We start from the raw sequence: 60,948 nt of genomic DNA on the forward strand, positions 1-60,948 counted from the left end.
GAAAGAAACAGGCAAATAAGGAAGAAATAGAGCCAGCACAGCGGCTTTAGCCTCAGAAGGGAAAAACAACAAGACTCAAGACCAAAACCTCGTAAGGGACAGAGAGACATTTTATTTTGTTAAAAAGGACAATGGATGGAGAGTATACAATAATAACGGTGAGCATGTGTTCACCTGAAATACAGCCTCAAAACATGTAACATAACAACTGAAAGAACTATGGAGAATACAGATTACACCAAAACTGTGGTTGACGATTTTAACACATCTCCCCACAGAGCAAACAGACTGGCCAAACAACAAACAGAAGCAGAGATATTCCAACAAAGGGAAAATGTGTTATTTTTGAGGGCATATGGAACAGTCACAAAATCAACCACGTAGCAAAGTACGAATGAAGCCGCTCTGAATTAAAAAAGGAATCGGTATCATATGAATCCATTCTCTAACCATAACATGATAAAATGAAATCAGGGACAAAGGGAGAACTTTTTAAAATTCCCCACGGACCCGAAAAGGAAAGAAAACTGCAAATAAATAAAATACAGAACAGCAACAACAACAAAAAGAAAAGAATTACAGACATAAGAAAAATATTCCAAGTAAATGAATATTATGAACAACTGCATGTCTAACATATTTGAGGACCTGGACAGAACAGATAAATGTCCGGCAAGAAATAAAATGCCAAAATTGGAGCAAGAAGACATAGAAGGCTTGAAGAGATCAATAACCATTAAAGGAGCCCAAATAGTCTCAAATACGCACTTTTCTAAAAAAAAAACTTCACGGCCAGACTCATTTTACAAGTGAGTTCATCCAAACTTTCAAGGAACAGATCTTAATAAAAGGCAAGTTGTTCCAAAAACGAAGGAAAGAGAGAAAGCTGCCCTGATCATTTTATAAAGAATGCTATTGGCTCTGAAACCGGAGAGACAGGACCAAGAAAGAAAATCTCAGAGCAGTGCCACTTACGAACATAGTGGCAGAGATTCTAAATCTGACATCTGCTAATCAAACCCAATGGTGTATTTCCAAATGCAATCCGTCTTATGATTCCATTTATATAAAATTTTAAAGCAGACAAAACTCATCACTAGCATCTGAAATCAGAATGTGGTCACCCATGCCGGCTAAGGACCAGGAGGGGACGGATGCTCATTGCTCTGTTTCTACTCCCAGGATTGTGCTCACTTATTCAGGTCTCTCGTCTGTATGCAGGTTACACTTCAAAGAATAACCCCCTTTTATTTTTTATTTGTTTAAAGATTTATTTATTTATTTTAGAAAGAGAGAGAGCACGCAGGAGGGGAGGGGCAGAGGGAGAGAGAGAGAATCTGGTGCAGACTTCCCACTGAGCACAGAGCCCACCACAGGGCTTGATCTCATGACCCTGAGATCACAACCTGAGCCGAAATCAAGAGCTGGACGCTTAAGCAAGTGAGCCACCCAGGCACCCCTGAACTACTCTTTTTTAAAAAGTAACATGTCTAGTAGGATTTATACAAGGAATGGAAGGATGGGTTAAAATTAGATTATCTAGAGGCACCTGGTGGCTCAGTGGATTAAGCGTCTGCCCTTGGCTCAGATCATGATCCCAACATCCTGGGACCAAGCCTCAGGCATGTCCGGTTCCCTGCTCAGCCAGGAGGCTGCTTCTTTCTCCCTTTGCACCTCACCCTGCTTGTGCATTCTCTCACTCATGCTCTCTCTCTATCTCAAACAAATAGATAAAATCTTTTAAAAATAAAAAATAATTTTTAAAGACTTTCTCTGTCCTTCCTCCCCACTGTCTTTCTAAAATAAATAAATATTTTTTTAAAAAAATAATGAAATAAAATAAAATTGGAATATTTATCAACAACAGCCACATTTATGACCTAAGGGAGAAATCACACCATTATCCCAGTAGACACAGAAATGGTACCTATTAATGTTCGATACCTATTTCTGCATGATAAGAACTCCACAAGAAGTATGGTCATACACAGGAACTTCTTCATCCTGGTAAAGGCTGTACATCCAGGCCCCCAGGCCCCCAACGTTTGGACACAAACATGGTAGATATATTGTCTTTAAAATGACAAATCAGTTGTGGATACCTGTCGGAGCACTTTGTGCAACTTCGCCCAAGCACTACTAGAGGCAGTAGTGGGGGAAATGAGCAAAATAATTGTTATATGTGACAAAATAAAACTGAATCTCCACCTTTGGCTATATACTAAAGGGAACTTCATATTCGAAGTATATATTGATTGTTTACTAAGGTGAGCCTGAACACGAATGATAAGGCTGTCAAGCTAATAGAAAAAGCAGTGCACGAGAATTTATTTGTGACCTAAGGATGAAGGAAGAGACTTCTTAAACAAGATATAAAAGCATAAATTATACAGCAGAAAACAGATGCATCCGACTATATCAAAACGAAGCATTTTTGTTCCGTAAGGACACTTAGGCAAAGATATGGCCAAGTGATAGTTGGAGGAATATCTAAAACCCAAGAATATGCAAGGAACTCCTGCAAGCTAACAACAAGATAATCAACCACACAGCAAAAGGATAAGGGATATGATGAGGCAGCTCCTAGCAGGGGAAACCCAAATAGTTCTTAAGTGCACGGAGAGACGCTTAACTTCACTCGTAATCAGAAAATGCACATTCTAACAAGTACCCCATCACAGAGGCAAAAATTAGGAAGTCAGAAAATATCCTGCATTGGCAAAGATACAGGAATCAGGAAGACTCATGCATTGGGTGGGAATAAAAACGGGTGCAGCCGTCCTGAAGAGCAATCAGACAGCGTTTACTGAAAATTAAGTGATATAGTCAGTAAAGCCATACTCGGTTACAAGCCCTGGAGAAACGGGAGCAGATACGCAGAGGAAGATATGCACCAGGTGGTTCACCGAGCATCGCTCATGGAGTCACAGGGCTGGAGGCATCCTTGAGACCCAGCACAGGAGACTGTTTAAGAAAACTGTGCTAGGGATGCCTGGGTGGCTCAGCAGTTGAGTGTCTGCCTTCAGCCCAGGGCCTGATCCCGGGGTCCTGAGATCGAGTACCGCATCGGGCTCCCTGCATGGAGCCTGCTTCTCCCTCTGCCTGTGTCTCTGCCTCTGTGTGTGTGTGTGTGTGTGTCTCTCATGAATAAATGAATAAAATCTTTAAAAAAAAAAGAAAGAAGAAAGAAAGAAAGAAAGAAAGAAAGAAAGAAAGAAAGAAAGAAAGAAAGAAAGAGAAGAAAGAAAGAAAGAAAGAAAGAAAGAAAGAAAGAAAGAAAGAAAGAAAGAAAGAAAGAAAGAAAGAAAGAAAGAAAGAAAGAAAGAAAGAAAAGGAAACTGCTAGGGATGCCTGGGTGGCTCAGTCAGTAAGCATCTGCCCTCAGCTCAGCTTATGATCCAAGTTCTGGGATAGAGGCCTTGTTTTGGGCTCCCTGCTTATCAGAGAGCCTGCTTCTCAGACTGCCTGCCCCCACCCCATCTCCCCTCAACTCTTCCTCCTGCCCCACTCCGCTCCTGCTTGCGCTCTCTCTCTCAAATAAATAAATAAAACCTTTTTTTTTTTTTAAGAAAACTGTGCTATGCTGCCAAAGAAATACTATGCAGCTGCTAGAAGCAACAAATTTGATATAGACAGCCAGCCACATTGCCATATTTTAAAACATCATGATTGGAAAAAAAATGTGTAGTATTTTGACACAAAACAATACTGAATATTCTATAACAATTAATAACTATCCAAAGACACTTAGCAAACAAATTAGTAGGCTCCTACATAGGAGATGAGATCAGGGGAGAAAGGGAAAATAATTAATATAAAATTCAAAGAAGACATTGCAGGGCACCAGGGTGGCTCAGAGGCTGAGCGTCTGCCTTTGACTCAGGTCGTGCGTGATCCCAGGTCCCGGAATCAAGTCCCACATCGAGCTCCCCACAGGGAGCCTGCTTTTCCCTCTGCCTGTGTCTCTGCCTCTCTGTATCTCTAATGAATAATTAAATAAAATCTTTAAAAAAAAAAAAAAGACATTGCATGGAGGAATGCTAGTAGATGGTGAGATAAGGGGTTAATAATCAACTCACTGTCTTACCCCTGCCTAGTGTCCAATAACTAAGTACAGTCATTAATAAATTAATTCAATGTAACAGCAATCAAAAACCCAACAGAATTTTTCTGAAGAACTTACAAGCTGGCCCCCACCCTCATGTGGAAGGCACAGAATGGCCCCCAAATTAACAGCACTACTAATAACAGCAGCAATGAAACAGTATAGGAATTTCAGAAACAGTTTGCTGAATAAATGGGAATCTTGAACACCATAAATTGGCATTCTACTTCACAGCACACACGACAAGAAATATCAGATAGATCAAAATTCTGGACATAAAGAATCTATAAAATTGTGAGGAAAAACTGTGGTACACGTTGTCGGAACTTGGGATGGGAAAAGCCTTCCTAAGCAAAACCAAAGACTGAGAAGCTCTTTCGAGAACATACGACGATATGGGAAAAGACACCATAAACAGATTTCAAACACAAATGTCAGCCTGGGAGAGAACACTTACAACATTTATTACAGGAAAAGCACTAATATCCACAAGAGATAAAGAGCTCCTAACATAATAAGCAAAACACAAACAGCCCAGAAGAAACAATGGTGAAGAATATAAACAGGAAATTCGCACACAGAGAAAAACAAACACTTCATAAACATATGAAAAGAAACTCAGTCTCACTAATCAGAAAACTACAAATTAAATCAAAAAATTAGATTCTGGGTCTTGCCCACTGGATTGGTAAAAATTATAAGAATTGATTGGATCTCGTTTTGGAAGAGCTAGGATAAAATGAGCACTTCCATTTGCTCTGGGGAGTATTGATTATATTTTGTTTGAAATTTTTTTTATAAAAAAGAAAAAGAAAATTTCTTTATCTTTTTTTTTTGCAATTGTTCACATGTATTACATTTGCAATTAACTTTTAAGCCACAAAATGATGGATATTTATATTCTTCAATTTGCAAAGATAATGCATGCTCATTTTAGAAAACTTACATCATTTGGAAGGATACTCTGCAAGCAAAAGTCACCACTCAGAGCAATCAGTCAATCACCACCATTTTCTGAGTGCGCCCTCCTGCCTTCTCCCTATAGGGACACCCACAAATGGATGTATAGAGGACACGTGTGCATGTGTGTACAGTGTGTTCACACGCCCACATGAGAGCATTCCATGTCTTCCCACCGTTGGGGTCTCTGGGCAGCTGGACCGCCTTCCCCAGCCTGGGGTCTGGGCTCAGTGCCGAAGCTCCAGGATGCGGTGACCCCCAGCCTCTGGGGCAGAGGAGCCCGGGCCCAAAGGCAGCGGGGAGAATCAGCTACCAAGGGGCTCAGAACCTGAGCCGACGGGCGGCACAAAGAGGAGGACGGAAGTGAGTGCCAGAGCCCTGTCATGGGCAGGTGCACACGAGTGAGAAGCCAGCAGTGAAAACACTGGTCAGACTAGTGGAGGGACTGGGCCCTCTCAGGGAGACAAGCCCCAACCAGGGGCAGGTAGGGCAGGAGGCCGGAGCCAAGACAGCTGACCCGAAGGCTCCTCTTAACCGTGCTCCACCCCTTAGTAGCTGGAGTCAAAGTTGAAACAGATTGGTTGTGTTTAAGCTCCGCAAAATGGCTTATACAAGAAGGAGAGAAGAGGAAGGAGGAGAGGGGGAGGAGGAGAAAAGAGAGAGGCAAACTTTACAGGCGTACACAACTCCAAATGTCAGGGGTAGCCTCCTTTCGGGCGTGCCTGAATCTCGGGCTCCGGGACACTATCCCGTGCCTTCCTCTCCTGTCTCCACGCCTTCCTCCGTCTCTTGGGCTCTCTCTCCCGCAGGGTGGGCATCACTCTCCATAGGGTGGCCTCCCCCAGTTCCAGACTCACCCAGGAAGACAGCGATCTTTTTCCCCAACCGTTAAAACCAGTCTCAAGATTAAACCTCGGGAGCAGGCAAGGGGGTCACCTGGCTGAGGATGACGAGCTCCGAAGGGTCAGGGCTGGGTCAGCTCGAGCAGAATTGCACCGGGAGGGGAGAGGTGGTTCCCTACAGGGAAGTCACAGCACAGCCCCGGAGGACAAGAGTGGGTGCCAAGTGGCCCGAACCGCAGACGTCACCGCCGTGACCTTTGAGTCAGGCAGATCCTGACCCCACACTAGGCAGTTAAGTCCCCTGAACTGAACAAACCTCTTCATTTTCTGATACGGTTTCGACAGCTCTAGAACAGGGATTGAAATCTCCATTTTGTGTTTTTAAATTAAACAAAATGTGGAAAGTCCCAAGCGCAGGCCCAGTACATAGTAGGTCCTGGGTCTTGTGTATTGTCCCGCCCCCGCCCCCGCCCCCCACTGCTCTCCCAACACCTCCTCTTCCTCTGACCTGTTTCCCCTGCACTCAGAGTCCTAGGGGAGGGCAGCTCTTCCCAGTGGCCTCGCCTCAGGGGAATAAAACTCCGTGATCAAGGGACATGCTCAGAAAATGGAAATATCTGGCCAAGCCTTCAGAGATTTAATTAAAATTAATATTATGCCTTATCGAAGCAGAAAGCTCAACGCTGCACATGTAGGAGAATCTATTTAACCAATTAGCTGAGTCAAACATGACCGTCCAGCCTTCAACAAGTCCCTCTGCACTCCCCCTTGGCCTAGAGTTGCTGCTGATGCCACGTGCATTAGACAAACGGCCCAACTAAACGGGTGATCAATAATGGGACAAGGAGAAGTTTCAGGAAAGGCTTGGAAGGAGAGCGCGGGCTTCCCCTGCCCATCTTAGATCACCTTGGTACAAAGGCTCCGTGAGTGTGGCTGGAAGATCAGAGACTGCTTCTCCCACGCAGCTGCTGTGTGACCTCAGACAGGTTAATTCACCTCTCTGGGCTGGAAGTGTCACTTCACATAGCTATAATGAAAATTGGACATAAAAGGGATACAGTGGACAAGCAAATTGATTTCCCATGGACTGAATCTAGCTAGATTTTCATATTTGCAGTTTCCACTTGAATTTACTCATAATGTTTTGAAAATATTCACATTTCCCACTAATCAAAATGGCAAAAATCCTGAAGTGTAGCAATACACTCTATTTGCAATGTTGCAGTGAAACGGACACTCTCATACATTGCCGATGTTAGTGTAAATTCATAGAATCCAAACGAAAGGAAATTGGGCAAAAATTGAAAAGTTAGAAAACTAAAACCTTTAATCTTTGATATAATGGTTCCACTTTAAGGAATTTATCCTAGAGATGATATACTTGCCAATGAACAAAATAAGACATGCAGTGACTGTCACTGCTACATTATTTGTAATACTGCAAGACTGTAGACAGCCAATGCCTTCATCAACAGGGGATGGGTTCAGGGTTGCCAGATAAAATGCATCATGCTCCTTTAAATTTGAATTTCAGATAAACAATAAATGCCTTTTTAGTATAAGTACACAGACAGTATGTCCCATAATATCATTTACTAAATATGGCAATGCCAGATAGGTCAAATCAGTATTTTTAAACCTCAGCACTATTAACACTTAGAGCAAGATAATTGTTTTATCAGCGTGTCATTGATGTACAATATCATACTAGTTTCAGGTGTACAACATAGTGATCCAACGTTTATATACATTACAAAGTGAATCACCGGTATAAATCTAGCTACTATCTGCCACCATACAAAGTCACTGCGATATTATTAACCATATTCTCTATGCTGCACATTACCTTCTGCGACTTATTTCTTTTATAATGGAAGTATTTACCTTTAATCCTCTTCCCCCATTTTGCCCATCCCCCACCCATTTCCCCCATGGTACCCACGAGAGTGTTCTCTGCATCTATGATTCTGTTCTTGCTTGATTTTGTTTGTTCATCTGTTTTGGTTTTTTTAGATTCCACACATAAGGGAAATAATACAGTATTTGTCCTTCTCTGTCTGGCTTATCTCACTTAACATGATGCCCTCTAGGTCCATCCATGTTGTTTGAAATAGCAAAATCTCATTCTTTCTTACGGTTGAGTAACATTCCATTGTGTGTGTGTGTGTGTGTGTGTGTGTGTATTCAAGTGCATTATAAAAACACTACATTTTTACTATTCCTCTACCACTGTGTTTTATGCCTTTTACATAATATTTTACATCTTATTATTTTGTGTTTCCCTTGACTAATTATTGTAGGTCTAAATGCTTTTAGAACTTTTGTCTTTTAACCTTCATACTAGCTCTATAAGTGGTTGACTCCCTTTACTATATGTTTACCTCTGCTAATGAGATATTTTTTCATTGATAATTTTCTTATTTCTAGTTATGACTTTTTCTTTTCCTTTTAAAGAAGCCCCTTTAACATTTCTTAGAAGGCCATTTTGGTGGTGATAAACTCCTTTAGCTTCTGCTTGTCTTAAAGATAAAACTCTTTATCTCTCCTTCAATACTAAGTGATAACTTTTCCAGGTAGGGTATTCTTGTTTGCAGGGTTTCTTTTTCCCTTCAGCACTTTGACTATATCATGCCACTCTCTTTTGACCTGTAAAGTTTCTGCTGAAAAATCACCTAAAGCTCTTATAACATTCCCTTGTATGTAACTAGTTGTTTTTGTCTTGTTGCTTTTCAGGTTGTTTTTTATAATAATGTGTCTTAGTGTGAGTCTCTTTGGGTACATCTTATTTGGGACTCTCTGTGCTTCCTGAACTTGGATGTCTATTTTCTTCATCAAGTGAGGGAAGTTTTCAGGCATTAATTCTTCAAAAAGGTTTTCTGCTCCTTTCTCTCCTTTTCTCCTTCTGGAACCCCTATAATGAATGCAAATATGTGTATACTTGATGATGTCCCAGAGGTTCCTTAAACTATCTTCATTTTTAAAATTCTTTTTCCTTTTTGTAATTCCAATTATGTGATTTCCCCTATACTGTTCTCCGGATCACTGATCCATTCTTCTGCATCATCTAATCTGCTGGTTATTTCCTCTAGTGTATTTTTTCAGTTATTGAGTTCTTTAGCTCTGTTTTATATATATATATATATATTTTTTTCTATTTCTTTGTTGAAATTTTCATTGTGTTCATCCATTCTTCTGAGTCTGGTGGGTATCCTTATGACCATCACTTTAAACTCTTTTTCAGGTCCATTGTTTGTCTCCATTTCATTTAATACATTTTCTGAGGTTTTGTCTTGTTCTTTCATTTGGAATTTATTTTTCTGTCTCCTCATTTTGCCTAACTCTCTGTGTTTGTTCCTATAGATTAGGTAGATCAGTTACATCTTCCAGTCTTGAAGGGGTGGCTTTATGTAGAAGAGGTCCTTTGGACCCCAGTAGTGGAACTCCCTTGGTCACCTGAGTCAGGCACCCCAGAGGTGTCCCCTGTGTGGGATGCATGAACTCTCCTGTTGTGGGTGGGCCACAGTCGGTGTGGACTTATAGTGAGTGGGGCAGTCCCAGGCCCATCTGTTTGAGAAGCCCAGCCAACACTGCTGCAGGCACTATAGTGTATGGGGCTGGCTCCCCAGGGTGGAACCATTTGAAGCCACCTACAGGGTGTGGTTGCATGGGGGCTACTTGGGCTGCACCAGTCCACACAAGAATACCATGATGAGGCAAGTGGTGATAGTATGGTAGATGGAGAGTGTCAGAAATGGAGCCAGGCCAGCTAGGTGGGAGATTGAAAAAACTACTGCCTGCCAGTTCTTGCACCCCTGGTGAACATTCCAAAAGATCTCTGCCCCTCATGCACACACCCTAAAATCAGTCAGTGAATCTCCTTTCCATATAATCCAGGTGCTTTTTGAACGGCTGCCTCTGTGCTGGGTCTTGGAGCAAGTAAGAGTGTGAGATCCCTTAAGAGTGAAGTCTCCCTTTCCTACTGCCCTTCAGCTCTCCCAGACATAAGTGCCACTGGTTTTCCCAGCCAGACATTATGGGGGCTCATCTTTTCAGTGTAGATTCCCTGGACTGGAGTGCCTAATGTGGGGCTTTGACCCCTTGTTCTTCAGGGAGAGCTTTTACAGTTGTGATATCCCTCCTGAGTAGATTGTGTCCCTGCCCCTCCTACCTACCTCCATGTGATTTTTTCTTTATATCCTTAATTGTGAAAAATCTCTTCTACTAGTCTTCAGTTTATTCTCAGATATAGTTTTTCCATATATAGTTGAAGTTTTGGTGTGTCTGTAAGACATGAGCTCAGGATCATCTTACTCTACCATTTTGATCCTGCCAACCATACCTAGACATGGTAATTTTCTGTTGTGTATATGGGGCTGTCCTGTGAATTATAGACTGTTTAGCAGCATCCCTGACTTCTAACCTCTAGATGACAATAACACTTGCACACAAACACACAATGCACACCTATGCATATGCATACACACATGTATACCCATACACATGCACACATGTACCCATATACACAAACACATAGACATATGCACACATGCAAATAGACATATATACACATATACATGTGCACATGCACACACATATACACATGCATACATGTACACATGTGTGGACATACACACACATGTTCTGTCAGTGACGATTAAAACTGTTTCCAGACATTGTCAGGGCAAACTCACCCCTAGGTAACAGCCACCAGGTTACATTAAATGGCATATCCATCCACACAGAAGAATACTATACAGCTGTTGGAGGGAAAGAAAAGTAGCAGCTTTCCAGGTATCAACAGGACAAGGTCTCCTGGCTATTCCTCAGTGAAATAAGCACAGAGCAGCACACGTACACCATCTTTTATGTAATAAAAGAGGAATGGAGCTTATATTTATATCTGCTCATTCATGCTAACAACACTCTGAAAGGAGACGTAGAAACCAATGACCAAGGTTGCCCTGGGCTGGGGAGGTGGAGAGGCAGACACTGGGCACACGGGCCAGAGAGGGAGGGGACCATCCCCTGTGAACAGATGTGCAAGTCAACAAATTAAGAGTAAAATTGATTTTGTTGTTAAGGTTAAGAAAATGGAAGATTTCACATTAAACATTCAGACTTCTCCGTTTTTTTGAAAAATCCAAGTCTGAAACACTGAGATGGCAGTCTTGCCTGGAATCAGCTGAAAAACAGCACCCCTGTGGATAGGGCACCCTGCCCACCTTACCAGCCTCTGCCTGGCCCTACAATAGCTAATTTAAGGAGCCATAGAAAGAGAATGAGCTCCTAAGCACCAACCTAACCAGGAGTCACAATCTCACTCATCTCTGTCCCTCCCTGGGGGCCTTCACCCTCTGCCCTCATTCATTCTGCTGAAGGTTCTGGCCCCAGCCCAGAGACTTCTTCTCCACCCAGGAACTCAATAGCCAAGTGGACACCCATCATCTAGCACTCTGGCCTCCATCTCAGCCACCAGACCCTTGCCACACCCTTAGGGTCAGCACCACTAAACCCGGGGTCTGAATCCCAGTTCTTTCAGAGTGCTTTCTTCATGGCTTTGCCATACCCGTTCCTCCAACCTTTCCAGAAATGCCCCACCAACAGGGAGCTGTGAACCAAGGAGCCTGAAGGCTCGGGTTCTGGAACTAGGCTTGCAACCCACCTCTGCCCCTGACTGGCTGTGACCTTTCTGTGCCTCAGTTTCCTTATCTGCAAAATGGCCCTGATAATGACTTCACTTCATTCGCTCAACAAATATTCACTAAGTGCCTATGGTGCCCCAGCCCCAGGTCGAGGAACGGCATAAAGCCATATAAAAAGAGACCAAAACCTCTGCCCTCATGGAGGGAGGTTAATAAAACATAACAATTAAAATGCATAGAGTGACAATGTGATTGCTAAACACACCCAGCAAGGCCTCACTGGGTCACCCGGTAGAGACACCAGGCCAGTTTTAGATCCAGACAGGCTGTGACCTACATGCAGCAAAAAGAAGAGGCACTGAAAGAACCAGATCCCTAGGGCCTTACCCTGTACAAAACCCTGACACCAAAACCAGGGGCCTGACGGCCTCAGTGTGAAATGTGGGACACTCCTCTCTGAAGAGCCACATCTTCACCTCAGCTGAGTGCTTTTACATTCTGCAACACTGTTCTGATGGGGCCCCACACACCAGGGGGACCGGGAGACAATACAAACTTCCAGGGAAGAAGTTCTCTTGGTAGCAATCCCAGCCTCATCCTCCTGTGTTTTAGGACCATGGGCCATCTCTTGTAGGGCACGGTTCAACCCTGTACCTGTGTGGCCTCTGCGGATGCATGTCATGGTGGAGCCAGTCCTCTCTGCTGGGGCGGTGCAGGAGAGGGCTAGCGGTTTATACAGGATGCTCAGCAAAGGCTTCACTGCAAGGGTAACATTTGAGTCCAAGCCTACATAGCAGAAGAAGCAAGTTATACAGATGTCTGGAGGAAGAAAGTCCCAGGCAGATGCAAAGGCCCTGAGGTTGACAGGAGACTGGCACATCTGTGGAAAAGAAAGAAGCCACAGTGGCTGGGGTGGGGTCAGGAGGGAGAGATGGGGAGAACATGCCGAGCAATAACTGGAGCCCAAGCCTGCTGGGTTTTGGGGCCAGTGTCAGGACCAGCTTTTTACTCCAAGTGAGGTGAGATTCTTGAGGATTTGGAGCAGAGGAAGGATGTATAGGGCACAGATGGAGGGGAGAAGACACCCCTCAGGAGACTGCTGTGACAATCCAGGCAAGATGCAATGTCACCTGGTCCTAAGTAGAGGTCCAGAAGTGGTCCAATTCCCCCAGGATATTGAAGGAGGAGGCGATAGGCTCCAGGTGTGGGAATGTGAGAGAAGGACAGGGACCAGGAAGGACACCCAGCGTCCGGCCCAAGCCTCTGTGGACGAGGAAAGCTGCAGAGGGAACAGTGGGGGAGAGGCTGGAGCTGGGTCTGGTGCCTGTTGATTCTGAGGCTCCCAACAGACCCCTGGAGTGGAGCTGTGTGATGGGCAGAAGGCAGGGCCACTAAGAAGAGAGAGTGCATGTGGGCTCAGCTCACAGCAGGGCCAGCACACGGCCAGCACTCAGCAGACGTGAGCTCCGTCTGCCACTGACTCCACCCTCTTACCTGCTAGTTCTGTCTTCACTGTCCTCTTTCCCTGCTTACATTCTAGAATTGATGACATCAACCCCTCTCTTGCTGCTGCCCCAAATCAAGCCATTGTACCCCCTCTCTGGCAGAGTCTAGTCACACTTGACTCATCTGTCTGCCTGTGTTCCCTGTGCCTGTGTACAGGCTGCCGGAGACCATCGGAAACATCCAACACCCACAGATGGGGGCCACCATGGATGCCCTGGGAAATGATGGGCTCTCCCTCGCCACCCATACCCGTACGCCCAAGGGGTGCTGGCCCCCTTGACATGTCTGCTCTATCGCTCCCCTCCATCCCCACTGCCTCGCCTGTGGTAGGCTGGGTAATGATCCCAAAGATGTCCATGTCTCAATCTCCAGAACCTGGGAATGTGACCTGACACTGCAGGTGTAATTAAGTTAAGGATCTGAAGGTGGGAGTGTGTTCACCCAGGTGCACTCAGCGTCATCACGTCTTTATAACAGTGAGGCACAGAGGTCAGGGTCAGAGAAGGTTATGAAATTACAGAAGTGGAGGCTGGAGCTTTCAAAATGAAGGAAGAGGCCACACACCAAGACATGCAAGTAGCCTCTGGGAGCTGGAAAAGGCAAAGAAACAGATTCCTCCCTAGAAAGAATGCTGACACCTTGATTTCGGCTCAGTGAGACCCATTTCAAACCCCTGACTTCCAGAACTGTGAGATAATAAATCTGCATTGTTTCAATCCACTGAGTTTGTGATGATCTACTTCAGCAATGATAAGGAACTAACATATCCTGCCTTAGGTCAGACCCAGCTTCTACCTCACCAGCCTGGTCCAAGCTGCTATGGTACACTGCTGCCGGAGAATCTTTCAAAAGCCCAAACTAGGGGCATCTGGGTGGCACAGTCCATTAAGCATCTGGCTCTTGGTTTCGACTCAGGTAGTGATCTAAGGGTCATGAAATCAAGCCCCACATCGGGCTCCAGGCTCAGTGGGGAGTCCATTTAAAACTCTCTCTCCGGGATCCCTGGGTGGCGCAGCGGTTTGGCGCCTGCCTTTGGCCCAGGGCGCCATCCTGGAGACCCGGGATCGAATCCCACGTCAGGCTCCCTGCATGGAGCCCGCTTCTCCCTCTGCCTGTGTCTCTGCCTCTCTCTCTCTCTCTCTCTCTCTCTCTCTCTGTGACTATCATGAATAAATAAATAAAATCTTTAAAAAAAATAAATAAATAAATAAAATAAAACTCTCTCTCCCTCTGTCCCTCCCCTCCCTTCTCTCTCTCTAATAAATGAATAAATCTTAAAAAAAAAAAAAAACCCAGACTGATCCTATCAACACTCTGCTTTTGATCAATGGCTCCCATCCGCTTCAAGCTTCAGTTCTGCAGTATGGCATTTAGGACTTTATGACCTGGCACCTGCCATCCTCTCATTCCATTGCTTGTCACCAGCCATGGATTAAGGAGGAGGCTTGTGATGGCAAAAGGCACAATGCCATGTCACATAGCCTTAAATGAAAAGAAACTCTATTGGCTTATGTGCCAGAAAAGCCTTGGGACTTCAGGCACAGCTAGATCAAGGAATACTGCCAGGAATCCATCTCTTATCACTTTTAGGCTACACTTTTCTGTGTTGGCTTCATTTTCAGGTAGGCTCTCCCTTTGTGGTGGCAAACGCAGCCCCTAACAGCTTCAAATTTGCATTTCACCAGCTTAGCTACCCCCATGGAAGGAGTCTTTGTCACCACAGCGCGCCAGCAAAGATCTCAGATCTGACATGCATTGACTGTAATTGGCTTTCCTTGAGCCGTTGGCCACCTCCCAACCAAACACTATAGCTAGGGAGACGCGGGTCTCTGGTTAGGACTGAGTCGCGTGCCCATATGTGGACCTTGGGGGCCGAGTCAGTCCCTCCAGAACCCTATAGACTGAGAATGAGAGAAAAGCAGACTTCAAAAGGAAAGCTGAAATAGATGGAAGAGAAATAGGCGCTGAGTGGGCAGGGATGATGAGGAATGACACATTGTCACCCTTCCTGACCAATACACCGCATGGCCTCCTTCCTCCTACCAATCTCTCTGCTGCAAATGTCCTTCCCCACAGCATGTCTCCTCCACGAAGCCCCCCTGACCTCAGACCTGGTGAGCCACCTCTTTGGGGTCCTCACAGCCCTGGGCTTTTCTCCATCTCTCCAGAACACGTTGACCCTGTGTGGCAGTGGCTAACTCCCCCTGGTCTGTCTGCCACCCTAGTGGCAAATCTGACAGTTACTAACACTGAGCACTGACCATGTGACAGGTACTACCCAGAGTGCTTCACGGGTTTTTAGTTTATTTAACCCATCACCATCCCTAAGAGGGATCCCTAGTTCAGGGCTGAAGACTAAGTCACAGTTCAAGGAAACCCAGGCTACCAGGGTAGACCTAAGTTCTCCACCTTGATGCTGCAGCCCTCTCTATAGACCACAGAGGAGCAGAAAGTGGGTTTGGCTCACCTCTGGGTCCCCAGCATGAGCTCTGAATGCCGCTCTCCCGTTGCAGAACACTTAAGACCACAAGGGTCTGGGGGCTCTGACTCTTTGAGCCATTGAGCAGAGTTTATAATATTCCCTCAGCTCAATTTCCTCATCTGCAAATTGGGATAACAGCAGTACCTACCTTGTAGGGTCGAAGCAATGACGAAAGGAGATAATGCATTAGCACTTAGCACAAAGCCTGGCATGTAGCAGAGCCTTCAAAATGTTAGCCTGGTGATGTCGAAGACAGTGTTACAAGCAATTTGATCCTCTGATATACTGGGGGAAAGGCGGGCTCCTCTTCCTTCCCCCCATATCATACACAGGCAGCGAAAGTGGTAGTCAAGGGGGCTCGAGCCTTTTCTAGTTCTGTTTAAAACCCTTGCCGCATTCTCCGGGAGCTGAGGTTTTGATACCTGGCTCTTCTCAGAAGACAGTGCCCCAAGAGCAGAAGCTGGGCCAGGCTGTGGTTGCCATGGAAACCATTGAATGTAAATTTCATTTTCCGCCTTGCCCAGCTAAAACTATCGATCCCATCCCGCAAGAGGGAGAGAAATTGGGAGCGGGTTCCTTCCCAAAGTGAAAACGGAAGGGAGTGTGAACAGGTGGAGAGAAACCTAGCTGGAGAAAAGACGGAGGCGGGGTTGGGCTGCGCTCGCCTGCAGCAGGGCAGCAGGGGCAGTGGAGGCTCCCTCTGCCCCCACTAACCCTTGCGTGTTGGTCTGGCATGAGACCCCAGCTCCCAAGACAGGCTCTAGACTACGGCTGTGTGATCTGGGGCAAATGGATGAACCTCTCTGAGCCTATTTCTTCATGTAAAAAGAAAAAAAAAAGTGGCTAAAAACTGCAACCCAGTAGACTTGCCTTGGGGACACCATCACCCCTGCATCCATCAGCGTCTTCTGACACGCTCTCTTCCTTTCTAGCCTGAAATCCCTCCCGTTGTTGTCACCAGTGACTTCGGCACCCCCAGGAGAAGAGTGTTTTCCCCAGAAGTTCTTATGGGAAAAAAGTCTGAGTTTGTCCCCAGAGGAAGGGAAGAAGACTCTAAGAAGAAGGGCCCGCCCGGGACAGGTAAGTGTTTGATGGAGCAATCGGGTGAAAATCTAGAACCAAGCGTGCTGCAGGGGAGAGGAACCATAGAAGGGTCAGGGTGGGGACACACTGCCCAGCCCGGACGACCCGGTGTGCACCCACAGCTGGTGCCCACAGCAGCAGCGCCCTGCCCCGCGGGGGTGCCGGTGCCTGCCTCTCCCGCTTCTCTTCGAGGCTCACTACCCAGGGCCCCCGGGCCGCCAGGGAGGGGGCCACCTTACCTAGTCCTGGGGCTGTCGATCCCGCTCCCTGGGGGAGATCCAGGGCAGCCCCCGCCCCCCACCCCGCTCGCCAAGGGTGCCCTGTCACACGCAGTCCTGGCGGCTGCACCCGCAGAAACACTAATTGGGAAGTGAGACAAGCAGAGCGCCTTTAATGAGCTACCTTGTTGTAACTCTAACTGGTTGGCGTTATTTACAGAGATTCTGCTAATGAGGTGCCTGTCAGAGGGGGAGCCCACGATGGGGGCAGGGCGGGGAAGGCGGCCCAGCTGGAGGGAAGAGGGTAGACTCCGAGGAAGGGGGAAGGAAGCTCACCTCGGCTGGGCTCCTGGGCCAGAGCCCCTTTAGCCACGTGATCTCACCCAGCGCCAGCCCCCCAGGAGGCCAGGTGAGGTGCGCAGGGAAAGAACCTACGGAAGCCACACGGGGCGCAGTCCAGGCTGCCCCTCAACCAACGCCCCTCGGGCACCTGCCGCAGGCAGAAGGCAGGTCGGCCCAGGGCCCAGGAATCGAGATGCAGAGGAGCACAGGTCTGTGGGAAAGCACCTTCTGGGAAGGAGGCCGCGCCCACCTGGCACTCACCTGGAGTCCAGATCCGCTCTGGAGGGTGTTCCCCACCTGCCATCTCCCCTTTTCTCCAGAGTTCACACGCCTTGAACTCCTTGATCGCCAAGGCGATCCCCTTGGGCCCGGGGTCTCCCCACCACCCCTCAGGCCAGGTAGCCCTGGGCTGTGAGTCTCCCTCCAGCAAGAGAGGAGTTTGCGCCTCCCCCGCTGCCCTCACAGTCTGTCTACCTTAGACGGGAGCGGCTTTGGCTGCAGTTGAAGGGAGTCGGCGCTGGGACTCAACCTGGATCCTGAAGATCCAGTCTGGGGTTTAGAGTACCTCGCTGTGGCTGAAATAAGGAGAAAAAAGGACTCTGACCATTGGAGTCTTAGTTTTTAAGCCTGTGAAATGGGATTAATAAAATCTGCCTTTCTGGAACATCGTGGGATCCTGAAGGGAGTCATGAAATCGCTTCAAAAACACTAAGGTGCCCAAGCCCAGTGTCATTATCGTTTTTTCTTAGCAGTGGGTATCTGGGTGCTGATGCTGAAACTAAGCTCTCCACCCTGATAGGGACACTTGGCTGGCTTATCGTCTTATCCCACTGGGCCCCGAGATCCCTCTTGCCTTCTCTGTTCTCACTGTCACAGCCCTCTTCTCTCCTACTACCTGTCAAGATTGGCATCTCTTTAATTATAATGTCTGTGCGTGTCTTTAGGAGCCATGTAATTCCTCCTGACAGCCACCTATTTAAAATGAAAGTCAAACACTCAGAATTTTGTTTAAGAGTTGAGTCTTGGGGAGAAAATGCATTAATTGCTAAATGTTGCTAATTTCATTCTGATGTGGTAACAAAAAGAATGAATATATATGTGTGTGTGTGTATATATATATATATTCTCTCTGTATACACACACACACACACACACAAGAGGACCAGTGAAACCAGTACAAGGGAAAGGATGGGGTCAGAATGTCAGAGCCAGAGGTTCATCTCAGAGCTGGTCAGCCAAACCCCTTCTTCATTTCACAGATGAGGACACTGAGGCCCAGAGACATTAAGTGACTCCGTGAAGGCTGCCCAAGCCTAGGCGGCAGATCCAAGGCCAACTGAAGCCTGCAGGCTCCAGTGTCCTCCGTGCAGCAGCTGGTTGATCCCGGGGAAACAAAAGCCGTGCATTCCTTCTGCGTATCAGCACTCAGGCCATCTGGGGTGTTGCCCGCCCTGCAGGGCTGCTGTGTTTGCAAGTGCTGCCTGCCAGGGGTCCTTGTGCTGCACAAGGGGCCTGCAGAGACTCTCCTCTGAGGCTGGAGATTTGTGCCTCGCTAGCCGGGATAGTGGGCACAGACCCACTGAGCAGCCATCTGCGGAAACTGAGTGGTGAGACACAGGTGCCAAGGGCCTTCGCCGGCAACCAAGACTGCCTTCCACAGGCCAGAGCTTGGGAAAGTGCCCAGTGGGCAAGCAGGGCAGCTTGCATGGGCTCCAGCCCTGGCCCAGCGTGCCTCCGCAGCCTCTTGATGAAGAAGGGCTGCGAGGGAATCCATGCGCCAACGTGTGGGCACCACTATAAAGTGGATGGAGCATGATTTCTGAACTCAGAGAGCCATCAGCTCAGATTCCTTCTTTGCTGGGCAAACTCAGTGAGCTGTTTCAACCTCTCTTGTGTTTTAGACCCTGCATCTGGCCAGTGTAACTCACAGTGTTGATCGTGCAGAGTTGGTTTGGGGGACTGCCGAGTGAATGTGTGCCATGTGCCAGCCCAGGGCTTCTCTCTACACCAAAAAGGCAGCAGAGGCTTAGACCAGCAAGCACAAAACAGGGACCCAAGGGCCTTGTTCAGCCACATACAGATCTGCACGAGCAGTTATAAAGATGTAATTTGAAGGCACCCTGGACAGGGTCTGAGCTCCCCCATGTGTCCCACACCCACTGTTCCATGTAAGCTCACAGCCAGCCACTTCATTTTTGTGCATCTCCTGACTTTGCAGCCCTGGAGGGAATCTTTCCTGCTTGCTTAAAAAGATGAAAGTCTTGCCCACATCCTTTCCCACTCCCAGGTAAAACCCCATGTGTTCTCCATCCCAACTCTGATAACACGGCCAGACCACATCCAGGTTCCCATTCACCTGGGAGCACCCAGAGGGCAGGTGCCATGTCATATCCCTACATGAGCAGAGGTCAGCTCTGGATAGATACAATCATTCAACAAATGGGGGTTTGTGTCTAGGCTCTAGGGACATAGTTGTGAACAATTTTGACAAGGGCCAAGTCTTTTCAGAGCTGATATTCTCGTGGGAGAGACAAACAATTAACACTGAAGTCAACAGTATACTTAAGATGAAGAAGGGAAAAGAAGGGAATGTGCTAGACCAGCAGGGGAGTGAGTGAGTAAGAATGAGAATTTCGGTTCAACCACACATGAGCCTTTCATAGTCTCAAATAGGAAGAACAATGAACAAGATTCAGTGAGGCACTGAATCCTCAAGCTTCATGGTTCAACTGACTCTTTTAACCAGAATCTGGCCCCTTGTGCTCAGCCCCACTGCTACCTCCCTGGACCAAGCCCTCATCTTCTCTTGCCTGCATTACTGCTAACAGCCTCATGGCTGCTATCCCCGGTGCTGCCATTGACCCCTCTATAACCAACTGCCAACACAGTACCCACAAGGATCCTTTTAAAATGTAAATCAGACAAAACATGAGAGACACCTAACTCTGGGAAACGAACAAGGAGTAGTGGAAAGGGAGGTGGGCAGGGGGTTGGGGTGACTGGATGACAGGCACTGAGGGGGGCACTTGGCGGGATGAGCACTGGGTGTTATGCTATATGTTGGCAAATTGACGTCCAATAAAAAAATTTTTTTTTATTAAAAAAATAAAGTAAAAAGTAAGTCAGAGCACCTTTCCTCTACACAACACCCGATTGGCCCTGGTGCCATTCTGAACAAAAGCCAAGGTCTTCCTATGTCTTACTTAGAAGGCCCCATGTGACCTGGCCCCAGTGGCCTCCTTGCTGTTTCTGGAAATGCCAGGAATGCTTCTGCCTCAGGATCTCTGCATGTGCTGTGCCCATCCTCATCCCTGTGGAGCCCACACAACAGCAAAAGCAGCAGCAATAATCCTAGCTCAAGCAGACAGGGCCGAGCCTGACAGCTCAGGTTCAAATCCACGTCTGCCATGTCCCAGTTGGCAGCCTTGGGGAGGGCGCCTGACCTCTCTGTGCTCAGTCTCCCCATCTGTAAAATCAGTGTACTGCTTCTCCTCATTTCTAAGGATGGTCAGGAGATAAAATAAGCTCTCGCCTGCCTGGCTAGTGCCTGGTTGTAATAAGCAACCAAATGCTAGAAGACATAAGTAAGGGAAGGAAGAAGAGGAATCACCACTGGTTACGGTTATGTCCTGTGTGCTGAGTGCACATTCTGATCTATATAAGAGCCCAGGAAAGAAATGCTATTATTGCTCCCATTTTCCAGATAAGGCAACAGAGGTACAGGGCTGTATCTGGGGTCTTCTCAGTCCTCTGCCTAGAAGGGCGGGGATACACCAGTGCTTCAGAGGAAGAAAGATCATCTAAAAGCAGTTACCCTTTCAATGTATCTACCGCCAAGTTTCTGCCAGACAGGTTAGCTGCAGGACCTCAGACCCTCAAGGCAATCATCTGGTCATTCGTAGAGAGGCCATCAAGGCCTCAGAGACTTGCCTGAGATCACCCAGCTAGGCAGTGGCAGATCTGGCTGGCTCCGGATCCTGTGGTCTTTCTGGAATAGTGTCCCAGCTACAGAGCTGTAAGGTATGCTTGGTTCCCCCTTCCAGGGAGAATACGTCCAGAGGGGAGCACTGAGTCGACAGCCTCCAGGCTCTTTGCCTTCAGAACCCACCAAGGCCATAGGATGACACTACACTCTTCATGAGCCAGAAACTGAGTGTGGCAGTGGTACCAGGACCTGGTCCTTCTGCTCCACACAGGGCACCGCTGGGCTGGCAAGACTTTCCCAGAGCTGAGTACCCACACTTGCCCCTTCTCTCCTCAATTCTTCACAGGCAAAAAAAAAAAAAAAAAAATCCCTTGCAATTCTCATCCCATCATTTTGGCAGCTGCTTTTCGGGGACCCTAGCTGACACCATGCATCATCTTTCACCCCAATTGCAAGGAAGACTTCTCAGGCATGGAATCACGCATGGCACAGCAGATGCAGGCAGCTATGTGGGGCTTCTATGATCCCTGGAGTGGAGGGCTCCCCTGAGGGCTGGAGTCTGGAGCCCTCTCTGGCCATTAGCACAGCAGTCTTGCCCCCTCCCCAGTGGAGAGCCACCAGGCTGAGTCAGACAAAGCTGGTGTCCTTGTACCGGCTCCTTAGGTTGCCTGGGCCTCAGTCTTCCTCATCTGTGAAACAGGCATGCTGATACCTACGCCACCACATTGTCTTGAGAACTGCAGAAAAGCACCTGATTTTAAAAGGTGGTAACCAGGAGGGTGGGACTTTAGGTGCATTTCATTAGAAGCTAGATGGTCAGAGTTGGAAAAAGTCATAGAGCCCTATTCTTTTATTATTCAGGTGGAGAATGGGGGACAGAGATGGTGAAGAATCCTCGGCAGGAAGGGCCCTCGAGGTGCTGGCAGGGGTATACTCGCGTCCCTTGGCCTCACCCCAGAGTCTGAGGGGCTTCCATTCCCACGCGGCGCCGCGGGCACTCCAAAATGTGTGTGTGTTAGAATTAAGTCAAAGGGCGCACCAGGTGTGCCCGGCTCCCTGCCTCTCATCCAGTCCCTGGGCAACTCTGGGGACTTGGCTGGGGAAGAGGGAAATCCAGGTAAGCCTGGATGCTTTCATGAAGACTGTGGACAGCGGGAGGGTTGCTCAGAGGCTGTTTCCAGGAGATGCCAGCCAGAGTCATTGGGAGCAGGAGGCTGAGGCTGTGCCCACCTCCACTGGGAAGGAGGGCTCTGGCCACCTCTCTAGAAGATAGAACAAGCAGAGACATGACGCTAGGAACAGCTCCCGCGACCTCTGGGCCACGAGGACACGGGACCCCGCTTGAGTCAAAGGCGCAGACAACAGACATGAGGTAGGCAGAGCCACTTGGAGCCCCAGGGTGGAGAGTATGAGGTGCAAAACCGATGGAGTGGGAGAGACCGAGAGCCCCCGAGAAATGGGGGCGGGGACCTAAAGGACCGGCAGGGAGAGGAGAGGGGAACCGGGTCTGCGGTCTGTGCGGGCCGGGCTGGGGCGGCCCTGCCGAGCCCCCGCCTGCCCGCCGCTCCCCAGCCTTTGTCCTGGGGCTGGAGCGCGTTCCCGCGGGCCGGGAGCGCCCCCTGCCGTCCCCCGAGGGCCCGACGCAGGAGCGCGCTCAAGGCCCGAACCCTGGGCCCCGCCACACCTGCGTGCGCTCGCTGTGCACGGGGAAACTGAGGCCCAGACAGAGGACAGGAGGGGACCTCAGCCAGCCGACGCTGCGCCACTACCGAAAATGGAAGCCTCTGGTGTGGGGCTTCTTGTGCTGATGCTGCCGCCCGCGCAGGGCACAGCCCGTGGCCCTGCCCCCACCACCCACACCCAGCTCTCCTTTGTGGGACTCAGATGGCCACGCGGACAGCAAGCACCACGGTGGGTCAGCCGAGCTGCCAGGGACTGCCACGCCGTGTGCCCTGGCGAGGGGACACTGCTCCCAGCCACCGAGCCCCTCCCGGAAGAGCTCACACCTAGTTTTGCCCAGTTTTCAGATTTTTCCCCCAAAAAAGCTGGAAAATTTGGATTTTGATGGGAATGTACACAATTCAATAGCTTTTCAAAACAGGGTAAGGAAGAAAAAATGTGTTTGACCGGCAAGCCACCCACTGGCACTCCCCTCCCCGCTAGAGTGTCCTAAAGTGCTCTTTCTCAGATCTGAGCCACCCCTCCGACCAGGTCTTCTGTGGGTGCATCCTTAAGAGTTTTCTTCACTTAAATACGGTTATTGAAAAAGGAAACCCTGTATGTGTATTACAATTAGAAACCCAGTATCCTGCCTGCTGTAACTGCCTGGTAACCTTAGAAGTGAAATAGGACCATTAGAGCTAAAAGTTTGGTCCTGTTCCATTTCATATTACCACATTTGGTGGACAACTTCACCTGCAAACTGCTGATGTGTCACCTCTGACCTCAGGATGGGTGGGAATGGACTCAAAACAGGGCTCTTTCTAGGACCCTAGTGGTGGCCTCCAGGACTCTGGGAACCTAGAGAGGCTACTTTACCTGTTTCACTGTCACTGTCCATTCTCAGAGCCACGAAAATGGAAGCCTGGCGCGGGGGGTGGGGGGTGGGGGGTGGGGGACAGTGCCTGCCCTCAGAAATAAAGTACAGAAGGCAGCAGAGCTAGCCTGAGAGGAAGTGGGGAGACTGCACAGAGACAGTGCTTCACACTTGGATCCAACTAGAACCTTCCTGGTGACTCCGACCATGGAGGCTGATGATTGTATTCCTTCCTTGCTGCTGCTTGTAATGATCAGCTGTGAAGCTCCCATCTCTGGGAAACGCCAGCCAGGGAGTAGCAGGAAGCAGAGGGGAGCAGGGAGCTAGGGCCCATCCTGACAGTGCTGCAGGAGGACAAGTAAATGGCTGGTGTGTGGACCAGGAGGGAGGAGGTAGATTGGGACATTCAGGGGAGAGGGGAGGGAAGGTCTAGGGTGCTGTGCCTCGAAGGCAGCTCTCCACAAGTTTCAGGTCCCTAGCCAGCAAAGTGGCTTCTTTACACTTGTCATTCCCCTGCTTCAAACCTTCCAGGAGCGCCCGCACCCTAGGACTAAGCCCAAACTGCCTGCTTAGGAGGCCCCACAGTGACTGTCCACTCTCTGGCCCCCTGACTTTTGTGCTCCCCACCCCCACCCCAACCCCGCTGGTCTGCTCTCATGGAGAACAGGCTACAGATGGATCTTGAGAAGATGAGTAGGAGTTAGCCGTGTGAATCAGACTGGGCGAAGGGAACAGGCTGCACCAAGGCGTGGAGGTGTGAAACAGCATGTCGTGTTCCGGAACTCAGTGATGCCCGAGGATCGGGGTGGAAACCGGGAGGTGGACTGCCGGTGGGTGAGAAGGGAAAAGCGGCCAGTGGCACCCTGGTCAGTACAGCCATAGAATATTAGGCAACCTATGAAAAAATTTAATTAACTCTCCACCAATAGACTTAAAGGGATTTCTATACAGTATTGTTGAATAAGAAAAGCAATTTGAAGATAAGTATGTATAATATGATCCCATTTTTATAAAACAATGGCCAAAATGCTCTGTGAGCACATACATAGAGCTCTATATGTCTGTATAGGATTTTATTAACACAAAAGAAAAATACAGAAGGCTACCTACTGGGTTGTTGACATGGGCTTTCTTCTGGAAAACCTATTGTGGGGGAAGGAGAATCAAGAAAAAAAAAAGGATATAAAAAATCCAGACTGCCTTTCAAAAGATGTATGACCATAATTATGATACATGTCCCCATCATCCACCCGTCACCAAAACTGGACATGTGGGGATGGTCTCAGCCCATCCCCGCTTCTCACCCCACATGTCTGCTCCTGTCTGGATGAGAGGGACACCTCCCCAACCACCCCCCACCCAACCCCTTGAAACACACACACTATATTTATTTTTAGGGTCTCCCACCCAGCCCATTCTCCACACAGCCAACCCTTTGATGATGGTCCCAACTGCACTGAGAGTGAAACCTAGCCCCCAGCATGGCTTCCAACCTCCTACTCCGCTGGCTTTGCCACCTCTGCAAACCCAGACCTCACTGCTCCCCCACCCACTGCCAAGTAGCGCATGCTCCCAGCCACTGTATTTCCCTCAACTTAACCTTTACACCAGTCAGCACAAACTTCATTGCTATTTGCTATATCCCAGCCATAGTTCTGAGCACTCAGCATTTATTAAAAGCATTTAATCCTCACAACAACCCTATAAAAGGGTATATTTTTTTGTATTATATTTTGTAGGATGGAAAACTAAAACACAGAAAGGTAAGTAATTTGCCTAAGGTTGCACAACTAGTTAGTGGTGGAAATGGTCCTCGAGCCCAAGCTCTGGAACCACTGCACCCTTTCTTATGCCTTTGAATATGTCATTCCTTCTGTGTGGAACCCTCTTTAGTTTCTGCCCTCACTTGGCTAAAAACTGGTCACCACTAGAGCTCAATTGAGATATTACTTCCCCCAAGAAGCCTTCTCTGACCCCCCAAATCTGGGCTAGACATTCTTTTGACATTCTCCCCCATAACCCAGTCATTCCTCAATCATAGCACATCTCATGCTGTTCTCGGATTGCTGAACATCCTTACCAGCCTAGGAGTTCCTAGGAGTCAGTGGCCACCGTTTACTCCTTTGAGGATAGGTCCCAAGTACCTAGCACAAACAAAGCTCATGTTAGGAACCCAATGTGTGCTGTATTTTAAAAAGTGACTATTAGTACTTCAGATAGGCTAGAATTTGCTTGCTTCGTGTTTGGGGGCGGGGAGGGGGGGCAGGAAGGGAAGGGTTGGGGAAGTCCCTTTCAGCACCAAGGAGAGCTCCTGGCCAGCCTCCCGCTGCTGCTTGGACAAAGGTCCCTGGGTTTGCTTCTTTGTTCTCTGAGGGCTCTGGGCTCTGACCTGGCCAGGACTCTCCAGGCAGAAACATTAGTTCATTTGCCTGAGTGGGGAACACCTCAGGGCAGAAGGGGGAGAGGAAGAATCTGAGGGCTAGAATTAGCCAGCCCCTTGGGCAGAGCTGCATCCCCACCCCAGGGTCCTACCATCAATCACACTGCACCTCACTTTTTAGCCAGCACAAAGTTTAAAAAAGTAGTTAGAGAGCCTGTTGGAAGCAGCGCCAAATCTATGTGTTTTCTGGAAGTATTGAACTAGAAAGAAATGAAAACATCAAAATACTCTTTGTACCAAGCTCGAATTGAGCCCTGCCTCATTCGGTCCATGTCTCGGGCCTGACTAGAATGATGAAGCGATGGAGGGGAGAGTGGGTTGAAAAGGAACAAGGCTCAGCGGGGGACCTCCGACTGCCATTCGCAGACCGCAGGGCGGCAAGCTCAGAAGGAGTCCCTGCTCCGGGGAGAGCAGAGGAACAAGATTGACAGGTGAGGAGATAGAGGGGGAGGGGGCCGCTCCTGGAAGAGGCTGAGACACAAAGCAATGCTGGCAGACTGGGGAGAGCCTGGCAGAGGAGTAGAGAGACAAGCCAGAGCCATCAGTGCTCCAAGAAAGATGTGCAAGAGCTCCCCAGGCAGCCATAGGGCCCCAAGGCAGAAAGGACAGGGTGTGTGTAGCAAGAGATGTGAATAGTGTATTGGCAGGAATCAGAGGACACCACCAGTTAGAAACACAGCCAGACAAAATCTCTGAGGTTTTCGAGTGTCACTTACAGTATGGTTGGAGGATCCCCAGCCTTGGAAAAGAACCTGGTCTTAGATGACCGATAGGCCTTTGTTACTCCGTGTTCAAAAGCACATTTTGGGACCAAATCCTGTAGCTAGAGTTGCTCAGTTGTACATGAGGCTACCACAAGGCTGAGGCCCCCACCACCAGACATCCATTGTGTGTGTGGGGAGGTGTGGGGGATGGGGGGTGGCCGTGATGCCTGTGGCCAAAAGAATGAAGAGAAACCAGGTTCTTATTGTCCGTTCCACAGCCAGGCTTTGTCAGCCCTGGTCCTGTGGAGCTGGAGGCAGCCACTCCTCCAGGGCCAAGGATTTGGGAAATGGGGGTGCCCCAGCTGGTCTCAGCTAAAACCTGCAGAAGTGCTGCATCCAGGAGGAGAGGAAATGAGTCATATCTCAAAGGCCATGGAGAGAGGAGATGCCTGGCTCATTTTGTTTTTACACAGCATTGGCTGAGCAGTTTCTCTGTGTGCCCATTACACACGTCAGCAGCCTGAATGCTCTCGGCAGCCTGAACGCTCTCAACAGCCATCAGAGGTGAGCATGGCTGTTTTATAGTTTTTTTGCCCCAGAGTTCAGAGAGGCAAAGCCAGTTGCCCAAGGCCACCAGCAAATTACCTCGGGAGCTGGGACTCTTACATGAGTGAGCCAGATACAAAGGGAGCAGAGGGCTCTCCACCCACATTCCAGACTCTCCTTTGTCCCCTTCTCCAGCTCCTTGCCTTTGAGGACTGGTTTCCTGCTTGACCGTGAGAGCTGCCACCACTGTGAATCAGGCGCACCTACGTTCTTTCTCCGTGGGACTGGCTTCTGGGTATTTGGCCATACGATCTGCTGGGAAAGGGGAGGATCCAGTCCCTCCTGGTCCGAATGAGCCAGACACCAACATGGAGAAAGTGACAGGCCGGCTCCAGGCATAATCCCCACCTGCAGCATTTCCAGCCCCAAATCCTCTTCTTGCCTCAGTTATCACCTCACTCGGTACCACCCCTCCTGGCCCTGACTGATGACCTGCTCTGGACCCACTTTTCTGCCAAATGCTCTGCCTCTGCTGAGCATTTCAGGGATCCAGCCTCTGGCACCACACATCATCATCTTAGAAGCAAATGCTTCCTTGGACCCACTCTGTGCTAGATGTTCTTGCAAGACTATTTGTCTCATGTTATGTCTCATGCCTATTTGTTCATTTAATCCTGAAACTACCCTGTGTCTATTTGTTCATTTAATCCTGACCGCTACCCCACATTACAGGTGAGGAAACTGAGGCGGGAAGCAGGCACCATACTTGTGGGTGGCTAGACCCAGGTAGCATGCCCCCAAGCTCTGTGCTCTTAATACCCTGCTGTCTTTCGGTGACAGGTGAGCGTGTGATTCTGGATGTTCAAGGTAGCCATCCACCTGGATGGCTGGGGGCTGTGCACTGGGGTCCCCCTCTCCTGCATGAAGCCTGCTCTTGTGCAACTGGGAGGCAAGGTGCAGGCAGGCTCGGCGGAGGACCGGAGGACCACTCGCTCTGGCACCGGCCCCGCCGCGGCAGCAGGCGGGCTTACACAATGAAAGCTAATTCCTCGATTGTAATGACTGGGAGAACTGCTGGCTTCTGACTCCTCGCATAATTACCATGAGACCTCCGTAGAGTAATTCACCAGATAATTACATGGTAGCGGGTGGGGGGTGGGATTCTTCTCTGGAAGGTAAAAAGGTAGCATTTAATTTCGAGGGGGATGCCTAATCCTATAATTACTCGGTAAAGTCCCGTATTCCCGCCAACTCGATTCCCTAGGGCCAGCCTGACCTGCAGAACCAAATCAAGCAGGAGCTCTTCCCAAGATGGAAATTTGAGGAGGGGGCAGGGGGTGGATGGGGTCTCCCAGAGCTTCTTTACATGTGAATTCTCCTTGGAGCCTCAAAGTACAACAGGAGAAATAGGCAGGGCAGGAAACAGGAAGTATTTTAATATGCTGAAGATGAAACAGCCACACAGGGAGAAATCCGTACCCCCAGGCAAATCAGCCGTTCAGTGTGGCCATCCAGGCTGGGGTCCAAACTCAGGGCATCCCAACCTCTCTGAGACCAACATCTTTATCAGTCTAAGGGGGCTGAGCCACCCTGCATCGTGCATTGTCACCACCAGTAGTGCCTAACAAATACTCCGAAACAGGCTTTAAAAAAGCAACCATTTATTGCTCATGCCTTGGCAGGGAGCTAGTAGCTCGGCTTAAGCTGTGACTCACTCACATGCCTGGTGACACGGCTGTCAGCTGGGGCAACAGGTGACTGGGCCACATGGGTCTCATCCTCCAGCAGGTGAGCCTGGGCTTGGTCACAGGCAGCTGAGCGGTTTCAAGAGCCGCAGTGGAAGTGCACAGGGCCTCTTGAGACCCAGGCTGCGAACTAGAACACAATCATTTCTGCCACATTCTATCAGCCAAAGCAGGTCCCGGGCCAGCCGAGAGTCGGGGGCGGAGGAGCGGACTGCACCCCTTGATGGGAGGGCCTGCATCACATGTAAAGGGAGGGACAGGAGCTTGGGCCCACTTCCGTAGGCACTCCACCACGGCCTGCCTCATAGGGTTATTGCAAGATTTATGAGATGCCACTCATAGGGTTCCTTGCACACGTTCCTTGCACACGTAAGTGTTCAATACAGCGAAGGTCTGCTTATTATTGTGAATAATAATAAAAGGAGGCTAGTGATAGAGATGGGCATGGACTCCTGGCACCTAATATCCAAGCCGTTGGGCTTTCCTTGCACAGAGACAGTGTGCAGTAGAAACACTGTCTGTGCACATTTGCAGACAGGATGCAAGTCCCTGTCCTACCTGCCTCTTGCTGTATGACCTGGCACACTCACTCCCCACCCAATGCATGTTGTCTGCAGCACTAGGTGGGGAAGACCCCACTCCATAGAAGCAGTGTGAGGAAAAAAAAAAAAAAAAAAAAAAAAAGAAGCAGTGTGAGGATCAGAGTGACACTGCACGCCAGGACAAAGCTGCCCCCCACCCGTCCCCCCTACCTACATCTCAGTCTTTTCTTTAAAAAAAAAAAAAAAAAAAAGATTTATTTATTTGAGACAGAGAAAGCATCCATGGCAGCAGTGGGAGGGGCAGAGGGAGAGAGAGACTCCCATGCAGACCCTCTGCTGAGCATGGAGCCGGACTCGGGCTGCTCTCACAACCCCGAGATCATGACCTGAGCTGAAATCAAGAGTTGGATGCTTAACCGAATGAGCCACCCAGGTGCCCCTCTGTCTTTTCAAATCCAAGCCCCGCTGCCCAAAGGGTTTTGTATAGCTGTATTTCCTGTTGCTTCCATTACAAGAAAAGTCACTGATTTCCTTTCTTTTTCCAAATATTACACTAAAAAAACCCCAAATATTACACTATTCACAACACAGAAATGCTTTTTTTGAACTAGATATTTCCTCACAGAGATACTGGTGCATTCCCTGCTCTACCAGGCCATGCTGGCCCACCCCCACCCCCCCATCCCCCCGCTGGACCATAACCTCACACCCTGTGGTCCTGACAATTTCTTTCTATAAATTCAGTTGTCATTATACAAGTAATTACACTCTCCTTTTGAACACTGCAGAGAAGGTAAGTCCTGCATGCCCACCACCCCCTATTGCAAGTGCCCTCCCCAGATGTCATCTTTACCTCCCCCAAACCACCACAAACACAGGCATATTTCACATCCTTCCAGACCTCTTCTTAATTAACGTATACATTAGCTTCATCAGTTCCTATGAATTTACATGTAATATATATATGTTCTCACAAAAGTGGGGCATGTAGTTGGAAGTATATATTAATTTGCAACATTCTTTTTTCACCCAAACTCTAAATACCTATCTCTATGGATGATATAGATCTGGTTCATTCTGTTTAAATGTTGTATTCTTTTTTTGCATTAAGAATTTATTTATTTATTCATGAGAGACACAGAAAGGGAGGCAGAGACACAGGCAGAAGGAGAAGCAGGCCCCCTGGGGGGAGTCTGATGTGGGACTTGATCCCGGGACCCCGGGATCACGCCCTGAGCCAAAGGCAGACATTCAACCACTGAGTCACCCAGGCGCCTCTGTTGTATAATATTCTGTAGTATGAATGGACCACACTTTATCCATCCATTCCCTAGTTGATAATAAAATACTTACCACAGCACTCCTCTAAACAAGTGTTTGGAACAGGTTTTACATCATTTAATCCCTCACGTGAACCAACCATGAGGTAGGTACCACTGTTATTTTTGTTTTGCAGCTTTGAAGGAATCATGCCACAGAGAGGGTAGATGACCTAGGTAAGGTCACACAGCACATAAGGACTGGAACCTATGTAGTCTTGCTCCAAAATTCCTGCTCTCAACCACAATGCTATGCTGCTTCTCATGGATTCTGGGTTGTCCTGGGTTTTGTTGGCTTAGGTTTTTTGCCTTTGCAAAAGTAGCCCTGCCATTTTAATTCACTCCAAGCTCTTTTCTTAGAATCAGGAATTTCCCTTTGTTGACCATATCTTTGAACTTGAGGCCAACTTGCCATTGGAAGACCCTGCCTGCAATTTGGCCCCAACCAACGGCTCAGCCTCAAAGTGCCCTTTCCCACATACCTGGGGGCCTTCCATGGATCACCCCAGGGTGTCTTCAGGGATGCTGCAGATAGTCAGAAGCCTCGGCTCTCTGCTCTGACCTGTCCCCAGGGTGGACTGTGGGCCTCTCCTCTCACCTTACCCTGTGCACCTACCAGAATGCAGGGTCATCCCTGAGGCGTGTGGAGGACCAGCTCTTGAGAGTGGACTTCACTGGTGGAGGGCGAGTAGCTCTGGCCCAAATTCGGGGCTCAGCCCGGGGCTCAGCCAGGGCAGCGTTGAGTAACCCTTTCCCAACACTGGCATCCCTGAGACTAGAAACACTGAAGTGACCTTTGGGTCACTAAAGGGCCAAAAGTGTGTACCAAGGCAGGATGGAAGAAGGTAAGGAGGCACATTCTGGAAATTCTAAGTGCCTCAGTACTAGGTACATAAGGCAGGGAGAAAGAGGAGCCTGGGAGGGGTGGAGGGGCAGAGGCTAAATCAGGGAGACCTGAATGCCAGGCCCAATTCTGCAAGCCCCTCGAAATGATGGAGCAAGGAGGTTGGACCGGCAAGAAGGGGGTCGCAGGAAAGGACATGGTCTGAGGTGGAGAGGAGCAGAACTGAGTGGGTGCCGAAGAGTTTGCCAGATGCGAGACAGGGAACAAGGCAAAAGCCCGCAGGTCAGCAGGAGACGAGGCATGGGGTCTGAGAGCCATATGTAGCAAACAGCACAGGCTCCGTCCTGCATTGGCTAGGAGCCGCGGAGGTGTGCGAGCAGGGATAGGAGCTGCGGGCACTGGGATCAGGAAGATTTCTCCAGGTGAGGAAGAAGTGGAGGCAGATAATAGCTCCACGGAGGGGGCTGGGGCAGAGCTCCACTCCTGGGTGCCACAGGGAAAACAGCCTGATAGAGCTTCTGCAGAGAGAGGCACGTCGCACAGGGTGAGTGTCCTCTGCCCCCATTTCCCCGGCTCTAATCCTCTTGACTTTGCCTTGAGTCCAGTGGTTTGTGGGGCAGAGCCTTCCAGAAACGTGTTGAAATTAGCTCCGTGTATGGTGCTCTGCTGCCAGTAGGTAGCAGAGGGGCCCCTGCAGGCCCAGCCCCTCCTCAAGAGTCACCCCATCACTCCCAGATGGTTCTGTGGCCATCGCAGAGGGCATCACCCTTTTCTCACCCCCTATCAAACAGGGGGGTGTGGCCCTAGCACACGGCAGGTGCTTCACAATTACTTCCGAAGTGCCATTCCCTTACACAGGCTGCAGGCAGAGTTCTGGAGTGTCTTGGCTTAGCCCCAGCCAGGACGGAAAAGAATGACCAGGTCCCCTGGAAAGAAAGGTTAGCATTCTGTTAGCCAACATCACATGGCCATTGCAATGTTAGCTGCCTTCATGAAGACAAAGACGGGTCTCTCTTGATTGAGACATTTGCTGGGTGTCTTGGGGCAGGCTGGTCCTGAGATAAGGGCCAAGTTTAAGTCATATATTTAGGAGGTGGATCTAGGTAGCACCAGTAGGGAAATGGGGCTGAGACGAGGAAGGGAAAGAGACCGATGCTGTGCAGCCTCAAACAAGTCACCTAAGCTCTCTGATCTTTGTTTCTCAGTAGAACTAGGTACAGTAATATCTCTCTGAGAGGACTGGGGGGAGGTTAAAGGGAAGTGCCTGGCATAAACAAGTAGGTCATTATGTTGCAGTGCTGGAAGCCCTCTAAGCATCGAGGACTAGCCAAGCCCCACAGCAAAGGATATGACTACACCCCAGGTATGCAGCGCTGCATGGGATATGCACGGTTGCTGACCACTGCCAGGCCTGGGGCTCTTTCAGCTTTGCCCAGTGGGTTCTGCCCTCCGGGCTCCATGCAGGTCCAAGGACATGAGCTTCCTTGGGGACCCCGGGACTCCTTGGAACCCCCAGTGGATAGTAGGGGAGGGAAGGGGAAGGCTTTTCATCCTGAGCTCTGCTGGTCTTTTCAGACTCCACGTGGGTAGAGGTCAGTCCACACCACTTCCAACCAGGAGTGCTCCAAGGTTGAGTGGGCACAGCCATGAGGTCATCTGGGCAGGGGGACTGGAATCCTGGGGTCCATCTAATACCCGAGTCAGTGAGAGAATGCCTCACCAGTCGCTCTGCGACCTTGGCAACGTCCTTAGCCCTTCTGTACCTCCTTCTCAACATCTGTTAAATGGGGCTGCCAACTGTACCTACCTTCAGAGGGGAACTGAGCTCCTCCATGTAAAGAGTCCAGGCCCACAGTAAGTGTCCAGAAAATGCTGGCTGATAGTGCTAGGTGCTGGAGGAATGGTCAGGGTCCCAGGTGCCAGGACCACTGAGGGGCGGGAGCCTCAAGGCAGGTGGGGACAGACAATGTGCCTGTGGCTGACTTCATCAGGAGCACTAGGGAGTGCATGACACCCCAGGGGCACAGCCAAGAAGGGGCTGCCAGGTGAGCTGAGGAAGGAGGAGGGGGGTGTTCTGGGCCCCAAGCAGGCCTAGGCTCCAAGATATGTATGTGACCCACACGTGGTCAGCAGTGTCCTATGGCTGGCATGTCTAATCCCTGACACAGAAGATTTCATTGGTCCTCACAAGGCTCTGTCAGGTGGACAGAATCAGCCCATGTCTCAGATAAAGAAACCGAGGCACAGGCAGGTCAGATGCTCACTGGCTAGCAGAGCCATGATCCTTCCCAGAGAGCCTGCCTGAGGGTCTGTGCTCCTCTCACTCACTGCTTTGGAAAAGGGGGAGGGGCACTCTCCAGAAGTTGTTCCCTCCCCTGCCTCCACCCAGGATCCCACATCTCCTCCTTAGTCCTTGCCCCAGGCTCCACCTCTTCCCTAACCACCACCCCCCAGGCTCCATTTCCTGCCTGGTCCCCTCCCCCAGGGTCCCTTTCCTCCCTTGTCACCCTCAAAGCACCATCCTGCCCCCAGGCTCCATCTGCCCCCCCCATCTCCCGCCAGAGTGCCCCTTGTTCTCTGCATCTTTCCCTGAATGCACTCCCTCTGCAGCCAACTCTTCCTTGACTAAGCTGGGTCTCTGAGTTCAAGCATTGGCCCCGGGGGTGGGGGGGTGGTCCCTGACCCAGAGGGATGAAGAGAGACCTCAGGAGTGTTATCGGCCTTACCTCCCCTTTGTCCCAGGACCTGCTGGGCCTGGGCCCTATTTAGCCTGCTCTGCTTCCAACCCGGGCTCTCCACCCCTGCCTGCCTGCTGCAGAAGGGGGTGGGCAGGAAAGCTACTTCCTTCCAGGCCCACGGCTCCACATCAAACCCGTCCTCATTAAGAAGCACTGCGTGTGCCAGGGTGACATCTTTATTCGTGCGCCCGGAGACTTCAAAGCCTTCAGGAGATCTCCTCGGTGGATTAGACATGAAAAATGTCGGAGATGAGATGGAGCAAAGAAGCAGGCAGCCGCTCCAGGCGTTAATTAGGCAGGGGGTGGGGGCCCACAGGACAGGACATGTACCCGGGGCTCCTCAGCCTCCAGCCCAGGGTAGGGGGTGCCAAGGGCTGGCGTGTCTAGGGCAGGGAAGTCCAGCCTACTGCAGGCTCTCTAAGGCTTCGACCCCAGCTGCCTGTGGGCCAGGCCTTTCCCCATGGGACAATTCACTCTACAGTGACCGTGACCAAGCAGCTCCCCCACTGGCCCACAGATGTGGGCTTTCCCTTGCCCAGGGAAGGTCCTTGAGGCTGTGGGTGGCAGGTGAAGAAGAAGGAGGCACAGGCAGTCTAGGGAGGCAGGAAGGAGCAGTCCCAAACCCTGTGCTAAGTTCTCCAGGAGAGACAGGTCCAGGAGGCCATGCGAGCGAGGATGCCAGGCAGAGGGGACAGCACATGAAAGCTGTTCTCTTACTGGAGGGCCACCAGCGGGATCCAAACTGAGATGGACCAGGACAAGGAAGCCACGGGTGGTCTTCGGGATGGGGCAGTGTGGTCACTGTTGGGGTCTTGAGGATGCTTTGAGGGCCCGGCTGGAGCTGGTGCTGGGGCAGAGGTCTGAGGCCTGGAGAGCCATCAGGATATGGGGTGGTCCTGGTAAAAGACATGGACCTGAAGTGAGGAGCAGCCACAGGCATACAGAGGGGGCAGCGGGGAGGGAACCATCAGGTGAGGGGGTCCTGACTGATGTCCAGACTCCTGGAACCAGACAGAAGCTGGGCTGTCCCCCAACTGAGGCCAGGAAGAAAGGACAGGTATGGAGAGGATGCTGAGCCTGGTCTGGGGCCTGCTGGCTTGGAGGTGCTCCAGGATACCTGGTGAGATGGTCAGAGGTGGGGGAGTTTTGGAACCAGGGCTCAGGGGAGGCACGAGAAAGGGTGGGTGGCCCATCATCCACACACACAAGATTAAGGGCTGTGGGGGCAGGGCAGACTCTCTAAATGTCCTGTCTCCAAGGAGACTGTCTGAGGCCTCCACGGGTGCTGGGAAAGAGGTGAGCAGCCAAGCCTGGGGACGCAGAGGGCACGGTCTAACCAAGCCGAGGAACAAAGTGAGGGGCCCCAAAAAGGACCATCATCAGACCGAGGTGCCAGGGGGGACCTGAGCCCTGGCAAAGCAAGGGCACCATCTGTTTTAAAGGCCGAGGTGCAGACATGCCCCCCGTCCCCACCATGGTCCTTGCGCAGTGTCCGGGAAAGGGAGATGCTAAGACCCTGGGTGCTTCCCAAAACATTTCCTAGGGGGATGGGGAGAGGAAGCCTGACAGCTCAGGGGGCAACCGAGAAACGAGAAACGAATGTCTTTGAGCTTTCCTGGGCCTGCTAGATGGGGAGCGGGGGTGGGGTGGGGGGTAAATGTTTCATACATTAGCTTTCTCTCCCCCCTAAGGTAGGAAGGGGGAAATGGAGCTACTGATTGGCCCATTTGGGTGTCAGCTTTGATTTGGTGCGTGTCACCTGGGTGACTAATTGGAAAAAAACGCAGTCTCTGATCAAGAGGTGGCCTCAGAGTCTCCTGGCAGGTGATGAGGAATCTGTGGGGATCTCGGTGGGGATGGTGGTGCTGCTACTGGCTGAGGGGCAGCCACTCCAGGACAGGCCGACAGAATGTGTGGCTGTGCTCACGCCCCACATAAAACTCTCCCCTGCTCCCCCCACACCCCTGAAGGGCAGGGCATTGAAGGCAAGTGACTCTGCTTTTCCTGCTGGGGGGCAGGCAAAGGGCGACTGTCTCCAATCCTGGGGTACCCTGCACTGCTGCCGCCGGGTGAAGCCCCACACTGCGGCTACCACCCTCTGAGCCGCCTGCGAGCAGGGCCCATGCCAGGGCATCTGTGCTTCTGCTGGCATCTGTTCCCGCCTTCTGTCCAGGTTAAGTCCCCTCTCAGGTGAGCTGATGGAGCAGGGCTCTAGATGAACCAGATGGCCAATGCGAGTGCTGTAGCTCCCAGGGGCTCATGTGACCCAGGCAGAGGCATTCAGAGGCCGAGAATATTCGACTAAGATTTTGCCACACTTTTGGGAAAGAGGAGTCTCTTCCTTTTCACTAGGGGGTCACTAAGCTAGTAGGAGGCGGACAAGGAAATCATCAGTGCTTGAAGCAGGTTGGGTTCTCCAGGAAGTCAACTCTCAGGCAGATTTCAGTGAACAGGATGTTCATTAAAGAGGGTCCTGAGGATCAGGTCTTCAGAAGGCTGGTGAAGACGGAAGGGTGAGCAGAGGGAGAAGTGACAGCCTCAGCCACCCCCTGGGGATCCCTGGAGCTCAAGTGGCCCCTTCAGGATTGTCCTGAGTTGGGCTGAGTTGGCCGAGCCTTTTCTTCTCCCCATCATCAGCCATTGGGTCTGGGCCACCCAGGCAAAGTATGTGACCTCAGGCAAGACAGTTCTTGGCCGGCAGAGCAGGAGTTGAGAACGGTCAGCTCGACGGCCCTTCCAGCAGCCGAAGGGCGATGCGTCCTTCATCAGCAGGGCTTCTGTGCATACGGGGTCCACCAGGCAGCCACCTCTGTTACCCCTGGGGAAGGAATGAATGAAATCCAGGCCAAAGCCGAGGTAAGAAATGGAACCATGTTGAGACTCAAAGACCTTGTTTGAACTCCTAGCTTCTGCACTGCTTGGTGCATCTGAACTTTTTGCTTAAGCCAGTTTGAATTGGGTTTCTGTCCCTTGTCAATGAGAGAGGAGGACACTAAACCAAGCTTAGTCTAACTAGTCATTTTAGGGCTTAGCTAGAAAGGACGTGTGATGACAAGGACTGGGGAGCAGGGAGCCATCCCGGCGTCAGGAAGGAGCACACTGGAGCTTAGGTCAGAGGCAGCACAAGTGACGGCCAGGGCATCTGAAGCAGGCCAGGGTGGGGGCGGGAGAGGGTAGGCACACCAAGAAGGGAAGCAGGATGCACAGAGCTGGAGGGATGCCCGCAGGTACCCACCACACCCTCCAACCCTGCCTCCCAGGGTCCAGGGGTGCAGCACTGAGTGATGCAGACACTGGCTGAGGAGAGACCCCCGTTCCCAGGGCTGCAGTAGTTGCTTCAGGGGGTGGGAGGGTCACCCTAACAGGACCAGCCAGGGTCCAGGTACATCGGACCCAAGAGTTCTGTGGGAGCTGAGATCTCTGGCCAAGACCCACTGTCCACTTCTCTCTCCATCCCACTTCCTTCGTGTGGTCACCACCCAACCCCACCCACCTCCTCTGCGTGTCCTCCACTTCAACCCAATTAAAAGCAGGCTTCACCCTGTTGAACCTCCAGGCTTGTGCCCTCTGGGTCAGACCTTTTGGGCCAGGAGAACCTCCTGGGGGACAGGGCTTGGTCCCCAGCCATGTCTGATTGCTCTGTCACCCACATCTTCTCAACAGGCTCAGCACACCTGCATGTGCCTTTGTTTAGGAGTGTCAGGGAGAGGTGTGGGCTCAGAGAGGGGCGAGAGGGGAGGGGAAGTTCCATGGCAGGGATACATAAAGGAAAACAAAGTTCCTGGGTGGTGCAGTCAGTTAAGCATCTGCTTTTGGCTCAGGTCATGATCTTGGGGTCCTGAGATCAAGCCCCACATTCCATTCCCCGCTCAGTGGGGAGCCTGCTTCCCCCCTCCCTCTGCCCTTCCCCCAGCTCATTCTCTCTCTCTCTCTCTTTCAAATAAATAAAATCTTAAAAAAGAAAGAAAACAAAGTTCAGCTCAAACCAATGATCAAATCCTCAAGGCTTTGTGTAGGATGCCGAGCAATGTGGCTCAGAATTAAGGGAGAGAGCAAAGAGATGGGGAGGTGGGAAGGTGGATGGGTGGCTGCTTTAGCTGTTCCTCAACACCAGGCTGTCTGTGTGCCAGGCTTGCCACCGTGTTACTTTGAATGCCCACCCAGCAACCCTCATGGTGGGTTCTGTTCATTCCCTTTTAGGAACTGGCTTGTCTGAAGACCACTCAGCGACTTCATGGCTGTTTCCTTCACAGCAGGGAGTTGTGGGGCGGGGGCAGTATTTGGAGTGAAGTTATAACAAGAGACAGAGAAATAAATCTGCGAGAATGATTAAGTGATTCCCAGAACGAGTCTCCAAAATTACAGATTATCCCAGCTGGAAAGATTCTGGAGTCACAGACTCAACATCCCATTTCACAGAAGGGTAACTGAGCTTCTAAGTCGGCCCCACGTCCTCAAATAAATGACAGGACCAAGCTTAAAACCCCAGTCTCTAGCCTACTAGCCAGAGGCTCTAGACAGCCCCTGCTTGAGCTTCTGCTCCTCCTTCCGGAGACTCCGCCATCCCTCCCTGGGTCGGTGAAGGGGGAGAGGTCTGCAGAAGGCCCTTCTGACTGAGCTCTGATCTGCCTTTCTTCTGTTCAACCCCATCGTCTTTTGTAATTAGAAAATCAATTACTTTTTCTGAAAGAAACATGCCTGGTTCTAGAGAGGTGGATAAGAGGTTGGGAGTTGTCCTAGGCCTGGCGGGTGGAGAACCAGTGCCCTATCAGCCAGGCCAGGTGGCTGGGCCCACAGGTGTGTGTGGGGGGGTTGGGGTGGGGGAGTTGCAGAGAGGGGTGCACCAGCAGGGCAGCCACCTGGCTACTGCAATCCAGCAGCCAAGAAAGCAGAATCCAAGCACCTTTGGAAGAGGACCCCTTGGATTCGCACCCCACAGGGCGAACGGGCCTAAAAGGGACCCTCCTCGTGCCGCCGCCCTTTATGTGTGGGAACTGACAGTGTCCATCCAGCTGTGCCTGTCTGCTTAGAGTATGCAAGGCCAGGGCTCCCAGCGAGGTCCCCCACCTCTCTCCATCACTCACCCTACCCCAGCCATCAGCCTGTGCCCCCTCCCACCACAGGGCCTTTGCCCGGCCACTGTCTGCACAGAGACATCATTACCCCCAGGGCCTACTCCTGGGATCTCTGCTCATCAGGTCATGAGCAACCACTCCACCACACCCCACCTGGATTCCCTTCTCCCCCCTCTGCTGTGGTTTCTTCTAGAGCATATACAACCTTTTTTTTTTTTTAATGCATTTATTTATTCACGAGAGGCACAGAGAGAGGGGCAGAAACACAGGCAGAGGGAGAAGCAGGCTCCATGCAGGGAGCCCGATGCAGGACTCGATCCCAGGACCCCGGGATCATGCCCTGAGCCGAAGGCAGAAGCTCAACCCCTGAGCCACCCAGGCGTCCCCACATACAACCTCTAACATACTACACAACTCCTATCTCCTACCTCCACGACTGGGATGCAGACTCAGCCCTGATAACAGACTCGGGATAAAAAATCTTGATGCAGATCTGGCACCCTGGCTGTGGGAAGGCCACAGTCAGCCCTGGAGAGGGGCTAGCCTTGTCAGTGTTTGCCTGGAGCTTACTTCCCTGTGCCATGCCCAGCTCATTGAAAGTCGCCGGCACATGGGGCTATGAAGCAAAACACAGAACGCAGTGCTCCTCAGAGAGCATTGTGATGAAGACGGTTGGAACCCAGGATAGATCCCCCAGAGGAGGGAATCTTGGAGGTCAAAAAGCAGGCAGCAAGAGCCAGCCCCAGTCCCTGCGTTGGGAGTCTACTCCATGCCACCTGCAGAGATCTGATTGTGTCTGGATTAAGGAAACCGTCCTCAACATAGTTGGTATCCTTGCCTGCTGGCAGGCACACCATCTCCCCAGAGGCTCCCCAGGCTCCCTCCCACCTGTGCTGGTCTACAGAGAAGGTCCCTTCACTGATGAACACCACCTGGTGGAAATACCTGGGAGGTTACACCTGCCACTTGGTCACACCCCCATGACAGTAGGCAGCCAGGCCTGTGGTCACCTGGTCCAGGGAAGTTCAAAAGTCCGGCACCCTCCCCTCAAGACAGTACAACTCCAATGAGATTTATTCTTCAGAACTCTCCCCTGGTCCAACCCCAGTGGAGTGGTAAGTTCATTAGAAAGGAAATAGAAGTTTTCAATCGTATTAGTTAGAAGATGGTCATTATCACTTATAATAATATATACACACATGCATTAAGCTGTCATTTTCCCCTATTAGATTGGTGAATACAAAAAGGTTTGCTAATACACTGATGGGAATGCAGGCAAAGAGACACACCACCCTCCATGCAGGAGGCCTTGGCATACCTGTCCACATTACAGACACACCTGCCTGTACCCAGCATTCGCTTCTGAGAAGTTCGCCTGTGGGGATACAAGGACTTGAACTCGGAGATGTATGTACATAGACAGCAGGCAGCAGAGGACAGAGAAACAATCTCAGCGCCCATCCAAAGGGGTTGGCCAGGTGAGTTGCAACATACCTATAAAAGAGAGCCCTCCACAGCCACTTCGAAAAGAAGGAAGCAGATCTCTATGTGTGAATATGGAATAATCAGGCATGAAGACTCTGAAAATTAAAAGGCATGAGGTAAAACACCCTGTAGGACGTGCTACTGCTGGTGTGTGTGGGGGGGGATATAGGTTTGTGTGTCTGTGCAAAATATCTCCAGAAAGATGCTCATGAAATCAGGTTCCTGATCTCAGAGATGAGTCGCCATCTCTGAGATCAGGAACCAGCTGTCAAAGGTGGAAGACAGCACTGTATTTTGACTCTCACTTATATGACCTTTCCAAGAAAAAAAGTTTTAACAGTGTAGAATAGTAACAGATGTTTGAGACCCTGGGGAGGAGAGCACAGTGCCAGGAAGCCGCAAGGAGGGTCCTGAGCCTGATTTGGCAGGACAACCGGCAGTGGTACCCGAGCTGCCCAGAGGAGCCTGGGAAGAAGGAGGGGCAGGAGCTGCTCCTACCAGCAGAAACTGAGTATACTTAAGGGTGGGCATATTAGGGGATCAGCCCTCAAGAGGGTTCCCACCAGAGGTAAGCATATTCAGGTGCTAAGGGATGATCTGGAAAGATCCACAGGTGGGGTGGAGAGGGGATCCCAGGGATAGGACTCCACCTCAAGGACCTCAGGTCATAGCCCCTTCCACACACATGTACCTTCTACTTAAAACACCTCACGGGCTGCCCATGGTCACTCTCAGAATAAAGATGAAAGCCCTTCCCAAGGTCTACAGGGCTCTGTGTGGTCAGCCTGGCCTCTCGTGTGGCCACAACCCTATCCTGCCCCCACCCCCCTGTGCATATGCCCCAGGGTCACCTGCCTGGAACCCACCAAGCCCCTTCCACCACAGGCTCTCCTGGGAGGCTTTTCCTCACCTTCTCCACTGGCACCACCCCACCAGGTTAACTCCTGTTCATCCTTCATGGAAGCTCAGGCATCACCACTTCAGGAAGTGGCCTCCCTTGCAAGCACACACACTCACCTCTGAGACGCTTGCTGGTGCTTCTAATAGTCATTTGTGCAAGCCTTGAAGCCATGTCTGTCTCCCCACACATGACCATTCACTCCAGAAAGACAGAGAGCACCTACTTTTTTTCTATTCTTTTCTATTCTATTCTATTCTATTCTATTCTAATTTTATTCTATTCTATCTGTTCTATTCTGTTCAACTCTTTTCTATCTTGTTCTATCCTATCCTATCCCATCCCATCCTACTCTATCCTATCCTATCTTATTCTGTTCTATTCTTTTCTATTCTAACACACTCAAGCACACATACAGGCCATAGAGTGCAGCTCACTGAATTTCTACACACCCATGTAAACATGACTACACTCCAGCAATTTCTCATGTCACCCCCCTCAAGGGTGACCACCATTCTGACTTCCACCAACTTAGATTCACGCTGCCAGCTTTTAAGCTTTCTACATATTTAGTCATAGAGCAGGTGCTCTGTGTGAGGTAGGATCCGTTTTGTCAAGGGTGGCTGTGGGCCGTCTGTTCCCAGTGCCATGTAAGAACCCACTGTACCGATATACCAAAGCCAATGGGCTTGGGAGCTGCTTCTGGTCTGGGGTCATGATGGATAACACTGCTATGCATGTTCTCATACAAGCCTTTTGATACACATGTGTAGACATTCTGTTGCTGTAGACTCAGGCATGCAATTGCCAGGTAGTGAGATAAAGGTGTGCTCGCTTTAGTAAGCAGCGGAAGGCCACACGGTTTCCAGTGTGGGTGCCCCAGGTCACACTCCTGCCTACACAGGGGTGGGGACGGCAGGAGGCTCCACGTCCTCGGCCGCACTGTCCTCTTGGGGGCTGTTCTCTTCACCTAGCCATTCTGACGAGTGGTCATGGGCCTTCAGTGGATCACATCAGTTTTTACTCACTCTTTATCTCCATGCCTGACACCATGGGTAGACATTTAATAAGTATTTGTCAAAGAGAGGAGAGGGGAAGGAGACAGAATGGGAGAGAGGGAAGGCAGGAGAGAGGGAGGGAAGGAAAGGAGGGGCTGTCTCTTAAATTGGTTTGCTTCTGCCTCTGAACCACGAAGCCAGCAGGCTCCATGGATCTGGCAAGAATGCCCTCAGCCCTGGGGACAACTCCTCAGGCAGAGATCAGAAGTCTAGAACAACATAGGCACTTTGATCTCTCTCTTGCTAAGATGGAAACATTCCTGGAGGATGGGCAGGAGGTGGACACTTCTGGACCAGCACAGCCTCCCCAGGAAGGAGCGAAGTCAGGAAGATGAAGAGAAATGGTCCAGGTGGCACCTCTCAGGCTGGGAACAGAAAGCAGAGAGAATCAAAGGCGTCTCCAGAACAACCCTGGCCGGGGAGGCGGGGACAGAGGCCGGGGAGCCTCTTGAGGAGGCCACAGGTCCGGGCCTCCCCTCCCCTCTGTTCCCCAGGCACACAGCGGAATTGGACAGAGGGAAGGCAGAAGGGAAGGGTGCAGTTCAGGCCTCGGCGTCGAGGGAGAGAGGGAGCGCAGGTCAGGCCAGGGAAGGGCCGCGTGGGCCTAGGCGTCCTGCGTGCATGTGTGTGTGCCCCAACGCGGGTGCATGTGCCTGCGTGTGTTTAATTTAAACTTCAACAAAAGAAAGCAAAGATGGCCTTAGTAATATCCATGAAAGGAACATACTGAACACCGTGCAGAGGCTCGGGGTGAAACAGCACTAACAAGCTCAGGACTCCCTTCCAAAGCCCTGGCCGTGCGCCGGGCCGTGTGCTCACTGCTTACTACGTGCTGATGAGCTTCCTCACAGCTCTGCTCAGTGGACACTATTCCACCCCACCTCTGAGATGAGAAAACAGAGGCACACCCAGGGGAGCCACACAAGCAGCACAGAGTGGCCCCCATCCAGGGCTTGAGCCGCTGCCGTCCAGCTCCAGAGTCTACACTCCTGGAGAATCACGAGAAGATGCAATTAATCGTGATTTTCCCTTTTACTCACACTTTTATATGCCAAATAGCTACAAAATACATGTCTTACTTGTGAGAAATAAAAGGACATAGAGAAATTCGATTGTGCTGGGGCATTTTAACTAACACTCTTTTATGAAATATTAAGGAACAAAAAATGAGCAAGGAGGATCTGAGCTCTGTAATTAAGAGGATGAATTAATACATAAACATCTATCATTATGCCCAACAGGGAACATGCCACTGGGGTGAGTTCCATGGAACAGCTGTGAAAGCTGATCCTTGGGTTAAGTGTCTGCCTTCGGCTCAGGTCATGATCTCAGGGTCCTGGGAGTCAGGCTGCCTGCTCAGCGGGGACCCTGCTTCTCCCTCTCCCTCTGCCCACCCGCCTTGCTTGTGCTTTCTTGCTTTCATGCTCTGTCTCAAGTAAATGAGTAAAATCTTAAAGTAAAAAAAGAAAAGCTGATCGTTTGGTCAGTCACGGTGCCAGTGTCAAAAAAAAAAAAATGTTTGAACAGATATTTTAGAGATGACTGCCTGGACCACAATAAAATAAAACTGGCAATAAATTCTTTCTAAATAAAGAAAGAAAATTGGAGATTTAAAACTCTTCTCCTAAATAACATGTAGGTCAAGGAGGAAATCAAGCACACAACAGACTACCTGGAAAACAATGAACACAGAGCCCCACATATCAAAACCTCTGGGACAGTCCTCGCCAGCCTCAGAGGCTCCTCCACGACTTTAAATGCTCTTATTGTCAAAAACCCACTCGCACATACAAAGAGAACATGAACAGATGAGGCTTTCAACCTCAGGTTTTTAAGAAAAGAACAAACCCAAAGGAAAATGGGAGAAAGGAAATAATAAAGATAAAAGCAAATAAATAAATTAGGGAACATAAAAGCATGAACATAATAAATAAATAACAGACCTGGTTCTTTTGAAAAGAAACTAATAAAACAGGGGGGGAAACCTCCTATAAATCGAATCAAGGAAAACTCTGTAAATGTGAAGGTCTTCCCACTTCAAATTCAGTGCTCTTTAATTTTTTAAAGACAGGCAGGCTATTAAAAAGAGAAAACAAAAAAAGAAAGAAACAATCTCTGCTAAAGACCATAGGGAGGGGAAGCTAGACATAGCACAGATGCTCCTCTATGGTAGAACCTGTGGGATTGGGGTCACAAAGTTCCCCAGCCTCAATCCAGGAGCATCCTCATCTCAGGACACAGGGGTGAGGGCTCCATGGGGGACTGTCCTTCCAGAGGTCCTGAGTGCGTAGAATGAGTGAGGCCCAGTGGCCCTGTGCCCATTTCACAGATGTGAATCATCAGTTCAGACAAAGCTAAGTGACGTCAAAGCCCCCCTCCCCAGCTCTGGCCACCTCTGGGCCCCCTAGAAGAGCCTCCCACCGCATCCTCTATTACTCTCTTATTAATTTTCTTTTCTGATTCATTTCTCTCTTTTTAAGATTGTATTTATTTATTCATGAGAGACACAGAGAGAGAGAGAGGCAGAGACACAGGCAGAGGGAGAAGCAGGCTCCCTGTGGGGAGTCTGATGTGGGGACTCGATCCCAGGACCCCAGGATCACGCCCTAAGCCAAAGGCAGACACTCAACCACTGAGCCACCCAGTGTCCCTTCTGATATATTTCCTTCCTGGGTTCTTATTTCTAAGCGAGGAAGCAGAGGTCCTAACAGGTCCAAGTGGACCCCCGACAACGGTAATCACCAGCAAACCAGTTCCAGGTCCATGGTCTCCTGGAGCCACGGAGGCAGCTCTCCACGGGGCAGCAACACTCGCCCCCACCTCTCCCCCCACACACACATCTCAGCTCTCCTCACAAGAGCCACACAAACAATTTAGTTTGTTTTATCACTGCTTTGATATGAAGATTAGGTGGTTTCAGGATTCGCATGGCCAGACTGGTGGCTTCAAGTGACTAAGTGGAGAGTTTATTTTAATGGCCAAATTCATTTTAAAATGATCCCACAACCATTATCAACCGACAGGCCCATTAATTTAACATTTTTACTTAATGGAGTCCATTTTGGCAGGAGGGTAGGAGGTGAATGAGATGCTGGTGTAACTTATGAGAATGTAACTCAAACTGGTTCAAGCAAAACAAAACCAAACACAAAACCAGACTGACTCCCTGGGCTCGGGCCGGGCTGGATCCAGAGGCTGGGGCGAGGCTGTCACAGGTCCCTCCAGCTCCTCAGCGTGCAGCCAGCCGGGCACCCCTGGACTTCCAGCAGAGGCCTGGTGACACTGCAGATGTCACCCGTGCTCATGCCACAGGTGGACTTCCTTCTCCAAAGGAAAATGAGGGAGCTGGTGCCACCCTACCATGGGGCGTCTGCAAACCTGGAGGTTCATGAAGGTGTCCTGTTTCTCCAAAGCCGTTTTGAAAGACGCAGGCTGAAGGGTTTGGGTGTTACAGTGTCTGTGCCTTACGTTCAGAGAGTTCAGCAGAGATAAAGGGCATTCAGGGGGGAGGATGGAGGAGCAACCAGCCACGGCTACAGCAGCCACTGCAGGCATTCAGATTGCTTTCAGCCACTCCTTCAGTATTTCCATTTTAAATGTTTTCATAAGAAAGGTGGCAGAGGAGTTGCCAGTTAAATTGGGTCTGGTTTTTTTAAGATTCTATTTATTTATTCGACAGAGCAGGAGCAGGGCTCGTGGCAGGCGGAGGGGGCGGGAGCCGCAGCTGTGGGGCTCCATCTCAGCAGCCGGGATCATGACCCAAGATGCTTGACGGGCTGCGCCACTCAGGCGCCCCTAAATTCTTTTCAAACAAGGGTTAGTGCACATGTTGCTGGCGACCGTGGAGTTCCTGCGCGGGAGGGAGCCTGAGGGCCGCTCTCCAGGCGCAGTGAGCAAGCGGCCGGGAAGGAGCCTCTGGCACAATCCCACCCCAGGGTCCCGGCGGAGGAGGCCCCGTGCCTGGGCCTGGGCTTCTCCCGGAGCCGGGAGCTCTTGGCCCCGGGGCTGTGCTGCGGACAGAGACAAGGTGCCACAGCCGCCCCGCAGCCCGGCTCAGGCCCTGCCTCTCCCACCCTCCGCGCTCAGCCAGACAAGAGGGCCTTCTTCCCTGGGTGTCTGCCTCCAGCCCAGGGGGTCGGAAGCGGTAGAGTCCCGACCATGAGACCAGCCTTTTCTGTCACAGCAAAAAGTGGGTGTGGAGGAGACTTCTATTGTCCAGGGAGGGCCAGATGGGGAGGCGGGAGTGATGGGCTTCCAGCTGATCCATAAACACTCAGATTTCATCAAGGCTTCTTTTGATAAGAAGGACAATGCCTCTGGAGGAAGCGGCATGCAGACTTTGGAGTCTGATAACGCTGGGCACCACTCCAGCTGGGCCAGGTCTCTGGTGGGTGACCTCGGACATTTATTAAACTTCCTTGTTGCCTCGATTTGCTCATCCATGAAATGGGGATAGTACCTCCCACCCGGGTTGTGATGGTTCAGGAATTCTCCAAGAGGCCACAATCTAAGGACTGCATTCCAGACCACAGCTCAACTAATCACTCTGCTGTTGGAAGTGGAGGCTGAATGACAGCTTCCCAGCCCAGCCCCCAGCCCCGATCCTACCACACAATCCCACACTCCATCAGAGACTGCTGGAACACATGGTGTGTTTGTTAAGCTCTTCAGGATTCCTGGGTGCATCCATCCAGATGACCTTGGGGGAGAGAGCTCAAGACGGTGTCACATGGACCCCCCCCCCGGGGGTCCCGGGCTTCCAATCCCCAGGTTCCAGCCTCACTGAGAACATAACCCAGACCAACAGCATCTCGGATGCATCCACAGCTCAGGAAGCCCCAGGTAGTGCCGACAAGTGTAAGCTCAGACTCCCCTGTCTCAGGAAGGTCCATGCATACGTGCAAACACACACACACACACACACACACACACACACGGGAAACAAACACAAGAGTAAAAAGAACTTTCAGAAACACGCTAACTCCTCCTATCCATTAAGCATTTACCATCTGCGGAGCTCCTTCACGTCCATCGTCCATCGCTCGCCTGAGTCTATCACCCTGGCCATCTGGCCACTTGATGCTGAGAAGTGGGTCTTCACTTTGGTTCCCCATCGTCACCAGCAGTCGCAGGTATTTCCACCGCCCCCCTGCCTTTCCATCAGGAGGCATTTAAGAAACACCCTCCCCTGTCCCAGCTCCGGGACACATAAACCCTCTAGTGGTTTTTATCCAGCTGCTCTGTGTGTATCTCCCCGCTGAGCAGCCCTGGGCAAGGCCTGTGTCCCTGCCTGCAGGCCTGGAGGCTCCAGAAAGGGTGGAGTGGCCCAGGGGCTGCTGGAATCCAGCTGCAGGGGTCGGCAAATTAGGGCCTACAAGCCAAATGCCACCTGCCACCTATTTCTGTACAGCCCTCAAGCTAGGAATGGTTTTTACATTTATAAGTAGTTGGGCAAAGCAATTTTTAAGGGGGATGCCTGAGTGGCTCAGTCAGTTGAGGGTCCGTCCGGCTCTCAGTTCCAGGTCAGGGTGCCATCCCAGGGTCCCGGGATGGAGCCCCACCAGGCTCCATGCTTGGTGTGAAGTTGGCCTGCCCCTCTCTGCCTCTCTGCTCCTCCCACCTCGATCTCTCTCTCTCTCTCTCTCTCTTTCTCTCTCTCAAATAAATAAATAAAAGCTTTAAAACAATTTTTTAAGGATAGTTCTCTTGTGGCACAGGCCAATTTTATGAAATCTAAATTTTGGTGCCCATAAATAGTTTTATTGGAGCATAGCCGTACTGGCTTGTCTATGCACTGCCCGTGGTGCGCTCACACGCCCGCGGCACAGCCGGACAGCAGCAGCAGTGACCAGGTGGCCTGCAAAGCCGACATTATTTACTACTTGTCCCGGGGCAGAGCCGCTCTGCCGACCCCTGCATTGTAACCTCCCCCCACCCCCGTGTCACCCAGAGGCCCCAGTGTCTTTTTCCACCAGCTCAGTGCTGGGTTTGGCTAAATGTGTGTGAGCAGATGTGAACGTGAGCAGAAGCCCTAACCATGCGTGCCTGGCTGGCTTTGCTCTTTGCTCGGGAATATCGTGCCTTGGGAAGCCGCCCCTCTGAGGACCGGGAGCGGCAGAAAGCAGGTGACGCCCTGGCTTCTGTGGGCCAGCCCCCTGGTGACGCCGGAAGCAGGGGTGAAAAATCAGTGTTTCTGTCAGAGGCCACTGAGTTTTGGGTGGTTTGTTAAATAGCATTTCTGTGGCCATAGCGACTGAGACTGTGTAACAAGAATGAATCATAAAAATAACTAGTTTAACACTGGTTACTTTGTTTGTTTTTAAGATTTTATTTATTTATTTGACAGAGAGAGAGCACACAAGCAGCTCACAAGCAGAGGCAGAGGGAGAAGCAGGCTCCCCGCTGAGCAGGGGCCCGATGTGATCCCAGGACCCCGGGGTCACACCCTGAGCCGATGGCAGATGCTCAATGGCTGAGCCACCCAGGTGCCCCTTCCTGCTACCATCCTCTGCTTCTTCTCCCCCCCCCCCCCCCAGGACTTACCACCTTCTGACAGGATTTATTTTCTTATCGATTTCATTTCTTTCCTCTCTTCCCCAGGGCAGAGGTGAGGGCAAGGATACTTGTTTTTGTGGAGGCCGAGAAAAATTAAGGCCATCCCACCTAAAGTTTAGCATTAGCACAAGTACAGCCATCTTAGGTCCCTGTGAATAAGAGCTGAACTTTAAGGGGAAAAACTGCAGAATGTCCTCAATGTCCTCGGCAGGTAATCCCATATCAGAAAGACAACAGAGCCCACGCCCGTGGTAGAAAGTCCCATCTTAGAATTCCTCCACCCCTTCTGGAAATCCCCTAGACCAGCCTATAAAAAACCCAGCTGTAACCCACCTCGGGGTCCAAGTCCCCGCTCCGCTGTGTCGGGTGTACTTGGACCCAAGCTCGAGCTTGCTAATAAACCCTCGTGCGCTTGCATCGGTGTCGGCTCCTTGGTGGTTTCTCGGATTCGCAATCTTGGGCACAACAGTTTTGTTCACTGCTGACCCACTCCCGTGATCCTGTGTCTCCTCTCCTTGGGCCCCTCAATCCTTTCCCAGCACATTCAGGGAACTCAGCCCTACCTGGTCTGTCCTACCCTCACCCTGCGACCTCTCAGACCTCCTCTTCCTCTCACTCACCCTGTTTCTGCCACCCCAGACTCTTCATGATTCCTTAAACAAACCAGGCACACTCTGCTCCAGGGCCTTTGCACTGGCTGTTGCCACTACCCAGAATACCTGTCCCCCAGACAGATGTGTGGCTGCTTTACCACATCCTCTGTGAGGCCTTCTCTGAGTGCCTTCATTTAAACTGTAAGTGAGTAGGTACTCAATAAAAATTCATTGGATAAATCCAAGGGAGGGAAGGAAGGAGCAGGACCCAGGGATACTGAAAAGCTTTAGTCTACTATGAAGACAATAAACACTCCGCGATGGAATTGAGGAAAAGTTATGCCCAAGGCACCCCACCCTTCCAGTCTAATGATTTACATTCCCAGGCAGTCTTATCTCCCCACCACAAACCTCCTGAGTCCTTCCCCCCCAACCCCCACCCGCCAGCTCAGCTGTCTGGGGGCTTGGTTGCTCCAGAGCCAAATATAGGAAGTTTTGTGGTTTTGCATGTGGGGCAAGTGGCAGGGTGACAGATCGCATACTGTGCTTGGGCCCATGGTAGGACTCTGCTGGCAGGGACAGCGGGCCCAGGCCTGCCCCGGACCTGGCCCTACGTGGGAGGATTTGTGAGCCAGAGGCAGAGAAGGGTGTTCTCAAGCTGGCAGCGTTGCACGAGGTGGCCAGTGAGCCAGGCCTTCCACACAACCAGTGACATGTGGTCCTGAGCGCCCTGGAGCACCCCTGTGAGGAGAGTGAGTGGTGGGGGGAGCAAGGACTCTGACCTACACTGGAGGCCTCCACTGTCTCATCTATAAGATGGACATGACGCAGAGGCTGGAGGACTCTGTGGGAGCAAGGCCTCGCCAACACGCAGCTCCGGGTGCCCTTATGCACCAGCTCACCATCCCCCGCAGCAGCATCAGTGCCCTCTGCAGATGGAGAAATGGAGGCCTTGCCCCTAGCCTCAGGGCAAGGATGCAGCAGACCTGGATCCCATTTCACCCTCCTGTCTTCTGCACCCTACTCCAGACAGCCTCGCCTCCGTGAGTCAGCACGCAGAACAGAACTGCTAATGACAGGCTGTCAGAGAGCCCACCCGGAGATAGGTGAGGGCGGGAGGAGGAGTGTGGCCCCAATAAAACCTAGAGGGCCTCTGCACTTGCGGAGGACTGGTCCTGGGGCAGTGCCCGGCTCAGCCAGCAGCCCCAGGCTTCTAATTACTCGAGAACACAAAGCAGGCACGCCGCCCCCCAGTCGTCTGAGAGTCTAGTGGGGTGAGCTACAGAGGCACCCTGAGTCCAGTCGGGGGGATTGGCTAACTGCCAGCAAACCCATGGCCCTTTCCTCCTGGGCCTGGAGAATCAGCTATGTTCCCACCTCCTTTGCTCTGGGTACAGCTAGTGAACACGTGTGAGTGGAGCCAATGCCCATCCCACCCAGCTCGGGCCCAGGAGGCCTCCTGTGTGACCCCACACACACTTTCTACCCATGTCTGCCCATCCGATGTTGACACCCAGGGTGGCTGGAGAGCCATGCATTGAGGTGGCTGAGCCTCCATCAGCCTCGATCCCTGAATCACTGTACGGAGTCGACACAGATCACCCCATCACAATCACCCACTCAACTCAACATGTGAGTGAAAACATGCTTCTGCCATGCTCAGCCACGGAGAAGTGTTTTTACCTGGCACAGCAAACTAGGATCACTGTGACGTACCTATATTCCTCATCTTCCCCGTGGGGATAATATGTGTGTTCAAAAGTCGCTGAGTGGGGCACCTGGGTGGCTCAGCGGTTGAGCGTCTGCCTTCAGCTCAGGGTGTGACCCCAGGGTCCCAGGATCGAATCCCACATCGGTCTCCCTGCGAGGAGCCTGCTTCTCCCTCTGCCTGTGTCTCTGCCTCTCCCTCTGTGCCTCTCATAAGTAAATAAGTACAATCTTAAAAAAAAAAAAAAAAAAAGTCGTTGAGTGGGTTAAATTCAATGTGATAACGTGCCAGCCAGCAGGGAATACTTGTGAAACGTTTGATGAAATGTTTGATGAATGTCTGAACGAGTCAGACGGTTTGGGACGGTTTGGCTGCTGCACGAGTCGGGACGGCTTTGGTCTGTGATGGCAGGATGCTGGGTGAACAGTTGCTTAAACCATACGGACGTTGATTGTTTACTCAGCGAGGCCTCTGGAAGTGGCGGTTCTGGAGCTCCGGCGGCCGCCGGGTCAGGCCCTTCCACCCTCCCGCCGCCCGAGTCCCAAGGCCGGCCTGTTCCAACCAAGGAAGCAAGAGGCAGGGGCAAAGTGCTTTCTCCTTGAGAGGCTCTAGCTTTTCCTCCAGGAAGCAAACCTTTTCCCAGAGCCCCCAGGACCAGGACGTGTGCCATTTCCTCCCGTTGACCCGGAGGGGGTCTGTTGCCGTCTTACCTGCCAGGGAGCGGGGAGCTGGAGGGGCTACCGGTGGCCACCGAAGTACCCGGAGATGGAAGGATGTGGCACGTGGGTGAGCACCCAGACGTCACACACATGGTATCAGGAAACTTGGCAGACTGAGGAGGAAGGGTGGCAGCTCTGGGGAAAGGAAGCCCCAGGAAAGATGGGGCGGCTGGGGGGCCCCTGTGCACAGGCCCAGGCAACCCAGAGGCCCGGAGAGGCCCGGCCCTGCACACCCAGAGCGCCACTCCACTACCCTTGGGCGTTTGTCCGAATTCTTTCCGTTGCAAATTTGTCCGAATTCTTTCCGATGCCCCCTGGACCTGGTCTGAGCCTCAGGACATCCAGCTGTCTCGGCCACTGAAGAATGCGCGGGAAGACCAGGATGAGCTGCAGCTGGGACTCAGGACCTCCAGCCTCAGGGCTCCGCCTCTCTCTGCTGCTCCCTCCTGCTTTCCTGCGAGTTGCTCCCACCTGGAAAGCCTTTTCCGGTGGTGGTGAGGGGAGGGGGATGTGCAAAGGTGACTTCCAGCAGCTCCAAGTTCCATTCCTGGGCTTGGAGAGCCCAGTGGCGGGACTTGTGCTCCCCAGGGACTTCAGCAGACATCCTGAGGTTCGCTCTGGGTGGCCCATGGGGTCACACAAGCAGCTCTGGGGCGTGGGAGTCCTCAGGGCACATCGGAATAACAGTTGTCTGGTCACTGGAGCCAGTGGCCCAACAGGTGCTGGGATGTCAGAGAGGTGGACAGAGGCCGGCCGTGGTGAAGGCCGGGCTGCTGCTGGTGGGCAATTGCCCAGACCCAGGGCAGAGGCGGAGGCCGCAGGCTGGGCCCCGTGGACTGGCCCTCCCCTGCTCCATGCGCCCGACCCCCCAGGAAGCCCTCCTGCAGCAATGACCACGGCTGGCCCTCCCGGGCTGCCTGCGGAGCCAGACCCCTGGCTCCTCCTGCCTTCGTGCGACCACTGACGCTAACCGTTATTTGCACTGGGGGGTCCTGCTCCAGCCTGGCCTCCCCTCAGAGCTCCAGACTTACCTGCCTTCCTCCTCACACCTGCACTCCCGTATCCAGGACAAATGTCGGGCCATGTGGGGCGCACAGCAGTCCCCCCCCTCCGTCAACTCCTTCAACTGTCCCCATTTCGGTGAACAGCAGCCCCATCCTCACGGCTGCTGAAGCCAAAAGCCAGAGACATCTCCTTTCCTCCCTGCCTCACACCCACATCTAACTCTAAGGGGATCTTGGCACAGCTCTAAAACTCAGTCCAGAATTTTTACCTCTGCTGTTGCCACCCTGGCCCGAGACACTGCCGGGTCCTGCGGGGATGGTTGGAACCGCCCCTCTCTGCCCTCCACGCAAGCCACAGCCAGGGCAAACCTCTGCATCCAATAACATCTCTGCTCAACCCCCTCAGGGTCTCCTCCCCTCATGCCTGAATCCAGAGCACTTTCAGTGGCTGGCAGGGCGCTCTCCTCTGAACCTCCACCATAACCTCATCCCCCACCACTTTCCCCAGTCACTCCACTTCACCACACTGGCTTCTACATTTTTTCTCAAATATGCCAAGAACATGGCTGCCGCAGGACCTTTGCACCTCCTACCTGATGGCTCTCCCACCAGCAGCTGTCATCTGTGCATGGCTGGCTCTCTTTCTGGCACTCAGCTCTCTTCTCAAATGTTGATCCTCACCCTAAGTCTACTGTCTTCCTTCCCTGACCACCAGAGAGCACGTAGTACTTGCTTCTACCTTGTAGTGATTTCAAGGAAGGGACAGAAAGGAGGAAATTGGGAGATAGAGAGTCACCCAAAATTGTACACAACCAGAGCTTGGAGCTACACTATGAAAGGGATCAGGGTGCAGCCACTGGCAAACAGCAGGAAGGAGCCAGCGACAAGTGCCCTGACCTCTGTCCTGTTTCACTCCCAGCTCCCCTTGCTGCCCCACTGTGCAAACCCAGGTGGAGAGAGCCTGAGTGCGTAGTCTAAATGTGACCAAAGGCAGAGGAGGGTACCCAGAAGGGAAATGGAGAAGATGCTACTGAGCTTTCATCTGGCTCCACCACTTTCTGGCTGTTGAGTCTGGGCAAGTTTCCTAACTCTGTGCCTCAGTTGAGCCTGGAGCCCCATGTGGGGTCCGATCTCAATGCTAAGATCCTCACCTGAGCCAAAACCTAGGGTCAGCTGCTTAACCACCTGAGCCACCCAGGCGCCCCGGTAGCATTTCTTATTCTGGAAGAGGCCAAACCAACATTAAAGAGGCCTCAGCATATTGGGCTTAGTGGTTCAACATCGCAGTGGGCGCCCCCGCTGGGCCTCGGTGGCACATCCTCTTCCCCTTGAGGACACCTGTGTTTGGCAACCTGTGCCTGGGAAGGGAGAAGCTGCAGAGCTTTCTTTTCCGAGCAGCAGGAAGGCAAACGGCCTCGTTCCTGGTCCTGGTGTTGACTGGGTCACCGCCACCCTGGGGCCTCGGGTTCCGTATCTGTGCAAAGGAGGGCCGAGGGCTGGTCATGTGCATACCTGTGGCCCTGTCCTCCTCCAGGAGCGATCACCTCCACAGTCATTCCCAGGGTGCCCATGGCTGGTCTCCGAGGCAATGGGCATCAGAACCACAGGGAGAGTGTGTGAGGGACCACCCTGGATCAACACCCCTTTGTGGAAATGCTGGGAGATGTCATTCCTGCCTCCACCACACCCCCACCCCCACCCCCAGCACAGCAGAGCCACTCCCAGCCATCCTGGCCACGTGCCCTGCGCACCCCCCAGCATGGGGGCTGCTGCCAGGGGCCCAGGATCAGAGTCAGATGCCTCTCCCATCAGCACCCCTCTCCCTGGAGCTTTGTGAGGCTCCCACTACGTCCTGGGGGAGAGGCCAGGTGCTGTTTGCAGATGAGGAAATCGAGGCTCAAACAACGATGACTTCGGCCAAGTTTCCTCAGCTTCTCGACCATCTCCCAAAGCCAAGTCACTGGGCCTTCCCCTTCCCCTGGGAGCCAGTGAGACCAGGAGCAAGTAGGAGAGGAGGAACTCAGAGGGAGGATTGCAGACCCAGGGATCCTGGAGGTGAAGCAGCGCCAGGTGAGGAAATGGCAGAGGAAGGCCTAGGAAAATCCTGGCGTGCAAACCACCGTGTCCTTCCCAAGCCCACGCAAACGTTGCTAATTGATTACAACATCCTTTCCTGTTGGGCCAGCCTCAGAACCCTTCTCAACACAGCACTCCAGGCAGCCTCCGCCTGTTGGTTGAAGTGGGAGCTCAGGATGAAACCACATGATTCTTTAAAAAAAAAAAAAAATGTATTTATTTACTCATGAGAAACACAAAGAGAGACAGAGACACAGGCAGAGGAAGAAGCAGGCTCCCTGCAGTGACCCCGATGTGGGAGTTGATTGCAGGACCCCAGGATCACAACCTGAGCCGAGGGCAGACCCTCAACTGCTGAGCCACCCAGGTGCCCCAAACCCCATGATTCTCAGATCAGCATCTGAAGGATGGTGAAAAGAGAGGGGAAACACAGGGGTCTCAGGACCAGAGCAGACAATGCTCTGGGGACCAGGGACGTGGGCAGAGGCAGGCAGTAGTGTGCTGGGAGATGCACTGCCCAGCTCCCTCTCCAGGAAGGATTCGCTGGCCAGCTGGGTGCAGGGGTGGCTAGCAGGCACCCTCCAGCTGTCCCTGCCTCGGGGTCTCCCTCAGCTGCCGAGCCAGCTGGTGTGAGGTGACTCCCTTCTCAGGGCAGCCCACATCCAACAACCTGGGACTAGAAAGGCCCAGTCACCTTGCCCGGACACAGGACAGCTCCAGGGGCGGTATCAGTTCAGAAGAGCTCACAGGGTGACCAAGGCTTTGCAGGGTCTGCAAGGCAGTTTGACTTCTCCCTTTTCCTTCTACAAATGTCGATCCCTAACATGCACTGAAACGGTCTCGGCACCTGCTTCCCAAGAGCCCAAGCTGGAGGAGCTGGGGGGGCTGAAGCCCAGGGACTGAGGTTACAGCCCAGTGGTTTTCCACCCAGCCTCAGGCAAGTGCCTTGTAAATGCCATGTACCCTCTCCGGATGCAGGTCTGCAGGTGTTGTCAACGTGCCCGGATCTTCCTTTTGCCTTGAACAGCCAGCAGGGCGTGGACACATGTTACCTTCCTTCTCTGGCCTCAGAGACCCGATTGCCCACCGAGCTGTTCGGCAACAAACCCATGTCCGATGCACCGTGCCGGGCTCCTGGGGTTTCAGGCAAGGCCCCTGCCCTCACAGGGCTTACACTCCAGGAAAGTAAGGAAACATAATAAAGAGCCAGGATCATTCCGGTCTCAGAAAGTGCTAGAAAGAAAACAGATCAGGGCAAGGACTCGATAATGATTGTAGAGATGAGCCCCACTTGACAGGGTGGCCAGGAAAGGCCTTTCTGATGTGTGGCCTTTGAGCTGACACCTGACTGCAACCAGAGCGATGTGGACATCAGGGGAAACTGAGGCTGACAACCGTCATTTCCTCAGCCTATAACTCCTGGGGCCCTGGGGCATCTTACCTGCACTCTCAGGCAGTGTGTGTGGGGGTGGGTGGGCATTAGTCAAGCAAACAGATTATCATAAGTCAGAAGAGTGTTGCTGTAATGGGGGGGGGGGGCTCAATAAGAGGCCTGGAGGCCAGTGGGAGCCCAAGGGAGGAGGCATCTCCCCAACTCCAGGGTGATGCAGGGGGTGGTCAGGAAGGCCTTCCTGGAGATGAGGTAGTGTGCTCTAGAGAACAGAAGAAAGGACATGTGCAAGAACCTAGAGATGACACCTGTAGTAGCAAAATCCTCGGGTTCTTGTACTCCACGGGGATTAACTCTTTTGTGTCACCCAAAATTCCTGTGTTGGAGCCCTAACCCTTGATGTGACTGTATTTGGACATGGGGCCTACAAGGAGGTAATTGAGGGCTAAAAGGGGTCCCGGGGTGGGGCCCTGATGCCATAGGAGTGGTGTCCTTATAAGAAGAGACACCAGAGAGCTCATACTCTCTCTCCCTGAATCCACGCACACACCAAGAGAAGGCCCCATGAGCACACAGCAAGATGACAGCCATTTGCAAGACAGGAAGAGAATCCCACCAGAAACCCAGCCTGCCAACACCCCGATCTGGGACTCCCAGCCTCAGACGTCTGTGGCGGTTGCCCATGCCACCCCTCACGTCACCCCCCACACCACCACCCAGGGGGGCAACTACTTGCATCCTCACTTTACAGATGGAGAAAGGAAGGCCCCAAGTAACTTGCCTGTGGTTCCCCAGCTGTGAGTGCAGTCAGGCCTCCAGTCAGGCCTGGAGCCCATGCTGTCGCCCTCCGCCTCCATGCTATAGGTCTACACGGCCCTGAAAGTGCATACCTGCACAAGTTTATAGGTGCCTACTTGCTCCTTTCTTTCCTTCTAATCCTGGCCCTGGCTCTGGCTTGTTTCTGAGAGCCATGGGGGACCATGGGAGGAGTGCCAGGGCCACATTTGAGTTCTAGAACACTACTCAGGTGGCTGGAAGGCAGGGGATGGATTCTTTGGGAAGGAACTCAGGCTTCCCAGGTTGTCTAAGCAACCCTGGAACCAGAACCCAGGGGACTCTCCTCTCTGTGGGATCTGTGACTGCCCTTCCCAAGTGAGGGCCATAGAGACCCAGCCCTGAGGTGTCTGCAACAAGGAAGGTGGATTGCGCATCTCCCACAGCTTTGAGATTCTCAGCTCCTACCTTACCCCTGCTGCCTCCTTGCATGGGTCCCTGCCTCACCCCAGCCCCAGTCCAGCTCTGAAGTGACAGCCAGCCTTAAAAGCTCCCGAACTAGATAAATATCTCTGCCTGGATATTCAGTTAGGAAACAGCTGAGCATCAGAAGTCAGATCTCAAGGGAGCCCCTGCCCTCCCCAGTCCCCTCCTAGCCAGCTTAGAAAGGGGTGTGAAATGACTCTGCTGTTCATGGATGGATGAATGGAAAAATGAAACATGGTCTGTCCAGACAATGGAATCTTATTCAACCCGAAAAAAGAAGTTTGACATGGGTTACAACATGGAAACACCTTGAGGACATCATGCTAAGTAACATAAGCCAGTCACAAAAGGACGACTACTGTATGATTCCACCTACATGAGGTATCTAGAATCATCGAATTCATAGAGGCAGAAAGTAGGATGGTGAGTGCAGAGGATGGGGAGTTAGAATTCAGCCGGCACAGTTTCCATTTGGGGAGATGAAAAAGTTCTAGAGATGATGGTGGGGATGGCTGAGCAACAGTGTGAGTGTGCTTAATGCCACTGAACTGCACACTTACAAATGATGAAGAAGGTAAATTTCATGTTATATGTATTTTACCACAATAGCAAACAAAACACAACAAAGACTTTGGGCAGGGGAGGGAGGGGGATGAGCTTTGGGAGGGGAGGAGTCAGGAGCACAGCGCTACTCTAGGCCTCTTCCCTCACTGGGAAATGGGAGCAGCTCCTCTGATCCTCACAGATTGCCTGCTGCTTTACTGCTGGCTATGTCTAATCCCCACCATACCCCGTGAAGCAGGAACTGAGAGGTACAGATGAGGAAACTGGGTTTGGAGAGGTGAGATGATGCCCAGTTTACACAGCAGGTGTGTGAAGAAGTGGAGAGTCAATCCAGAACCTAAGAGACATGCTCGAAAGTGGCATGACAAGCACAGTGTACCTTACACCTCTAGGTGGTGGGCAGGGAGTAATTAGCACAACATGGGACCTTGTGTTAGAACTGATGGCTGGGATTCCCCCTCTCTGGGAGGGCCCTCAGCTTCTCCATCTGTGTTTCTTCTCTGCCTCTCTGGCCATAGTTGATTGGTCCAGGTGCAGAAACCAACCACCTAGTAGACCAATCAGGGTCCTTGACACTGTAGCTGGAGTTAGCCATTCAATCATTTCTAATGACAGGAGTCATGAGCAGCAGGAGACGTTGGGACATGTATGAGGAGACATTGAAGATAATGTTCAGAGAGAAGCAAAGACCAAAAAAACAAAAAATGCCTCAAAATTTGTATTATTGGGGTTAGATTGTGGAAAAATTGAAACTCCAAATAACAATAGCTTAAAAGAGAAAACTTATTTCTCTGTCAGGTACATTGTCCCAGGCTGTGATGACACCAGGATCCTGGCACCTTTTCCCTGATACTCCACTCTCCTCATGTGGCTTCCACCTCCTGGTGCAAAGTCCAGCCATTACATTCACATTCTGACCACCTGGAAGGAGTGTGAGGAGTTTTACTGACCCACTCCCCAGTGAACTTGCTGAAAATGATAAAACAGAACAAAATACTCTAAAGGCTCTGGAAATGGTCATAATGGCAAACAGCAAATAAACATTTATGTAAGGAAATCTATGTAAATTTGGTAAGAAAGGAGAGTACATGGTATCCTTCTACCAACCCACTTCAGTGAGGCAGACTCCACTCCAGACTCCTATAGCTAATAACACAGTGCTTTCTGCTCCCCAGCTCCCATTCAGAGGGCTTTCTTGTCAGAAGAAGCTGAACTTCAACAGTTTTCATCCTGTTCCCAGCTACCTAATGCTGAGACTTAGTTCCAACTGACTATGGTCAAAAGGTGGGGGTTCCTCTCTTCCATCCAACCCCTAAAAAGTAAACAAACAAATAGTAGTAACTAGCCCTGGAATATGGAGGTGAGCAATACAGTGTATTATCTAAAATGTCCAATTTCCAGCAAAATAAAATATACATATATGTATATATACATATGTCATGCAAAGAAATAAGAAAGTATGACCCATACACCAGTAAAAAAAAAAAAAAAAAAAAACAATGCAAATTGCCTGTGAGAGTGACCAGATGTTAGATTCAATAGAAAAAGACTAGGGCAGCCCCGGTGGCTCAGCGGTTTAGCGCTGCCTTCAGCCCAGGGCCTGATCCTGGAGACCTGGGATCGAGTCCCACGTCGGGCTCCCTGCATGGGGCCTGCTTCTCCCTCTGCCTGTGTCTCTGCCTCTCTCTGTCTCTCTCTCTCTCTCTCAATCTGTGTGTGTGTGTCTCTCATGAATAAATAAATTAAATATTTTTTTAAAAAAGATTTCAAAGTAGCCATTTTAACTGTCTTCATAGGACTAAAGGGGAGCATAATTAAAGAAGTAAAAGAAAGTATGCTGACAATGCTGCATCAAACAGATAATATCAATAAAGAGATAGAAATTATTTTAAAAGACCAAATGGAGGTTATAGAGAAGAAAATTAGAGTAACTGAAAGTGAAAACTAACTAAAAGAACTCAACAGTAGATGGGAACTGGCAGAGAAAGAATTAACAAACTTGAAGATACATCAATAGAGATTATTCAAGAACAGAGACAAAAAA

General features: G+C 51.1%; 4 long non-coding RNA genes across 19 annotated transcripts; 2 read left to right on the forward strand and 2 right to left on the reverse strand.

Moving 5' to 3' along the window:
• The first annotated feature begins 22,233 nt into the window (after positions 1-22,233).
• On the forward strand, positions 22,234-28,015 carry LOC140609705 (uncharacterized). The gene is made up of 2 exons (XR_012011456.1): positions 22,234-22,477; positions 27,527-28,015. It is a non-coding gene; the product is annotated as an uncharacterized lncRNA (long non-coding RNA).
• Positions 28,016-34,679: 6,664 nt separating this feature from the next.
• On the reverse strand, positions 34,680-40,489 carry LOC140609700 (uncharacterized). The gene is made up of 2 exons (XR_012011448.1): positions 40,023-40,489; positions 34,680-37,337 (listed from the first exon to the last, which is right to left on the reverse strand). It is a non-coding gene; the product is annotated as an uncharacterized lncRNA (long non-coding RNA).
• LOC140609699 (uncharacterized) lies at positions 40,278-44,102 on the forward strand. 2 transcript variants are annotated; one of them, XR_012011447.1, is made up of 3 exons: positions 40,278-40,709; positions 40,824-41,072; positions 43,284-44,102. It is a non-coding gene; the product is annotated as an uncharacterized lncRNA (long non-coding RNA). The 2 variants fall into 2 exon arrangements; XR_012011446.1 differs by lacking the exon at positions 43,284-44,102 and having other exon boundaries at positions 40,824-41,206.
• Positions 44,103-51,816: 7,714 nt separating this feature from the next.
• Positions 51,817-58,158, reverse strand: LOC140609698 (uncharacterized). Of its 15 annotated transcripts, none has more exons than XR_012011445.1 (7): positions 57,862-58,158; positions 56,385-56,923; positions 54,208-55,882; positions 53,082-53,778; positions 52,864-52,967; positions 52,602-52,745; positions 52,133-52,443 (listed from the first exon to the last, which is right to left on the reverse strand). It is a non-coding gene; the product is annotated as an uncharacterized lncRNA (long non-coding RNA). The 15 variants fall into 15 exon arrangements; XR_012011437.1 differs by having other exon boundaries at positions 52,602-52,723; positions 52,864-53,778; positions 56,385-56,537; positions 56,654-56,923; positions 57,862-58,156; XR_012011442.1 differs by having other exon boundaries at positions 52,602-52,723; positions 52,864-53,090; positions 53,642-53,778; positions 57,862-58,156.
• Between the last annotated feature and the right edge of the window lie 2,790 nt (positions 58,159-60,948).

The sequence above is a fragment of the Canis lupus genome, chromosome 19, assembly GCF_048164855.1.
Source record: "Canis lupus baileyi chromosome 19, mCanLup2.hap1, whole genome shotgun sequence".
Lineage (NCBI taxonomy): Eukaryota > Metazoa > Chordata > Mammalia > Carnivora > Canidae > Canis > Canis lupus.